Below are 72,089 nucleotides of genomic sequence, written 5' to 3'. Positions count from 1 at the left end.
CATTGGCTGTGCTGTGGTTTGTGAAATATATCCCTTCTTTATGTTTATGTTGGGCTTATCAAAACAGGGCTGCCCAATTGTTCATATATATAACCCAATGGTACTCCTTTACACAGATCACTGGGCCATGTGATAACCTTATGACAGATCACTGCAGAAGTTTCCTCCTCACGGCCATGTGATAACACCTTATGCCAGATCACTACAGAAGTTGTCTCTTTGTAGTCATATGAGAACACCTCATGGCAGACCGTTGAAGCGGTTTTCTCCTCTGGGTCATGTGATAACACCTTATGGCAGATCACTGAAGGCGTGTCCCTGGGCCATGTGATACAACCTTATGACAGACCATTGCAGAAGCTGTCTCTTCTGGCCCATGTGATAACACATTATGGAAGATCACTGCAGACAATGTCTCCTCTGGGTCATAAAATAGACCTTATTTATTTGTATTGCTTGTATAGTGCGCCAAGCCCTAGGGCATCTGTGCGCTTGCTTGCATAGAAAGATTACAATTGTTACAGAGGTTCACAATCATACACTTAGATTTACATAATTACATTTTACAGTTATAGCGGATTTGCATTTCAGGCATAACACTTTGGCAGAATTCTGAGTGGTTGAGAGATTTTGAACAGTGAATTAAGCTAAGGAGTTAATAGTGACTAGTGTTAATTGTGCAATAGGTGTGTGAAAAGGTGTGTTTTGAGAATATCCAAAAGGAATCCTGGGCTCTAAGGTGCATTGGAAGATCGTTCCAGAGTTTAATCGCCCTCGCTGGGAAGCTGCTGCTGTCCGCTTTTTGGAGCTTAATTTTGGGGGTGACCAGGAGGTGCCTGCAGGCTGCTCTGGCCGATTGGGTTTTAGTTATTTTGTTGGCCAGGTATGTGGGAGCTACCTGCTGGAGGCACTTGTGTGTCAATGTGAGCGTTTTAATCCAGATTCGGTCTTGGATGGGTAGCCAGTGGAGTTTTATTCTGGTTTCTGAGATGTGTACTGATCTCGGAATGTTAGGCGCTGCTCTGATGGCATTGTTTTGAAGGACCTGGAGTTTTTTGATTTTGTACATTGAGGTGCCTGTGTATAGTGCATTACAGTAGTCAAGTCTGGTTAGCACTAGTGCTCTAGCAAGTGTGATGCAGTTGTCGGGAGAGAGGAAGTGCCTGCAGGCATTGATCAACTTGCAACATGAGAGAGGAATCTAGGTAGAAACCTAATGTTTTGACATGGCTGGAGACTGAGATAGAGTTGCCATCAATGTTGATGGATTAAAATGCCGAGTTGAGTTAGGCCAGTCTGAGTTGAGAGCCTATGAGGAGTAACTCGGTCTTCTCATTGTTAAGGCACAAACCGTCGTGTGCCATCCAAGCCTGTATGGCTTGGTCGATGGCGTTGAGAGTGGTGGTATCAGTGGTGTGGTCTCCCGTGATGGGTATGAGTGTCGTCTGCGTAATTGGTATACAAGACGCCCAGGCCATCAAGACGGTCAAACAGCTGCTTTGTAAATATGTTATACAAACTGGGAACCTCACGTGATCCCTGTGGTACTCTGCAGAGGACTGGGGTGGGAGTTGCTTCTGCCTTAGGTGAAAAGACCTTGATAGTTCTCTCTGAGAGGAAAGATTTAATCCATTGAGTGGCGTTGGGTGAGAATTGTGTGGCTGTAGAGAGGTGGTTGCATAGGATTTTGTGGTCCACCAGATCGAAGGTGGCCGAGAGGTCCAGTAGGAGGAGCATGGCCAGTTTCCCTTTATCCTTCAAGTTGTCCATTTGAACTTTCAAGTCTAGGAGAGCCATTTCAGTCCCATGTCTGGGGCAGAAGATGGATTGTCTGAGTCCCAGAATGTTGTTTTCTTCTAGGTATTTCTGAATTTGGAGGTATGCCACTCGGTCTAAGATTTTTAATAAAAATGGTACGGTAGTAATAGGCCTGTAGTTGGTGCTCTGGTATAACTCCATATCTGCCTCCCTTTTTCATATCCTGTGTTTTCTTGCCTCCCATTTCCTTGTTTGCATCATTTTTCCACCCTCGGGGCCGAGAGGGATGCTGTGGAATCTGCTGGTTGCACTCTTTCAGGTCGTGGACAGGAAATCAATACATCGCTGGACTGACTGTTAGTATAGAAGTCATAATACGAAGGGGAGCTTTAATGGGATGTGTTTTGTTTTTTAGAATTGGAAACATTATTGGAGTTAATTCATTTTTATCCGAATTTGTTGTTTCTCATATTTTTTTTCTCTTCTTTTGTTTTCTTCCTTTCTTTCTTCAAACTGTTTCATTATTTTGTATTACAAATATGGTCGATTAAGAATTGCTTCATTGTAAAAGGTTTGTATAAACAAATACAATTAAAAAAAAAAGAAAAAGAATATAGACTGAGGCTGTGGGCTGTGCTAGCATTTTCTTTTTTGCTGATATTTTGGACTGGAGTTGAGTGATTTTGCCTAGCAGGGCGTTCGGAATGTCCAGACACCAACTCGCGTCTTTTTGTTGTTGCAGTTATCCACTGGGGGATGGAGGTCTCCAACTCTCTTGAGTATAGATAATAGTTCCTTCGATTTCAAATTAGCAGAATTATGACAGATCACGGCAGATGTTGTTTCCTCTGGGTCATGTGATATCACCTTGTAACAGATCACTGCAGAAGCTATCTCCTCTGGGTCATATGATAACACCTTATCGCAGATGGCTGCAAAAGGTGGCCCCAGCGGCCATGTCATACCACGTTTGTCAGAGGCCTGTAGGCTGTCTCCTTGTGCTCATATGATAACACCTTGTGGCAGAGCACTACAGAGGTTTTCTACTCTGGTCCATGTGATAACACCTTATGGCAGATCACAGCAGATGTTGTCTCCTCTGATCCATGGGTTACCATCTTATGACAGACCACTTCAGACGTTGTCTCCTCTCGTCCATATGATAACAACTTATGGTAAGGTACTGCAATGGTGTTCTCCTCTTGGCATGTGATAACACCTTTTGGCAGATCACTGCAGAGGTGTTCTTCTCTGGGCCATGCGATAACACTGTATGACAGACCACTGCAGAAGTTGTGTCCCCTGGTCCATGTTATAACACCTTATTGTCATGGCTGTGTGTTAGGGAGAATTTTCATTTTAGTGATTAATTCCTCTCACCTCAGAGACCCCCAGCTCTTTTGCTGGACTTCAGGATTTTTTAATTTCTATCCTGGAGTGAGACCTTTTTCTCACCCTCTCGTGTATTTTGATCTGTTTTGTACTGTGTTTCTTTTGTTTTTGGAGTCTGACAAACTCCATAGGCATCTACTTTTTGTATGGTGACACACAGCACCTTCAGTGGGGTGCCACAGAGAAGTCCTTTGGATTTCTCATAAGGTTTAAATACCTTCTCTTAGGTAAACTACTGTTCCCAAGAACAGTAAAGTGAAATTGACTTTACTTACCTTTTCTCTTTGTAGACCCAGCACATACCATCTTATGTGGAGTGCTGGGGGGTTACTTAGTAGCCCACTTGTGTACTTACTCATGTAACAATTTTTATGTTACCCTCACAAACTTGAATGGCTGGTGGCAGTGGTTTAATTTTCCTACCATTGTGTGATTCTACCGCAGGCTGAATCCTCAGCTATAGTAATGCACCCATGGGTGCCCATTTTATCAAAATGGTCCCGGTCTTCTTTTTATCACCATTTCTTGCCCGTGAGGTCTTTCTTGGGTTTTAATCTGCGTGCCAAACCAGGTTTAACGCTTTTGTTAATTTTGCTTTGGCGGGCTTCAGTGCTCAAACTCGCCTCTGGCACCAGTGTGTCTGGCAGGGCAGGATACGACGGAGGTGCATAAAACCTTCTGTCCTTAGTCTCCTTGGTTACCTGAATGCACCCAGTGGTGATTGGCTGGCTGGCTGTGCTTGCAGGACAGCCACCCTGCTGTGTGAATGACAGCTAGGCTGTGCATGAATGGCGGAAATCTGCATAAAAGGTGAGGCTTCTGTAACCAAAGAAAGAGTCGACCACTGGATGAAACATCCGACGAAGGAAACTGGAAGAGAAGCTTGATGCACCCTCCTGGACTGTTGAAACGCCCACTGAAGCCCTGCTGCAATGCTGAAGGTCCAGACTCTGAATCGACTAGAGAAGCTCCATGACGACATGTTCCCTTGGGTTGGTGGGACCAATTAACCCCAAGACGAACTTTGCTGGAGGACCTTCCCCGACTGGCTGTACTTCCATGCTGCTGCTGCAACCGAGTGCCAGTGGTCGAGAAATCTGTTGTCGAGGGCATCGTCTTTAAGCTGGACCAGAGCTCCAGGAAGATCCTGAGGACCCTCCTGAAGCAGAACAACCCAAGCCCGAGCCACCTCACCAGAGTGCTGGACTCCAGAAGCAAGGGAAGCCCATCAAGTGTCCAAGATCCACGGTGGTGCTATTTGCCGGTAGCTGAAACCACAAAGTGCTGATGTACTGAAAAGAGCCCGTAGCTGCTGCCGACCTTCAAACCGTAGTGCAGAAGTCCCCAGATGTTCTCCCTCTTGTCTCCACGACTGAGGCCCAGGAACCCAGGATCGCCAAGACCGCAACTGGAACAGAAGCCAGCTGGATCCTCCTCTTCAAACCTAAGGTACGGTGCTGACTAAGGGGTACCTGCCTCTTTTGTCTGTAGTTTGCATTATCTCACTGGAGACTTGCAGTAGCTGCTTCTTGCAGAGTTGATCTCAGCTCCACCTTTCACAAGCCTAACAGCTTGTGGCCCAACAGTGATTTTAGTACAAACTTTCTAAAGTTTGTGCAAGACTTTGTGCTTTCTAAAGAAGTGCCTCGGCTCCATAGACATTGTTCTAATTGCCTTTGGCTGTCCTGGCTCCCTGCAGACTCTTCTGACTCATTAACTTTGATTCATTAGGTGGTACATTAGTTTAGCTAGTATTGCTGGGAAAGATCTAATCTAGACTTCATTGGGAGATTGAAAAGTACGTACATGCTTTGAGAACCTGTTAACCTTTTTCCTTCCCTATCCTTTTCCTTTTTCACAACTCTCAGAATGTATTAAGTACACAAAGAGATCTATAAATGCCAATACTGCCTAGTAATTGAAGTCACCTCAGGGTGTAGGAAGTGTATTGTCTACATCTCTAAAGAGTCTCTACTTGCTTATCTTAAATCTGAGTAAGTGTTGGGAAGTATATTTTTGTTGTTGCATATTGCCCTTTCTAAAGAAGGATTATGTAAAACTGACTGTTAAATAAATAAATATTTATTTTACTGGAAAACCTTGAGTGTAAGTGTTATTTGGATACTTGTAATTGCGAATCTCGGTGTTGTATCTCTACAGCTCACATGTACCCCTCTTGAGATAAGTCTGGCTGCTCAGTCACTCTACCAACTTGTGTAGTACAGACCTATACCAATAGGTGGGTTACCTATTACCAAGAGGACAATGCTGATGTAGTCTCCCCCAGGGTTACTGCATCCAATCTTGCCTAACACTGTGCCACTGGAGCATCAATTGGCACCCATTGTGGACTATATGGTACTCAATCATGACCATAAACCTTCCCGGACAATACCTATTCATATTTTGTATTTACTTTCCGTGTGCAAGACTTTGAAACTTCATTATTTAATGTCACAAACTACATGTTCCATAATGCACCTTGTGGCAGTTCCCATTCCCTGTCTATTCCTATGCAGCAGTCTTAGAACTACAATCCCCAGAAGCCTTAGAGATCAGTGCTGCTTTTACTTTTCCAGGTCCAGAGAGGGAGGAGGCCAATTACCTTCAGATGTGCTGCTCCAGGTACCGCTAATGAGCCTGCTTCATCACAGGGCGGGTCAGTATTTAAGCAGATGCCCGCAGGAGCACAAGTCTCTTGCATTCAGCTCGCTGCCAGCCCTTTGTTGCCTTGATTCTTGGATTTCCGCCATGTCCTGTTGTTTCCAGAACCTGCTCCTGTTCCAGAGCCCTGTGCTCCCTGCCTTGCAGCCTGCTACTCTGCCTTCACTTCCCTGCCTTTTGCTCCATATCTCTGTGCTTCCTACACTGTAGCCCTGCTCCCCTGCTTGCCGTCCTCTGTTCCCTGTCTACAACCCCTTGCTCTCTAACACTAATTATCTTGTTTCTTGCTTGCAGTTCTTTCTTCTGTGCCCATAGAGTGTGTTACCTGGCTTTAGCTACCTTGGTTCTTCAGTTCTGCCCTTGCTTTCCCACTTCAGAGTTACAGTTCCTTGTTTTCTGTATGCTGTTATTACAGTCCAGAGTTACTGTTCCTTGTTACAAGTCTGCAGTTTCCAGTCTCCTTACCCCTGCACATAGATTCTAGTTTCTTGCTTTTCTACTTTTTTCTGGTTCTCTGTCCTGAACCTTGCTCACCTTGACTTCCTTTTTCCCCTGGATTTTCTGTTACACTTCTTGTCTTCGCTTATGCCTTGAGTTTGGCTGCTAGGTTCCTAGCAGGCAATATCTGCCCCTTTCCTTTGTCACTTTTCAGTATTGTAACTTGTCATTGTAACCGGTGTACTGGTTTCTCTTTCAGGAGGCAGTCATTGTTCAGTTCCAGCTGGACCCGTACAGGCTTCAGTCTTGTGAGTACTGTTTCCTTGTTCGTGCCTTGGGGTCCAGACACAGACACTCACTGCTGCTGCTCCTTTCCATGAACATTTAGAGTGCAGCCCTGTAATAGTAACCTGCTCAGAAGGCTGGGGTTTCCCTGGTTATGTTGGAAACTCTTCCCCCATTCTACGTACACCCCAAGATGGAACCTAACTTGTTTGTTTTACTTGTACTCCCTGCCCTTTTTCGTTCACCGCCTTTGTTGCCTATCCTTTCTTGTCTGCAGGACTCCTTGCACTCCTGCTTCCTGTGTACTTTTCTCCCTTTGGCTTTGTGGACACGTTTCTACCCCCAAGCTCCTTTGACACTTATGGCAGATCACTGCAGAAACTGTCTCCTCTCATCCATATGATAACAACTTATGGCAGAGAACTGCAGTGGTGTTCTCCTCTTGGCCATGTGATAACACCTTATGGCAGATCACTGCAGATGTTTTCTCTGCTGGGCCATGTGATAACACTTAATGGCAGAGAACTGCAGAAGTTGTCTCCTCTGGGCCATATGACAACACCTTATGGTAGATCACTGCAGAGGTGATCTTCTCTGGGCCATGCGATAACACCTTATGGCAGATCACTGCAGAGGTTGTCTTCTCTGGGCCATGTGATAACACCTTATGGCAGATCACCGCAGAGGTTGTCTTCTCTGGGCCATGTGATAACACTTTATGGCAGATCACTGCAGTGGTGTTCTTCTCTGGGCCATGTGATACCTTATGGCAGATCACTGCAGTGGTGTTCTTCTCTGGGCCATGTGATACCTTATGGCAGATCACTGCAGTGGTGTTCTTCTCTGGGCCATGCAATACCTTATGGCAGATCACTGCAGTGGTGTTCTTCTCTGGGCCATGCGATAATACCATATGGCAGATCACTGCAGTGGTGTTCTTCTCTGGGCCATGTGATAACACCTTATGGCAGATCACTGCAGACGTTGACTTCTCTGGGCCATGCGATAACACCTTATGGCAGAGTACTGCAGTGGTGCTCTTTTCTGGGCCATGCGATGACACCTTATAGCAGATCACTGCAGAGGTTGTCTTCTCTGGGCCATGTGATAACACCTTATGGCAGATCACCGCAGAGGTTGTCTTCTCTGACCCATGTGATAACACCTTATTGTAGTTCACTGCAGTGGTGTTCTTCTCTGGGCCATGCGATAACACCTTATGGAAGATCACTGCAGAGCTTGTCTTCTCTGGGCCATGTGATAACACCTTATGGCAGATCACTCCAGTGGTGTTCTTCTGTGGCCATGCGATAACACTTTATGGCAGATCACTGCAGTGGTGCTCTCCTCTGGGCCATGTGATAACACCTTATGGCAGATCACTGTAGTGGTGTTCTCCTCTGGGCCATGTGATACCTTATGGCAGATCACTGCAGTGGTGTTCTTCTCTGGGCCACATGATAACACCTTATGGCAGATCACTGCTGTGGTGTTCTTCTCTGGGCCCTGTGATAGCAACTAATGGCAGATCACTGCAGAGGTTGTATTCTCTGGGCCATGCGATAACACATTATGGCAGATCACTGCAGTGGCGTTCTTCTCTGGGCCATGTGATAACACCTTATGGCAGATCACTGCAGAGGTTGTCTTCTCTGGGCCATGCGATAGCACCTAATGGCAGATCACTGCAGAGGTTGTCTTCTCTGGGCCATGCGATAACACATTATGGCAGATCACTTCGGTGGTGTTCTTCTCTGGGCCATGTGATAACACCTTATGGCAGATCACTGCAGAGTTTTTCTTCGCTGGGCCATGTGATAACACCTTATGGCAGATCACTGCAGAGGTTGTTTCCTCTCGGCCATGTGATAACACCTTATGGCAGATCACTGCAGAGGTTGTCTTCTCTGGGCCATGTGATAACACCTTATGGCAGATCACTGCAGAGGTTGTCTCCGCTGGGCCATGTGATAACACCTTATGGCAGATTACTGCAGAGGCTGTCTCCTCTGGGCCATATGATAACAGCTTATGGCAGATAACTGCAGTGGTTGTCTTCTCTGGGCCATGTGATAACACCTTATGGCAGATCACTGCAGTGGTGTCCTTCACTGGGCCATTTGATAACACCTTATGGCAGAGCACTGCAGTGGTGTTCTTCTCGGGCCATGTGATAATAACACCGTATGGCAGATCACTGCAGTGGTGTTCTTCTCTGGGCCGTACCTTATTGCAGATCACTGCAGTGGTGTTCTTCTCTGGGCCGCACCTTATGGAAGATCACTGCAGTGGTGTTCTTCTCTGGGCCGCACCTTATGGAAGATCACTGCAGTGGTGTTCTCCTCTGGCCCATGTGATACCTTATGGCAGATCACTGCAGTAGTGTTCTCCTCTGGGCCATGTGATAACACCCTAAGGCAGATCACTGCAGTGGTGTTCTTCTCTGGCCATGTGATAACACCTTATGTCAGATCACTGCAGTGGTGTTCTTCTCTGGGCCATATGATAACACCTTATGGCAGATCACTGCAGTAGTGTTCTTTTCTGGGCCATGTGATAATAACACCTTATGCCAGATCACTGCAGAGGATGTCTCCTCTGGGCCATGTAACACCTCACGGCAGATCACTACAGAGGTTGTCTCCTCTGGGCCATGCGATAACACCTTATGGGAGATCACTGCAGTGGTGCTCTTCTCTGGGCCATGTGATAACACCTTATGGCAGATCACTGCAGAGGTTGTCTTCTCTGGGCCATGTGATAACACCTTATGGCAGATCACTGCAGTGGTGTTCTTCTCTGGACCATGTGATAACACCTTATGGCAGATCACTGCAGCGATGTTCTCCTCTGGGCCATGTGATAACATCTCATGGCAGATCACTGCAGAGGGTGTCTCCTCTGGGCCATGTGATAACACCTTATGGCAGATCACTGCAGTGGTGTTCTTCTCTGGGCCATGCGATAACACCTTATGGCAGATCACTGCAGTGGTGTTCTTCTCTGGCCCATGTGATAATAACACCTTATGGCAGATCACTGCAGAGGTTGTCTTCTCTGGGCCATGCGATAACACATTATGGCAGATTACTGCAGTGGCGTTCTTCTCTGGGCCATGTGATAACACCTTATGGCAGATCACTGCAGAGGTTGTCTTCTCTGGGCCAATGCGATAGCACCTAATGGCAGATCACTGCAGAGGTTGTCTTCTCTGGGCCATGCGATAACACATTATGGCAGAACACTGCGGTGGTGTTCTTCTCTGGGCCATGTGATAACACCTCATGGCAGATCACTGCAGTGGTGTTCTCCCCTGGGCCATGTGATAATAACACCTTATGGCAGATCACTGCAGAGTTTTCTTAGCTGGGCCATGTGATAACACCTTATGGCAGATCACTGCAGAGGTTGTTTCCTCTCGGCCATGTGATAACACCTTATGGCAGATCACTGCAGAGGTTGTCTTCTCTGGGCCATGTGATAACACCTTATGGCAGATCACTGCAGAGGTTGTCTCCTCTGGGCCATGTGATAACACCTTATGGCAGATAACTGCAGTGGTTGTCTTCTCTGGGCCATGTGATAACACCTTATGGCAGATCACTGCAGTAGTGTTCTTCACTGGGCCATTTGATAACATCTTATGGCAGAGCACTGCAGTGGTGTTCTTCTTGGGCCATGTGATAATAACACCTTATGGCAGATCACTGCAGTGGTGTTCTTCTCTGGGCCGTACCTTATTGCAGATCACTGCAGTGGTGTTCTTCTCTGGGCCACACCTTATGGAAGATCACTGCAGTGGTGTTCTCCTCTGGGCAATGTGATAACACCTTAAGGCAGGTTACTGCAGTGGTGTTCTTCTCTGGCCATGTGATAACACCTTATGTCAGATCACTGCAGTGGTGTTCTTCTCGGGCCATGTGATAATAACACCTTATGGCAGATCACTGCAGTGGTGTTCTTCTCTGGGCCGTACCTTATTGCAGATCACTGCAGTGGTGTTCTTCTCTGGGCCGCACCTTATGGAAGATCACTGCAGTGGTGTTCTCCTCTGACCCATGTGATACCTTATGGCAGATCACTGCAGTAGTGTTCTCCTCTGGGCCATGTGATAACACCTTAAGGCAAATCACTGCAGTGGTGTTCTTCTCTTGCCATGTGATAACACCTTATGTCAGATCACTGCAGTGGTGTTCTTCTCTGGGCCATATGATAACACCTTATGGCAGATCACTGCAGTAGTGTTCTTTTCTGGGCCATGTGATAATAACACCTTATGCCAGATCACTGCAGAGGATGTCTCCTCTGGGCCATGTGATAACGCCTCATGGCAGATCACTACAGAGGTTGTCTCCTCTGGGCCATACGATAACACCTTATGGAGATCACTGCAGTGGTGTTCTTCTCTGGGCCATGTGATAACACCTTATGGCAGATCACTGCAGAGGTTGTCTTCTCTGGGCCATGCGATAACACATTATGGCAGATCACTGCAGTGGCGTTCTTCTCTGGGCCATGTGATAACACCTTATGGCAGATCACTGCAGAGGTTGTCTTATCTGGGCCATGCGATAGCACCTAATGGCAGATCACTGCAGAGGTTGTCTTCTCTGGGCCATGCGATAACACATTATGGCAGATCACTGCGGTGGTGTTCTTCTCTGGGCCATGTGATAACACCTCATGGCAGATCACTGCAGTGGTGTTCTTCTCTGGGCCATGTGATAATAACACCTTATGGCAGATCACTGCAGAGTTTTTCTTCGCTGGGCCATGTGATAACACCTTATGGCAGATCACTGCAGAGGTTGTTTCCTCTCGGCCATGTGATAACACCTTATGGCAGATCACTGCAGAGGTTGTCTTCTCTGGGCCATGTGATAACACCTTATGGCAGATCACTGCAGAGGTTGTCTCCTCTGGGCCATGTGATAACACCTTATGGCAGATTACTGAAGAGGCTGTCTCCTCTGGGCCATATGATAACAGCTTATGGCAGATAACTGCAGTAATTGTCTTCTCTGGGCCATTTGATAACACCTTATGGCAGAGCACTGCAGTGGTGTTCTTCTCGGGCCATGTGATAATATCACCTTATGGCAGATCACTGGAGTGGTGTTCTTCTCTGGGCCGTACCTTATTGCAGATCACTGCAGTGGTGTTCTTCTCTGGGCTGTACCTTATGGAAGATCACTGCAGTGGTGTTCTCCTCTGGGCCATGTGATAACACCTTAAGGCAGGTCACTGCAGTGGTGTTCTTCTCTGGCCATGTGATAACACCTTATGTCAGATCACTGCAGTGATGTTCTTCTCTGGTCATGTGATAACACCTTATGTCAGATCACTGCAGTGGTGTTCTTCTCGGGCCATGTGATAATAACACCTTATGGCAGATCACTGCAGTGGTGTTCTTCTCTGGGCCGTACCTTATTGCAGATCACTGCAGTGGTGTTCTTCTCTGGGCCGCACCTTATGGAAGATCACTCCAGTGGTGTTCTCCTCTGGGCCATGTGATAACACCTTATGGCGGGTCACTGCAGTGGTGTTCTTCTCTGGTCATGTGATAACACCTTATGTCAGATCACTGCAGTGGTGTTCATCTCTGGTCATGTGATAACACCTTATGTCAGATCACTGCAGTGGTGTTCTTCTCGGGCCATGTGATAATAACACCTTATGGCAGATCACTGCAGTGGTGTTCTTCTCTGGGCCGTACCTTATTGCAGATCACTGCAATGGTGTTCTTCTCTGGGCCGCACCTTATGGAAGATCACTGCAGTGGTGTTCTCCTCTGGCCCATGTGATACCTTATGGCAGATCACTGCAGTAGTGTTCTCCTCTGGGCCATGTGATAACACCTTAAGGCAGATCACTGCAGTGGTGTTCTTCTCTGGCCATATGATAACACCTTATGTCAGATCACTGCAGTGGTGTTCTTCTCTGGGCCATATGATAACACCTTATAGCAGATCACTGCAGTAGTGTTCTTTTCTGGGCCATGTGATAAAACCTTATGCCAGATCACTGCAGAGGATGTCTACTCTGGGCCATGTGATAACACCTCATGGCAGATCACTACAGAGGTTGTCTTCTCTGGGCCATGTGATAACACCTTATGCCAGATCACTGCAGCGGTGTTCTCCTCTGGGCCATGTGATAACACCTTATGGCAGATCACTGCAGAGGATGTCTACTCTGGGCCATGTGATAACACCTTATGGCAGATCACTGCAGCGGTGTTCTTCTCTGGGCCATGTGATAACACCTTATGGCAGATCACTGCAGCGGTGTTCTCCTCTGGGCCATGTGATAATAACACCTTATGGCAGATCACTGCAGAGGTTGTCTTCTCTGGGCCATGTGATAACACCTTATGGCAGATCACTGCAGAGGTTGTCTTCTCTGGGCCATGTGATAATAACACCTTATGGCAGATCACTGCAGCGGTGTTCTCCTCTGGGCCATGTGATGACACCTTATGGCAGATCACTGCAGAGGTTGTCTTCTCTGGGCCATGTGATAACACCTTATGGCAGATCACTGCAGTGGTGTTCTTCTCTTGCCCATGTGATAATAACACCTTATGGCAGATCACTGCAGTGGCGTTCTTCTCTGGGCCATGTGATAACACCTTATGGCAGATCACTGCAAAGGTTGTCTTCACTGGGCCATGTGATAACACCTTATGGCAGATCACTGCAGTGGTGTTCTTCTCTGGGCCATGTGATGATAACACCTTATGGCAGATCACTGCAGAGGTTGTCTTCTCTGGGCCATGTGATAACACCTTATGGCAGATCACTGCAGTGGTGTTCTTCTCTGGGCCATGTGATAACACCTTATGGCAGATCACTGCAGAGGTGTTCTCCTCTGGGCCATGTGATAACACCTTATGGCAGATCACTGCAGAGGTTCTCTTCTCTGGGCCATGTGATAACACCTCATGGCAGATCACTGCAGCGATGTTCTCCTCTGGGCCATGTGATAACATCTCATGGCAGATCACTGCAGAGGTTGTCTCCTCTGGGCCATGTGATAACACCTTATGGCAGATAACTGCAGTGGTGTTCTTCTCTGGGCCATGTGATAACACCTTATGGCAGATCACTGCAGTGGTGTTCTTCTCTGGCCCATGTGATAATAACACCTTATGGCAGATCACTGCAGAGGTTGTCTTCTCTGGGCCATGTGATAAGACCTTATGGCAGATCACTGCAGAGGTTGTCTTCTCTGGGCCATATGATAACACCTTATGGCAGATCACTGCAGCGGCGTTCTCCTCTGGGCCATGTGATAACACCTTATGGCAGATCACTGCAGAGGTTCTCTTCTCTGGGCCATGTGATAACACCTTATGGCAGATCACTGCAGAGGTTCTCTCCTCTGGGCCATGTGATAACACCTCATGGCAGATCACTGCAGAGGTTCTCTCCTCTGGGCCATGTGATAACACCTCATGGCAGATCACTGCAGAGGTTGTCTCCTCTGGGCCATATGATATCACCTTATGGCTGCAGTGGTTTCCTCTCTCTTTGCAGTGATGTGACGCAAGCCATGGCCGAGGGCTCTGGTAGCTGTGACCTCAGGGCCCTGTGATATATATTATTACCTTGTGAGGAGGGATGCATGTGTTACCCCCTGCCCGCCCCCCGCCCGGGCCTGGCAATAGCACCCTATGGTCGGGGACTGCCTTTGTCGTGTACTCGGGCCTTATACATGCTCCATACGGCCCAGGACGCAGTTAGTGCTCCCTCTGAGCCGGGAGACTCCAGCCGCCACCCTCGTGAAATCCCTCTCTGGCCGGTGGCTCCCGGGGGCCGAGACCGCGCTCATGCCCTCCCCTGACGCCTCTCGGATCACACTGGGGCAGGGGTGGCACTGTGGCAGTTATTATCTCCCCTCAGACGCGTATGGCGGATGCTCCGGCCGCCGCCTTCTCTGGTGACGGGGGAAGCTGCCCTACTTCTCCTGTCCACAGCCGCTACGTCCCGATTTGACATCACACTGACCTGTTGCCATGACAGCCGATGGTTGCTATGAGGAGTTAGCGGGTTACCAGTTGCTATGGACAACGGCTGACGATGAAATCAGTGGCATTACTCGGGTGCAAAAAAGGTGGTGGTGGCGTGACCCTTTCATGAGGACACGGGACGGTTGAGCGACCCTCCTGTAAGGTGCTGGGTGGGGGCAGGAGGAGGGGGGTGGTGAGACCTGTGGCGAAACACAGAAGGCTCTTGCCCTGTAAAGAGGTTAGGGGAGTGGTGAGGCACTCCCCTTGTGATGGATACAGACATAAAGGTGGGACAGAACAGGAGGTGAGTCACACTACACGACTAAGTGTGCGAGGGACTCTCCTTAATGCAGAGATGTGCGGTGCACCGCTCTAATAGGTGTGTGAGTGACACTCCTTGTAATGGGGGTAGGAGAGAGGTGAGTCACACTACTCTAATAGGTGTGTGAGCGACTCTCCTTGTAATGGGGATAGGAGAGATGTGAGTTGCACTACTCTAATCAGTGTGCGAGTGACTCTACTGTGATGTGGATAGGAGAGAGATGAGTTACACTACTCTAATAGTTGTGTGAGTGACTCTACTGTAATGTGGATAGGAGAGATGTGAGTTACACTACTCTAATAGGTGTGTGAGTGACTCTACTGTAATGTGGATAAGAGAGAGATGAGTTACACTACTCTAATAGGTGTGTGAGTGACTACTGTAATGTGGATAGGAGAGATGTGAGTTACACTACTCTAATAGGTGTGTGAGTGACTCTACTGTAATGTGCATAAGAGAGAGATGAGTTACACTACTCTAATAGGTGTGTGGGTGACTCTACTGTAATGTGGATAGGAGAGATGTTAGTTACACTACTCTAATAGGTGTGTGAGTGACTCTACTTGTAATGTGCATAAGAGAGAGATTAGTTACACTACTCTAATAGGTGTGTGAGTGACTACTGTAATGTGGATAGGAGAGATGTGAGTTACACTACTCTAATAGGTGTGTGAGTGACTACTCTAATGTGGATAGGAGAGCGGTGAGTCACACTACTCTAATAGGTGTGTGAGTGACTACTGTAATGTGGTTAGGAGAGAGGTGAATTACACTACTCTAATAGGCGCGTGAGTGACTACAGTAATGTGGATAGGAGAGAGGTGAGTTACACTACTCTAATAGGTGTGTGAGTGACTCTCCTTGTAATGGGAATACAGCAGAGGTGAGCTACACTACTCTAATAGGTGTATGAGTGACTCTACTGAATTGTGGTTAAAGGAGAGGCGAGTTACACTACTCTAATCAGAGTGTGAGTGACTCTACTTGTAATGTGGATAGGAGAGGGTCGAGTTACACTACTCTAATCAGTGTGCGAGTGACTACTTGTAATGTGGATAGGTGAGAGGTGAGTTACACTATAATCAGTGTGAGAGTGATTAATTGTAATCTGGATAGGTGAGAGATGAGTTACACTACTCTAATCAGTGTGCCAATGACTCTACTTGTAATCAGGATAGGAGAGAGGCGAGTTGCACTACTCTAATAGGTGGGTGAGTGACTCTACTGTAATGTGGATACAGGAGAGGTGCGTTACACTACTCTAATAGGTGTGTGAGTGGCTCTACTGTATTGTGGTTAAGGAAGAGGTGAGTTACACTACTCTGATCAGTGTGCGAGTGGCTCTATTTGTAATGTGGATAGGTGAGAGGTGAGTTGCACTACTCTAACCAGTGTGCGAGTGACTCTACTTGTAATGTGGATAGGTCGGAGGTGAGTTAAACTAATCTAATCAGTGTGCAAGTGACTCTACTTGTAATGTGGATAGGAGAGAGGTGAGTTGCACTACTCTAATCAGTGTGCAAGTGACGCTACTTGTAATGTGCATAGGTGAGAGGTGTGTTGCACTACTCTAATCAGTGTGCGAGTGACTCTACTTGTAATGTGGAGAGGAGAGAGGCGAGTTGCACTACTCTAATCAGTGTGCGAGTGACTCTACTTGTAATGTGGATAGGAGGGAGGTGAGTTGCACTACTCTAATCAGTGTGCAAGTGACTCTACTTGTAATGTGCATAGATGAGAGGTGAGTTGCACTACTCTAATCAGTGTGCGAGTGACTATACTTGTAATGTGGAGAGGAGAGAGGCGAGTTACACTACTCTAATCAGAGTGCGAGTGACTCTACTTGTAATGTGGATAGGTGGGAGGTGAGTTACACTAATCTAATCAGTGTGCGAGTGACTCTGCTTGTAATGTGGATAGGTGAGAGGTGAGCTACACTACTCTAATAGGCGTGTGAGTGACTACAGTAATATGGATAGGAGAGAGGTGAGTTACACTACTCTAATAGGTGTGTGAGTGACTCTCCTTGTAAGGGGGATACGGCAGAGGTGAGCTACACTACTCTAATAGGTGTGTGAGTGACTCTTCTGTTTTGTGGTTAAGGGAGAGGTGAGTTACACTACTCTAATCACTGTGAAAGTGACTCTACTTGTAATGTGGATAGGCGAGAGGTGAGTTACACTACTCTAATCAGTGTGCGAGTGACTATACTTGTAATGTGGAGAGGAGAGAGGCGAGTTACACTACTCTAATCAGAGTGTGAGTGACTCTACTTGTAATGTGGATAGGTGAGAGGTGAGTTACACTACTCTAATCAGTGTGCGACTGATTCTACTTGTAATGTGGATAGGAGAGAGGTGAGTTGCACTACTCTAATATGCGTGTGAGTGGCTCTACTGTATTGTGGTTAAGGGAGAGGTGAGTTACACTACTCTTATCAGTGTGCGAGTGACTCTACTTGTAATGGGGATAGGAGAGAGGTGAATTGCACTACTCTAATCAGTGTGCGAGTGGCTCGACTTGTAATGTGGATAGGTGAGAGGTGAGTTGCACTACTCTAATCAGTGTGCGAGTGACTCTACTTGTAATGTGGATAAGAGAGAGGCGAGTTACACTACTCTAATCAGAGTGTGAGTGACTCTACTGGTAATGTGGATAGGAGAGATGTGAGTTACACTACTCTAATAGGTGTGTGAGTGACTACTTTAATGTGGATAAGAGAGAGGTGAGCCACACTACTCTAATAGGTGTGTGAGTGACTACTGTAATGTGGATAGGAGAGATGTGAGTTACACTACTCTAATAGGTGTGTGAGTGACTACTCTAATGTGGATAGGAGAGCGGTGAGTCACACTACTCTAATAGGTGTGTGAGTGACTACTGTAATGTGGTTAGGAGAGAGGTGAATTACACTACTCTAATAGGCGCGTGAGTGACTACAGTAATGTGGATAGGAGAAAGGTGATTTACAGTACTCTAATAGGTGTGTGAGTGACTCTCCTTGTAATGGGGATACAGCAGAGGTGAGCTACACTACTCTAATAGGTGTATGAGTGACTCTACTGTATTGTGGTTAAAGGAGGTGAGTTACACTACTCTAATCAGAGTGCGAGTGACTCTACTTGTAATGTGGATAGGAGAGAGTCGAGTTACACTACTCTAATCAGTGTGCGAGTGACTACTTGTAATGTGGATAGGTGAGAGGTGAGTTACACTATAATCAGTGTGAGAGTGATTACTTGTAATCTGGGTAGGTGAGAGATGAGTTACACTACTCTAATCAGTTTGCAAATGACTCTACTTGTAATGTGGATAGGTGAGAGGTGAGTTACACTACTATAATCAGTGTGCCAATGACTTTACTTGTAATGTGGATAGGAGAGAGGCGAGTTGCACTACTCTAATAGGTGGGTGAGTAACTCTACTGTATTGTGGATACAAGAGAGGTGAGTTACACTACTCTAATAGGTGTGTGAGTGGCTCTACTGTATTGTGGTTAAGGAAGAGGTGAGTTACACTACTCTGATCAGTGTGCGAGTGGCTCTACTTGTAATGTGGATAGGTGAGAGGTGAGTTGCACTACTCTAATAAGTGTGTGAGTGACTCTACTTGTAATGTGGATAGGAGAGAGAAGTGAGTTACACTACTCTAATCAGAGTGCGAATGACTCTACTTGTAATGTGGATAGGTGGGAGGCGAGTTACACTAATCTAATCAGTGTGCAAGTGACTCTACTTGTAATGTGGATAGGAGAGAGGTGAGTTGCACTACTCTAATCAGTGTGCAAGTGACGCTACTTGTAATGTGCATAGGTGAGAGGTGAGTTGCACTACTCTAATCAGTGTGCGAGTGACTCTACTTGTAATGTGGATAGGAGGGAGGTGAGTTGCACTACTATAATCAGTGTGCAAGTGACTCTACTTGTAATGTGCATAGGTGAGAGGTGAGTTGCACTACTCTAATCAGTGTGCGAGTGACCCTACTTGTAATGTGGAGAGGAGAGAGGCGAGTTACACTAGTCTAATCAGTGTGCAAGTGACTCTACTTGTAATGTGGATAGGTGGGAGGTGAGTTACACTAATCTAATCAGTGTGCGATTGACTGCTTGTAATGTGGATAGGTGAGAGGTGAGTTACACTACTCTAATAGGCGTGTGAGTGACTACAGTAATATGGATAGGAGAGAGGTGAGTTACACTACTCTAATAGGTGTGTGAGTGACTCTCCTTGTAAGGGGGATACGGCAGAGGTGAGCTACACTACTCTAATAGGTGTGTGAGTGACTCTTCTGTATTGTGGTTAAGGGAGAGGTGAGTTACACTACTCTAATCAGTGTGCGAGTGACTCTTCTTGTAATGTGGATAGGTGAGAGGTGAGTTACACTACTCTAATCAGTGTGAGAGTGACTACTTGTAATGTGGATAGGTGAGAGATGAGTTACTCTAATCAGTGTGTGAGTGACTCTACTTGTAATGTGGATAGGTGAGAGGTGAGTTACACTACTCTAATCAGTGTGTGACTGATTCTACTTGTAATGTGGATAGGAGAGAGATGAGTTGCACTACTCTAATAGGTGGGTGAGTGACTACTGTAATTTGGATACGAGAGAGGTGAGTTACACTACTCTAATACGCGTGTGAGTGGCTCTACTGTATTGTGGTTAAGGGAGAGGTGAGTTACACTACTCTTATCAGTGTGCGAGTGACTCTACTTGTAATGGGGATAGGAGAGAGGTGAGTTGTACTACTCTAATCAGTGTATGAGTGGCTCGACTTGTAATGTGGATAGGTGAGAGGTGAGTTGCACTACTCTAATCAGTGTGCGAGTGACTATACTTGTAATGTGGAGAGGAGAGAGGCGAGTTACACTACTCTAATCAGAGTGTGAGTGACTCTACTTGTAATGTGGATAGGTGAGAGGTGAGTTACACTACTCTAATCAGTGTGCGACTGATTCTACTTGTAATGTGGATAGGAGAGAGGTGAGTTGCACTACTCTAATATGCGTGTGAGTGGCTCTACTGTATTGTGGTTAAGGGAGAGGTGAGTTACACTACTCTTATCAGTGTGCGAGTGACTCTACTTGTAATGGGGATAGGAGAGAGGTGAATTGCACTACTCTAATCAGTGTGCGAGTGGCTCGACTTGTAATGTGGATAGGTGAGAGGTGAGTTGCACTACTCTAATCAGTGTGCGAGTGACTCTACTTGTAATGTGGATAAGAGAGAGGCGAGTTACACTACTCTAATCAGAGTGTGAGTGACTCTACTGGTAATGTGGATAGGAGAGATGTGAGTTACACTACTCTAATAGGTGTGTGAGTGACTACTTTAATGTGGATAAGAGAGAGGTGAGCCACACTACTCTAATAGGTGTGTGAGTGACTACTGTAATGTGGATAGGAGAGATGTGAGTTACACTACTCTAATAGGTGTGTGAGTGACTACTCTAATGTGGATAGGAGAGCGGTGAGTCACACTACTCTAATAGGTGTGTGAGTGACTACTGTAATGTGGTTAGGAGAGAGGTGAATTACACTACTCTAATAGGCGCGTGAGTGACTACAGTAATGTGGATAGGAGAGAGGTGATTTACAGTACTCTAATAGGTGTGTGAGTGACTCTCCTTGTAATGGGGATACAGCAGAGGTGAGCTACACTACTCTAATAGGTGTATGAGTGACTCTACTGTATTGTGGTTAAAGGAGGTGAGTTACACTACTCTAATCAGAGTGCGAGTGACTCTACTTGTAATGTGGATAGGAGAGAGTCGAGTTACACTACTCTAATCAGTGTGCGAGTGACTACTTGTAATGTGGATAGGTGAGAGGTGAGTTACACTATAATCAGTGTGAGAGTGATTACTTGTAATCTGGGTAGGTGAGAGATGAGTTACACTACTCTAATCAGTTTGCAAATGACTCTACTTGTAATGTGGATAGGTGAGAGGTGAGTTACACTACTCTAATCAGTGTGCCAATGACTTTACTTGTAATGTGGATAGGAGAGAGGCGAGTTGCACTACTCTAATAGGTGGGTGAGTAACTCTACTGTATTGTGGATACAAGAGAGGTGAGTTACACTACTCTAATAGGTGTGTGAGTGGCTCTACTGTATTGTGGTTAAGGAAGAGGTGAGTTACACTACTCTGATCAGTGTGCGAGTGGCTCTACTTGTAATGTGGATAGGTGAGAGGTGAGTTGCACTACTCTAATAAGTGTGTGAGTGACTCTACTTGTAATGTGGATAGGAGAGAGAAGTGAGTTACACTACTCTAATCAGAGTGCGAATGACTCTACTTGTAATGTGGATAGGTGGGAGGCGAGTTACACTAATCTAATCAGTGTGCAAGTGACTCTACTTGTAATGTGGATAGGAGAGAGGTGAGTTGCACTACTCTAATCAGTGTGCAAGTGACGCTACTTGTAATGTGCATAGGTGAGAGGTGAGTTGCACTACTCTAATCAGTGTGCGAGTGACTCTACTTGTAATGTGGATAGGAGGGAGGTGAGTTGCACTACTATAATCAGTGTGCAAGTGACTCTACTTGTAATGTGCATAGGTGAGAGGTGAGTTGCACTACTCTAATCAGTGTGCGAGTGACCCTACTTGTAATGTGGAGAGGAGAGAGGCGAGTTACACTAGTCTAATCAGTGTGCAAGTGACTCTACTTGTAATGTGGATAGGTGGGAGGTGAGTTACACTAATCTAATCAGTGTGCGATTGACTGCTTGTAATGTGGATAGGTGAGAGGTGAGTTACACTACTCTAATAGGCGTGTGAGTGACTACAGTAATATGGATAGGAGAGAGGTGAGTTACACTACTCTAATAGGTGTGTGAGTGACTCTCCTTGTAAGGGGGATACGGCAGAGGTGAGCTACACTACTCTAATAGGTGTGTGAGTGACTCTTCTGTATTGTGGTTAAGGGAGAGGTGAGTTACACTACTCTAATCAGTGTGCGAGTGACTCTTCTTGTAATGTGGATAGGTGAGAGGTGAGTTACACTACTCTAATCAGTGTGAGAGTGACTACTTGTAATGTGGATAGGTGAGAGATGAGTTACTCTAATCAGTGTGTGAGTGACTCTACTTGTAATGTGGATAGGTGAGAGGTGAGTTACACTACTCTAATCAGTGTGTGACTGATTCTACTTGTAATGTGGATAGGAGAGAGATGAGTTGCACTACTCTAATAGGTGGGTGAGTGACTACTGTAATTTGGATACGAGAGAGGTGAGTTACACTACTCTAATACGCGTGTGAGTGGCTCTACTGTATTGTGGTTAAGGGAGAGGTGAGTTACACTACTCTTATCAGTGTGCGAGTGACTCTACTTGTAATGGGGATAGGAGAGAGGTGAGTTGTACTACTCTAATCAGTGTGTGAGTGGCTCGACTTGTAATGTGGATAGGTGAGAGGTGAGTTGCACTACTCTAATCAGTGTGCGAGTGACTCTACTTGTAATGTGGATAAGAGAGAGGCGAGTTACATTACTCTAATCAGAGTGCGAGTGACTCTACTGGTAATGTGGATAGGAGAGAGTCGAGTTAGACTGCTCTAATCAGTGTGCTAGTGACTCTACTTGTAATGTGGATAGGTGGGAGGCGAGTTACACTAATCTAATCAGTGTGCGAGTGACTCTACTTGTAATGTGGATAGGAGCGAGGTGAGTTGTACTACTCTAATCAGTGTGCGAGTGACTCTACTTGTAATGTGGATAGGTGAGAGGTGAGTTGCACTACTCTAACCAGTGTGCAAGTGACTCTACTTGTAATGTGGATAGGAGAGAGGCGAGTTACACTACTCTAATCAGAGTGCGAGTGACTCTACTTGTAATGTGGATAGGAGAGAGTCGGGTTACACTATTCTAATCAGTGTGCGAGTGACTCTACTTGTAATGTGGATAGGTGGGAGGCGAGTTACACTAATCTAATCAGTGTGCGAGTGACTCTACTTGTAATGGGTGTGAGAGACTCTTGGTGCAATGTGGACTGTATATATGGGGGGGGGCATCCCTGGAAGGTGTCAGGCGAGTTGAGGTACACCCTGTAATGCCTGCAGTCATAATGGTGTGAGGGACACCCCTGTACAGGACAGGAGAGCGGTGAGTTACACTACTCCAATAGATATGTACGGGGCTCTCCTTGCAATGGGAACAGAAGACAACTGTGAGGGACTCTTCCTGCTTTGAGGACTTCCGACAGGTGAGGTGACCCTTGTTAGAATTGCAGGAGAGCAGGGGCATCATTTCACCAAAATGCCAGGCGTAGCGGAAGTGACATCACATGACACTTGACTCCCTTATGACATCACATGAAGTGATGTTGTTTGGCCCCTCCCCAAGTAACACCACAGGAAGTGGTATAATGCCATTTGACACTGCCCCAAAATGACATCACAGGAAGTGGCGGCACACCACCTTTCACCTCTTGACATCACAGGAAGTGGCATCACATAGCATTGTCCTTCAATACACTTGCTGTTTGGGTAATTACTGAATAACATGCACACCCCTTTTGAGAGTATGGCCTTTCTTCGGGCCACGTTACCACAAAATGTGAAGGAGGTATATCTCTTAAATGTGCTTGCTTCACTTTTATGATTATCATTCTTTTTGTGTAACAGTTTGAGGGTGGAGTAGGCGCTGTAGCCATTACTCACCCGTTCGCTCCTGCAGGGCAGAAGTCATTTCGTCACACCCGCTGATGCTCAAAAAGGACCAATCACTGGCCCTCCGGTCAGAATGTTACCGTGTTGTAATCTGGCATCGTATTATTTGGGATCTGGGTGCATTTACAAGGAGAAAAACAACTTAGTTGAGAATTTTGTTCTGGAAGCATTTCACTTGCCTCACTGTTTGACATACTATGAGTGAACATTGTGAAAATCTATATTTTCTTCCACTTATCCCCCAATCCCTGAGAAATATGCCTTACTCCTGGCGATTTCCCCTTTCTTTGTAAATCTACAAGCGCATTGAGGCCACACAAGTGGGGAAAGAGCGCTATATAAATAACCAAATACAATACAATACAATTTGCACACTCAATGAGTGTCAGGTTCAAGTTGGACACTGGTTATATGGACCCTTTGTGAATCGCCACACACATTGGCCGCAGGCACAGAGTGTTAAGCACAGCTTGCAGTAGCGTCATTGTTTCTTTAGCAACACATCCCCTCTGTTTCTGTGCGTCTGCGCTGCTAACCACTCTGAATGACACCAGTGGCCATGATCTGCTATTCTCATGTTCAAATGGCTGAAGACGACCCCTAAAAGAATTAGAAAAGAAAGCCTGACGTTAGAGAGAAGAAAAGGCATCGTTTAATGAGTGTTGGTTTTGAAAAATATCTGACTTACTCCACATCTTTACATTCAGAAAAGCAATCCTCTAGGCTCCTCCTCTTATCAGAATCCATGTCCATGAATGTCACGTTTATCAACAGGTGTCACTCTTCACCTAGCATGGTCGAATGCCCGAGGCATGAACATTGAATGTTCCTTGGTTACCAGTCCATACATTTTGTGGCCAGAAATATGTACAATTAATGCCCTTGCACTTCCTAACACATATGCACACAAGAAAGCAGCCATGGGCATGAGAATTCAACCAGCTGCCCACTAGCCCACTCATCACCCCCAAGTTGCCATCTTGTGCTACATAGAACAACCGGTCAATACAGGGATTGAAGTTAAGAATAGATAAACATGAGCTTAAAGCAGCTCCTGGGTATCCAGCATTAACCAGTGACCAGTAGCTACCACTGGTGACCCAGGAGCTAGTACATAGCATTCCACAAATCTAACTTCCACATAAAATGCAAATGTTACATTTTGCTTATTTTTATGACCCCTTATGCTTTAAATGGCATATAGATGTGTTCTAATGCTTACTTATCAAGTGCCCCAAATGCACGGAGTTACATTCCCATGGGTGTGCTTGTTCAGCACCAGTTGGCCCAGGAGCCAAAGGTAGCTCTTGGCGGCTGTTGGTGCCAAGCTAACCAGGCTCTTCTAGGAAACAAGCAAGAGCTAAATAGCTCCCAGCTCCCCTCAATTTCAAACCCTGAAATGCACACAGCAGCAGCCTTGCCACGTCACGCAATTCGGATTCTCCACCTGGCCAACCTTTCCAACACACTCTAACCCCAACCCACCAGGAGCAGCCACGCACACAAGGCGGAATGCAGAGACAGAGAACCCCGTGGCAGCAAAAGCCCCACACCACTCTCCTGGACTCCCTCACTGAGGGGGTTGTTAAGGATTTCAATCGTGCGGCACACCTTGGTCTTAGCCTACTATGTAGCGCACAAATGGAATGCTTTCTTTTTATATTCTACAAATTCAATTTGAGATGGCACACAACCTGTCTCACACCCCCTTTTTCAAATACCCCGGGTCACAATGGACCAGGAACCAGGCTGGTGGTGTGAATGCAATATTTATTTATTTTTAAAATTCAAAGAAAATTATACAAGTTTTAATATTGGGCAGCAATCACCAATGGGGTGATAATTACAATGGAAACTGCAGCAATACACTTGGTTAACCTTCTACAAGAACATCTACAAAGCACAAATTAATAGGAGCACTTTTTCTCTTTGGGTAGATAGCACCCGAGTTAAGATTTCCCCCTGCAATGCTCTCCCAAACCCCTATGAATCGAATTTGGAGTGGACAGAAAGAAGCAGCAGGGAGTCAAGGATATTGTGCAGCAAACAGAATCAAGATCCAACCTTACCTTAGAGGTCATAAAGGGTCTGAAGACTGGTAAATCACCTGGCCCAGAAGGGTTACCGACTGAATTTTATCAATCTTTTGGTGAGCAGGTGGCGCCGGAATTATGTGATCTCTACAATTGGTTTTTAATGGAGGGTACTTTATGTCCTTCTATGAGGGAAGCGGTTGTAACTGTGATTCCCAAAGTGGGAAAAGATGCTTCAAAATGCGGTAACTATCATCCTATATCGCTTCTCAATGTGGATGTAAAGATATTTACGAAAATTCTAACTACTAGGTTAGATAAACATGTGGGTGATAAAGTCCATGGGAGGAAGATACAGGCGAGTAAAAATAACATCAAGTAACCTCAGTAGGGATGCACAGTTTTTGAGGCAAAGTTCGAAGTTAACCATACACATCAAGAAAATATCTCCAAATGTCCCAAAATTTGTCTAGTTCATTTTTTTTGATGAATTCCTATGTCTGCTGTATGGTTTGTTATGAATGTTGATTTCAGTGCTGGCTTTTGGTATTTCTTCTTTGCCTCTCTTTTTCTCCTTCTCTCTTTTTCCTCAGCTTTCTCTTTTCTGTATGATGTATCCTGCTAATTACTGATGAGTTGTTTAATATGATTTGCCTTTAATTGTCTTTTTATATGATTAATTGTTCACCATTAGCCTTGTTTCGGCTTCTATACTTGTGGGTGATCTAATTGATAAGACTCAAGTGGGATTTATACAACTGTGATATGGATATGATAATATTAGAACTCTCTTAGATATTTTAAATATCTCCTCCTCCGGATCAGGTGATTTATGATTTATATTCCTCGACGCTGAGAAGGCATTCGATAGTGTGAATTGGACTTTCTTAATTTTACATTGATGAAGGTAGGTTTTGGTCCTCTATTTATAAACGCTGTTGGAGCATTACAGTCAGACATAAGATCTAGGATGTGGGTGAATGGGGTTCTCTCGGCTTCTTTTAGATTATTTAAAGCTGCACGCCAGGGGTGTCCCTTATCACCTTATCTCTTCAATTTGGCCCTTGAACCTTTTTTTATATACATTCGACAGTCTTGTAGTCTGTCAGGCTTCAGATTAGGGGAGATTGAGGTTAGAATCCTGGTTTATGCGGATGATGTTGTATTTATTGTAAATAATCCTGAAGTAGAGGGTGTCATTTCTCGAAATGTGATTGATGAGGTGGGCACACTCCTGGGTTACAAAATTAATTGGGAAAAGTCAGTTTTGTTCCCGGCTCAAGATACTCCGGTGCGTAGGCAATTATTAGGTTGGAGTTGTAAGTGGGAAAATAAGCAGGTGAAATACTTGGGGGTATATTTGATGAGAGATATGAAAGTAATGGTTGACCTCAATATTGTTAGGGTTTTAGAAGCTCTGAAGAAGAACATTTATTAATGGAGCAGACTTTCGTTAACTATTTGGGCAAAGATTAACGCCATTAAAATGGTGCTCTTACCCAAAGTTTTCAAGATTTCTTATGGGATCCGGGGAAAAGACCTAGAATACCTCAGTATTTGATGATCCAGAGTGTAAGCAATGGGGGCTTTGGTTACCCTATTCTTGAAAACTATTATAAGAGCTTTTTGATTAAAAAATCAGTTGTTTATTCTTTCATGAATGACCCAATATGGGCTCCGATAGAAGAATATAAAATGAGACCTTTCAGAATTGAATACTTATACTCATTGGGTAAACTACCTAGATTAGTGACTAATTTTAAAAAAGTACTTGCTACCAAAGATGCAATCTCTTCACTGGTTGTGGGGTGTGGACAGGGAATGTGCATGTATAAGGAGGCCTCCATCTGGCAGAATCCAGGTCTACAGATGATAATAATGTGTTATGTTGGAGAAGTTGCATCAATAAAGGGATATTGCTAATGAGAGATGTCTGGTGTGAGGAGGGAATGTTATCTTTTGAGTTTTTAAAAAGGAAATATGCACTGAATAACCGTGAGCTGAGGAGATATAATTTGTTTAAAAATGTGATAGAAAAGAGATTATTAATGTTTGATGAACCTTTGTCAGAAAGACCAGAGTGGTTTAAGCCCTTTCTATTGCTCCTCGGGTGGTGTCAAGTTATTTAAAACTCTTCCCGATAGAAGAAAATATAACATTTTCATGGGATAGTTTGCGGACTGCGTGGTCTGAAAAAATAGGTGTGGAAATTATGATGAAAGATTGGGAAAGTTTATGGAAGGTCCCGGTTAGGATGAAAATTGATTTGAATCTGCGTTATATTCAACAAAAGATCTTGGGGCATCTTTTTTGGAGCCCAGATAAATTGTACAGATTAGGATTAAAAATTGATGATGTATGTTGAAGTTGCTTCAAGGAAAAAGGAACTATGTTTCATATGTTATGGGGTTGTGTAAGGGTTAAGAGTTTTTGGAGTGATATTCTGGATAGGGTTGACTTAGTTTGGAGAATTAATTTCTTGAGAACGCAATTAGCTGTACTTTTGAAATTTCCAATTGGAAGATGCCATCTGAGTTTTGCGACATTATGTTGGGTTAATAAGGATTTTGGTGGCGAGACAGCAAATTCTGCCCCTTTGGAAAACAAGGAAAAAACCATGTGTTGAGGAATGGATAGTACAGGTACAGCTGCTTTCACGTTTTGAAAAGATCAAATTTGATACATTAAATAGAAATGAACTTTATGAAGAGCAATGCATTCATTTTGTAAAAACAGGTTTAATTTTGATTTAAAACTGTTTTGGAGTGATTATTTGATGGGGGTGCATTATGTGTCTTGTTTTGTGCATTTGTATATAATATTTAGCTTATTTTGATTTTGTGTCATTTCACAGTAGGATGGTCAGATTATTATTAATTGCATATTGGTAATCTTCAAATTGTTTCTGTTTTACCTGTGCTCATTTATTTTTCGTTGTAACATTTTACTGGTATTATGCCAATTATTTTAGCCTATGTTCTCTGTGTTGACAAGTTGTTACTGTTTGAAAAATATAAATAAAGTATTTTTTTTTAACAATCGACCTTCCTTCATAAAATAAGAGTCAAAAATGGATTTTAAAGCCCTTTGCAATGGCACAAAAGACACTCAGAAATTGACAAATAAATAATTAATGTGCGGTTAAATCTATAAGGCAAATATGATTTCTCACGATAGCAGGAATGCATAAACATTAGCAATCACAAGGCAAGTTCTCAACAAAAGGCATACAGTTCAGCAACAAGTTGAATGTAAGAACACGTTGCAGCCGAATCACACCTTGGAAAGTTGCATTTTACACAGATGCAGTATTAAATGTCACAAACGTTTTTTTTGAAAAACGGGTAAAATACTCAGATTTGGAATGCCGTTATTGGGCTGGGGAATAGATGTATATCACAGGGACAATATGAGAGTGAAAGGATGGTTGTAGCTGAAGATTTGGATGAGATTTGCAAGATCAAAGGAGGTTTGATTTTGGCAAAATGAAGCCGTGAAAGAGAGAAAGAAAGACAGATTTTACTTAAACTAGATTATTAAGACTATATTGTTAAAGAAAGACACGGTAGGATCCTGAGTTAATTTCCAACTTAACCCTTTGACCCCACGTTCAGATCTCTATGGGAATTAATTTCAGTTATTCCAACCATCGCTAAGGAGTTACAAGATGGGGTGAATGAAAGAATGGCGCTAACACTAGGAAATCACAGACAAGATGCACAAAGAATTGTGACAGTAGGACAAATTACCAAGGCACGGATAAGATGCCTTAGAGAGTGGAATAAAGATAAAGGGGTCAGAATGGGTAGGCTATGTGTTTCTACGGGATGGGAAATACACACAGTACACGCTTGAGTTTTGGGAATTTGAAACAGTCAACCAGGTCTGGTCACCGCTCTGCAAGCACCCCTTACAGCAAACAGCTGGGCAGTTCTGGTCACTGGATGGCACAGGTACAGCTGGATGCAATTAGAGGGCAGCAAGCCAGTCTGGTCACAGGATGCTAAAGGTACCACAGCTTTTCCCCTGGCTAATGGGATTTTAGTGAGATTTCTAGTTCAAGGCCTTGCTGGGATAGAGTCAGCTATGCTTTGGCCTGTCAGTGGAATCTGGAATCTGACAAGATGGATGTAGAAGATTTGGAACGCAGGAGCTGGAAATTCAGGAGAGAGTCTGTCTAGAGTCCTGTCAGCCTCCCTTTATATAAAGTATGATGACATCACAGAATTATATGGTAGGGCAGGCTTAGTTGAGTACGCCCCTAAACAACTGGATTGGTCAGGGGTGATTGTTACCGCCTTCTTGTTAACTAATTGGACTCTTAGAGACATGACATCAGCTTTAAGATGTGGGTTTACTATGTACAGAACCTCCCATAGTTAATTTTGCCACAACCCAGTTTTGACATAAATGGCAAATGTTTACAGTTGTGACATCTTAACAAATCACATGGGCAGATTACATATTTTATGTAGAGCATAGCAGTCCAATACTCACAGTTATAGGACCTTGTTTTGTCTGTTTAACCATTTTTCGTCATTTTCAGTGAGTAATATTCAGCCTAAAATTCTATAACTCTATACATGTGTATACATTATTATTAGGCATATCAGTATTGAATTTCACAATGGCATCATGTACACTTTCCTCAGAATGTCCACTTCTCTGCCATTTCTGTTCCCAACATGGCAGTGAAAGCTACCATATCTTAAACTCAAAACCACAAAATTACATTTACCCTGTTAGCTTTTTACATTTTTGCAAAGTCCTGTTGCAAAGATAAAAGTCTTAACATTTTATTAATGACATAGCCTTTGGAAACAAATGGGGCGGGCCTTTGTCCTTCACTTGGCCCATTTTTGTCTCAGCTACCACCAAATGTTTTTTCAGCCCAGGGTGGGGATGGGGGTTTCCCAGTTTGATTGAATGTTTATTGCCACTTCTCCACTTCACAGGTTGGTGCCCCAGAATTTCTATTGTAAGAGGCCTCAGCCCAGACAAAAGTCTGCCAGGGTAGCAATTATCACCCATGTGTGCCCTATAATCTACTGTGAGAGGCCTTCTGTTGCTAGCAACCCCCAAGCAGAAACCTGTTTCCCCCATGTAGCCATAATAAATCCTTATTTTATTTATTTCTGTTCTGAATCAGAAGAAAGCCTGATGATTAAACCCTCCCATATATGTTTCACAGCACAAACCCCTTTACATTGCTAGATAAGGGCATGGCCTTATCAAACATACACTTTTAAACAGGTATTTATCTTATTTGCAAAAGTACATTTAAACATGTGGTGACATTTGGCATTTTCCATTCAAATTCAGTTTTTCTCTTCCATCTGAATTCCCACATTGTTCTGTAGCCATAGTTAGTTTCTTGTATGCAGCAATTTGTTTGAAACACAGATGCAATGAAATTGACATAGGCCCAGAAAGCTGGGGTTTCTTTGAAGCATTGATCTTTTTGACATTTTGTGACTCAAATGTCAAGCGTTTTCGGCAGCTGAAAGTGAAGTTCCTTTCGATGTTTTTTTCAGATTTGGCTGGCACAGCCTGTCATGCATGGATCATGCTTTTTTCTGGTTAAGCACAATGTGGATATGGATGGGCCTGGCAGGGCCTTATGGATAAAAGCGCTGCGAGGTGGAATAGATGAAAATAGCGTCAGGGCAGTATCCTTTTCAGTGTAAAATATTCTCTTTTCAATGGGAACGTTTTGCAAGAAGCAGAGCAGCGCTGCTTTGATTCGCTTCTTTTGGGTGCACCCAAGAACACACTGACACCTTTCTCGGTGTGCCCCCTGTTCCAGCTCACCCAATAGGGGTTTGGCAAGATGGTGCAGCCATCCCTTTGTTGCTGCAAAATGCAGTTTTGATGCAATGGTGCTCCAAGGATCCAGCATAGCCATTTTGCTGTTGACGGCAAAAGCGCAACTTGGTTATGAATGGGAATTCTGCTGAGTGGGTCAATGTAGCCCAGAGGGTGCTGCAGATCTGCATGCCGTAACTCTTGCCTCTTCCTCCATACTCACTAACTCCAACCCTCCCATCCCTTCTGGGTGATCTTGCATCTAGAGGTGACCAACATGACACAATATGCATCGTACAAAACTCAGTTCCATTACATTACGTCACATCACACTTATTTAACTTCCATCTGGGAAAAAGTTGCTTCCGGCTCCCTGGGTTTATTGAGTGTAGCCTGGGCTGTCCGCGATCCCTCGAAATGGAAAGCAATGCATTTTAAGGTTGGCAAGACCGCCCACACTTATGTTTTCTGTTTTTATGTGAGTGGGCATGGCTACAGTGGTGTCGCTAGGGAGGGCATGGGGGTCCGCCTGGGCTCCTCCCTTCTGTCCCCTCTAAATAAGGTGAGCAGTGACCGTGTTCTCTTTACGTGATGTTATTTATGACACTCACTAAGGCAAATGTCTGCATATCACACGGCAAATACTCACCTTTTGTCTCAAAGCTAGCAGTGATCTTGGTGTGCATTCTGGCATCGGTATGAACATGAGCACGAGCCACTTCTCAGGTGTTCCTGCCCGGCTTCTGCACAGAGACCTCCATAGTGTGCACAGCAGCTTGCAGACCCGTCCAATCAGAGTATAGCCACGAAAGTGCTAATAATGTGGCATTAATAACTGAAGGGTTTCGTGCCTGCATTCTGATGGGAGGGGAGGTGCAGTGGGGTGTGGGTAGTTGGTGTGCACAAAAGCCAGGAGTGCTTGTGACAACACACATTACCTTTCATAGGCGCCCCCCAATTTTGTATGTGCCCCCCCTACTTTTGTCTTTGGCCACCTCTGTGCCCCTCCTAAATTTGGTACCTGGCGACACCAGTGCATGCTCATGGAATACAAGTCTCACGGGGTGGGCTGTTTGTGTTAAATTTGACCCACCTGCGCTATACATAGAAAATAGCAATGAACCAGCGATGTAGAAACATACTTTTAAAAAAAAGTCTTGCGTGTTCACTCTGGAGACAGAGAGGACCTGATTTACGAACACGTTTTACAATGCTTTGTAAATCAGGCCCAAAAGTCTTTTCTCGTTTAGTTCCATAAAGTCAAGTTTAACATACCCTAAAGGAGTGGTTTCAACAAAACAAGGGTATGTCTTATTATAATAGTGCAAATGTTGACGGAAAACGCAAGGGACCTTAGTCTAAAGGGAGAGTGTCGTCCTGAGTTCATGTTGGCAAGATTGCAAAATGTTATCACCCCAAAACTGCTGGTGGTACCAAGGATCCAGGGCCCTTCCTTCATTATCCGTGGCAAATGCTGGTTCCCCCGAACCCCAGGGCTGTGTTGTTCAATATCTAAAGGACACTGGATTACTTCCCCATCTGCCCTGAGTAGACTTTTCAGTCCTCTTCGTTAGCCCTCCTCAGCGCTGGCTTCCTACTCTGCCTAGATTCTGGGTAAGAGCTCACGGAAAATAATGGGCAAGGGTCCTCCACTTCCAGAGTAGCCTAGATGAGTGCTCTCAATCCCTTCACCTCCTTACTTCTGCTTCCTGATCTCTCGACCCTCCCTCTTTTCTTTCCTTTTCTCTCTTCCCTTGCCAACCCTCCCTGTCACCCGTTTCCCTCCTTGATCATTCCCTGCTCCAACTCAAACCTCTCCCTCTCGCCTCTGCTTCGCCCTCCCTGATCGTGCCTTCCTCTGGGACCAACCTAGCCCTTACACTGCTTCTTTTCTCCTCAATCCCTCCCTCCTCCGGCCCGCTCCCTTATGCTTCTTCTCTCCTCTGTCTGCAAAACCCTGCTTCTCTAATCTTCCCCTTTAGACTCCTCAGACTTTGCAGCCAAATGGAAAAATCCTTATTCAATCCAGAAGATACTGGTGTCTGCCAATATGGTGAATGCTGATTGGGTCGCTCTCCATCTATTGAGACAGAATACGTAGAAAATGTCGAATAGAATGTATGGCATCACGAAAATTACGTACAGCCGTAATAGCCGAACAATTATGCCATACGTTCACATTACAGCGAACAAGGGTAGCAGGGGTTGCGGATGTGTGTCCCGCACCCTTGTTCGGAGTAATGGTATTGTGGTTGCGAGGGTGTCCCCCCACTCTATGATAAACGACATTGAAAAAAAAGGACCCTGCAGCGCTGGTTTTCGTCCACAGAGGAGTCAGCTGCACACAGCGAAGTGTGCCGCCCTAAGGTGAGTAGGGGGGACGAATTAGTGAGAATTAGCGAGGGAGATGGAACGTGTGAAAATGTCGAAAGGGAAATGCAGGTAAATACACTCGGGTTTTTCCTCCCGTAAACATTTCCCTTCCGACATTTCACATACATCCCTTGAGACACTGCTTAGGTGAAGCAACTTGAGACTTGTACAGTTTCTGCGCTGGACCTTGACAGGCCCCAGTTGAGGAAATACAGGTGGCTTTCTTCAGTCTTCCCCCTGAATTTAGTTATGTATGGCAGGGCGCATGGATATTCCAGAATGGACAGAAGGTCGACTGGTGATAGAAGATGACTCCCGGGGGGCGTGGCTGAGCGCCGAATGAGAGGGTAGCTTAGCTTCAGAGCTCCTGCTCCGATTTAATCTTTCTTCCCCTTTCGTCTACTATGGCAAATATTATCACCTCATAAATGACCTTACTACGTTCGAAGAACCTCCCTGGTGGTCCGTGGGGCTGCTTTTCGACAAGGGAGCCGTGCCGGAGGCGGAGCCGGGGCCGGGGCCGCGAGCTGGGAAGTCCTGTGACACGCTAGCCGTCGCTCCTGTAGCTGGCCTGGATAGGATCCGCATGTGTAGGAGTACTTGCTGGCAGTGGGGCATGGTGGCTTTCATAACACGGGACCAGCACGGTTAGCTTTCTTCATAAAGACATTCCCTCATGGAAGTGTAAAGGTACAGACAAGATGTAATGTACTACTTGGATAATTTATGATACCCTCATATGAACCATCACAAGAATATTTAATTCATGAATATGAAGATCATTTAAATTCTGTATATGTTTATCCTGCATAGGAATTGTGGTAACCCCAATAATTGTCCTTACTCTACAATTTGTTGTGTAACAAAAGAATGATGGACTTTTTTGTTTATGAAGGCTTTGTTAAGCCATAGTTGCCACCACAAATAGAGCTGCTGGATTCTCCTAAAGGTCTCAAAAGCCAAAAATTAGATATTCTGCTGTGATTTTTTTTCACATGATACATCATTTTGACCTTTTAATTGTACTTTATGACCTTTTATTTTGCTCAGATACAGAAGCAATTTCAACAAGTATTTTACATCTATCATTCTACGTGCAACAAAGGAATGTTTTTTCTTCACACAAAAGTACTGTAAAACCATGGTTTCTATCCACATATATAACAGCTGCTTGCTTTTAAGGCTCAGAAGCTTATTACCTGGTACTTGGCTAGTATTCTCTAACTTGATAGCTTACATTTTCTGTCGCTAAACCCAAGCCGCCTTCCTATTATACTTCCTAGCACATTCAACTTGCTCGTACTGTAACTCTGTGAATAAAAGTACACCTGGGTATAGGTTTGCTATCCAGAGATGTTGGAGGAAAGCTCTCACACAAGGTGTAGTGAAGCACATTACTATAATTTCCCTCAATATGGCATCTAAGAAGATTCAAGTCAAGGAAATACCCATTTCTACTTCGAACAAAAGACCGAAAAGTGAGTCGCCAACACCTAAAGATGATACACCGGATGCTACTATGCAGGCTATACTCATGGAAGTGAAGGCTTTGAAGCCTTTCAAGGAGGCAACAAACGTTAAACTCCAGCAAATGGATAATACATGGTCTACCTTTGAAGCAAGAATTTCTGAAGTAGAGCAAAGGGTGTACAACGCTGAAGATATTACAGGGAGAGTTCAAGTACTTGAGAACACTGGTAAATCTTTACAGAAGCACACTGAGAATTTACAAAATCTCAACAGGAGAAATAACTTGTGAATTGTTGGACTGTTGGAAGGAGTTGAAGGAGATGATCCAATTTCGTTCACCAATACTCTTTTAATGAAAATTCTGGAACCTCCGTCATGCATCCAAAGAGCACATCGTACTGGACCTTATATTTCTGTGCAACCCTCTAACAGCGCCAGCAACAACTCTTTAAGGACAATGATATTTTCCCTATTAGACTACACCCACATGCTTATGATCCTGGAGAAAGTCAAATTGATTAAGCACCTAACTTGCAATAGTAGAAAACCTTTCATCACTCAAGATGTATCTAATACCACAGCGGCCAGAAGGAAGGATCTCCTTGCTCTTAGACCTGCTCTTCAGCAGCTCAATGCGAGATACAGCATTATATACCCGGCTATCCTCAAAGTGACCCTCAACGGTCATACATCTTCCTTTCAAGATCTTATTGCGCTAAGGATTTTATTCAGAATCAGAGGAAAGATAATATGGATACATCAAATTCACCTACCTGAAAGACATGTCTCAAGCTTCCTTATTCACTAATTACCTTCACCATGTTTTTTTTCTTTTTTCGGAGCGGGGTGTGAGGTTGGCCATCTCCTTTAAAGGCTCTTCTCCCCCTATTTCTGTACTTTTTCTTACTCAGCATGGATTGGAGTGGCCGCTTCCTGTTAGCCACTACTATCACTGAAGTTCCTTTTCTTTCTAGTTTGTTGTTTTCAATGCTGGTTTTGTTAGTCTCCTCATCTCCCCTGTGTCTCTTCCCTTATGTGTCTTTGTTTTTTTTTTTAATACAACAATTTTTATTGTTTTTTCACTCAAAGAAAACACACATCTCGCGCAGCGAGAAAAAGGTTACGTTCCTCCCCCACCCACCAACAAGCGCATTCCACATACCCATTACTATAGTGCCCCTAAGCGTTGTCAATTGTCTTTATCATGCCAGTAGTGTGTGACTCTGCAATATCCGTACATGTCTTTGGGTGCTGCCCCACTGCTGGGCAGGGGGCATCCTTCAGTGTAAGTCTTCCCACTTTTGCCAAATTTTCGGGCCTTTTTCAGGACATCCCCTAGCCGTGTAGATTCTTTTCTCCATTGCGACACAAATGTTCACATCCGTGGTCCATTGTTCATAGTTTGGTGCTGATTCAGAGCCCCAGAGTTGCGCTATGTTTCTTTTGATTAATGCACTGGCCGTGAACAATAGCACTTTTTCGTATCGTGACAGTTCAATCTCATCATCTATCCCCAGTAGTAGCAGTTTTGCATTTCTGTGAACTGTTTTGCCCAATACCCTTGAGAGATCGTCACAGCACTGCTGCCAATAGTGTCGAATTATAGTGCAGTCCCATAGAATGTGATAAAAGGTGCCCTCATCTCGTTTGCATCTCAAACAGGTGGAAGAGGGAGCCCTACCCCACTTGAAAAGTGCTACCCTCGGATAATATATTCTATGCAGTATTTTTAGTTGTATCAATCTCAATCTGGAGGAGATCGCTATTTCTCTAGGGAACATCAGGGCAGTTACCCAATCCTCTGGAAGTATGTTACCTATGTCCCCCTCCCATTTTGTTTTCAGGTTCGTTAGTTCTGCGGTGGCAAATGATGTTATGACACCATACATGGTAGATGTCACTTTGCTTTTAATCATGTCTGGGAATAGGTTTCGTTCCAAAGGGGTGTACTCAGGCATGTCCAACATCTCAGGAAGATGAGTTTGTATTGCGTGTTTAAGCTGTGTGTAACGATACTGCTCTTTAATCGTCAGACCGGAGTTGGCGATTAGGTCCGCAAGTGGTATCATTTCGTTACCTCGTATTATATCGCCAATTTTAGTGATACCCGCTTGGGTCCAGGAGTGCCATTTTGGAAGTTTGTTCACTTCCGGAAGTAGTTTATTGTTCCACAAAGGTTGAGCTGGGGTCAGCCTCCTATCCCAACCTAGGTATCTGTGGACGTTCGTCCATGTTAGAGATAAGTGTGATAGCATGGATGGGGTAGTGGCTCGATCTTTTTGTCGGTAGAGGTACCGAAGTATGGGCCGTTCATTTTGGTTAGGGTCTGGTTCTCTGTTGTGTGGTAGTGTCATGTCCGCGTGGAGTTTGTCGTTTACTATTGCCATTTGACTGGCCCAGTAATAGGTTTGCATTCGGGGCAACCCAATCCCACCTTCCCATACAGATCTTTGTAACGTGGTTAGTGCTAAGCGCGGATGACCTTCCTTCCATAACAGTTTGCGAAGCGTCTGGTCTATTTTCTGGAATTCGTTAGGTGCTATAGATAGCGGTGCATTTTGAAGTATATAAAGGAAGCGGGGGAGTGCCAGCATCTTAAACAGTGCGGCTCTGCCTAGTAGTGTCAGTGGTAGGGACATCCAATGCTGGACGTCTTCTTTGAATTTCGTCATTATTGGATATAGGTTATTGGGCACATAGTCTGTCAGGTTATTCGTGATTTGTATGCCTAGGTATCTGAATTTCTCCTTCTCCACATAATATGGACAGTCATCTGGCACCACGTTGTCTATGTGTTGCAGTGGGAACAATATGGATTTATTCCAGTTGACGCGAAGACCACTGAATGCGCTGTATTTAATTAATAATCGCGTCACTATGGGGCAGGATATACGTGGGTCTTTCAGGTATATTAACAGATCATCTGCGTAAAGGGATACCTTGTCTTCCCAGTTTTCTGCCCATCTAAAGCCACTCCATGTTTGCGTAGATCTTAATAGAATTGCTAGAGGCTCAATTGCTATTGCAAAGATTAGGGAGGACAGGGGACAACCTTGTCTCGTGCCCCTACCTAAATAGAAGGGGTTGGAGACGTGTCCATTCACTTTCGTGGCTGCTTCGGGGCGGTTGTAAAGTAATTTGACCCAGCTCATGAAGTATGGTCCAAAGCCCATACGTTGCATAATCGCCCATATTGCCTCCCAATAGACTGAATCGAATGCCTTCTCGAAGTCTACGGCGAGTAAAGCCAAAGGGTCCTGAATCTCAGACGTCTTCTCCAGTGCAGTATGCAGCCTGTATATGTTTTGTCTAGTAGATCGCTGTGGCATGAATCCACACTGGTCGGGATGTATGAGTGTGTGTATGACCAGTTGGAGGCGGTTGGCTAGTGCCTTGGCCAGCACTTTGGCCTCACAGTTTATGAGGGAAATGGGCCTGTAGGAGCTGCACTTGTCGGGTGGCTTGTCTGCTTTGGGCAAGACCACAATTGTGGCTTTTCTTAGGTCAGGGGGGAGACAGCCCTGTGAGTGAGAGTATTGTAGTGCGCGAAGTAAGTGTGGGGAAATTACGTGTGCACCTATTTTTTTCCATGTTTCAATGGGGAAGCCATTCGGGCCCGGGGTTTTGCCCGATTGGATTTCTGACATGGCTTGGGTTAATTCGTCTTCAGTGATTGTCTGTTCTAGTAGGGTAGACTGTTCTGCACTTAAGGAGGGGAGGGCAATTTCCTCTAGGATATTCATCACGGGTGGTGAGGTTGGTGCCTTATATAGCTCAGTGTAGTATTTTGCAAAACCCTCCGCTATGTCTACGTCTCTCACCAATGGTTCTGATTCTCCTGTTACTAGTTGCCTGACCTGGCTGGATCCCAGGTCTTTGCGTTCCAGCCATGCCAGCATCTTCCCGGCTTTATCCCCTGTTTCGTATATCTTTGCACGCATTGCGGTATGCGCCTGCTTTGCGTTGTCTAACGCTATGTGTTGGAGTTGCGCCTGCGCCAGTTGTAGTGCGCGGTGCGTTTCCAAGTTGTCATGGGCTAGGTGTTCGGTCTCCGCTTTCTGCACATTCGCTTCGGCATGGTGTATTGCCTCTGCTTGTTTCTTTTTATGGGCTGTGGTCCAGGCTATTATTTCCCCTCTGAGTACTGTCTTGAACGCCTCCCACACGATTACCGGGCTATCTACTGAATTGGTGTTCCTTTCAAAATATTCTTCAGTGGTCTTTTGGATGTGTTCAACTAGCTCTGGGAAGCCTAAATAGTAACTGTTCAGTCGCCAGCTGGGTGGTGGAATCGATTTGTTGGTATTAAGTGTTATCACAAGCGGGGAATGGTCTGATATGCCTCTGGGGAGAAAGTGTGCCTCACGGACCTCGTGCATGTTGTTCAGTGGTAATAGGAGATAGTCTAGCCTAGACAGCGAGGCATGTGCACCGGAGTGGTATGAGTATTCCCTTGTGGCGGGGTGTAGCGTTCTCCATACATCTTGTAGTCCCAGTGCGCCCGCAAATGTGGCAAGTTTTGTGCGTGTGTTCGGGTTTCTAGATCTTCTGTGTGTTCTATCAAGGTCCACGTCCATTACCTCATTGAAGTCTCCCCCGATCAACGTGAGGTCTGCAAGGTTTTTCATGATTAGAGGCGTAATGTCGTTAGTCAGGGGGGTCAATAGGTTAGGAGGTGCATACACCGCCATCATGGTCACCGAGCGTTCTCCAATCGTGCCTGTCGTGAGTACAAACCTCCCTCCCGTGTCTTGCGTAGTGGATTCGGGGACAAAGGGAAGTCTTTTATGTATTAGGATCAGTACCCCTCGTGACCCCATGGTAAAACCGGCGTGGAATGCTAGCCTGTAGTTGGTGCGTTTAAAGAATGAGCAGTTGGTACCGGCTAGATGTGTTTCGGTCAGGAATACTACATCCGGGGAGTGTCTATTCAGTATTTGTAGTACTAGGCGTCTTTTAATGCAATTGCCGAGCCCATTGACGTTCCAAGTCAACACTCGGATTGTTCTGTTTCTGGTCACGTTAGTGATTCCAGCCATTTATCACATGTTTCAACGATAACAGGGTGCGCCAGTCCCCCGATAGCCCTGTGATGTTTCATGTTGTAGTGAGAACTGCCAAGGTTGGAAGCAGGCTGGTGTCTGATCGGGTGTGATTCCATTCGTGATGTGTAGAGTGCTAGCAAGGGCGGATGGACAATTGGTGCGCCAGGGGCGGTGTGATTTTTGGCATTGCAGGTGGTGTGGTATCTCGGAACATAACTAACTTGAAACAAATCCCCATCCCCCCTCCCTATACTCCTCCCCAACATGAAGTATCTGTCGCCCTAACTCTACTGGCTTCAAACAACTATATCGCCAGATTAACTTAATGTGAGCTTTTTACACCTTTCTCTCGACTTACTGTTCTTATGCAAGTCTGGTGATCCAGGTCACAAGTCCCGATCTGAGGGCGTGGCTTTGGCCGATGCAGTGAGTGCCCCCGTGCCTCCCGGGCCGCGTGCCTTACATAGCACAGTGTGATGTTATAGTCCGTTGGATGGGTCGCGGCGGAATAAAATGCCTCATCAGTGCCAATGTTTCAATCCATTTCTTCTTGTTGTGGTGGTTCCAGCACCGGGGGTTGTGGAGCTGGGCGTCCTCTGTCCGGTGGCGGGCGGCGGTTTCTGTTTCTGCTTCTGTTGTTTGTCCAATCGCCTTCAATGTGCTGTTCTGCCCAGGTCCACGCTTCTTTCGGGTCTGAGAAATGTATTGTTGTCCCACCGTGATAAATTTTGAGCTGGGCCGGATAGAGCAGGCCGTATTTTACGTGTAAGGACTGGAGTTGCTTTTTGAGCTGATCAAAAGATTGCCTGGCTCTCTGAACCTCCCTCGTGTAGTCAGGGAAGAATGTCACTCTGGATCCATTGAAGGTCAGGGTGCCTTTGGCTCGCGCCGTCTGGAGTAGCGCATCTCTATCCCTATAGTTCAGCAGTCTTGCGACTATGGTGCGTGGAGGGGCGCCGGGTATTGGTTTTCCCGTGGGCACACGATGCGCTCGTTCGATTGAAAAGAACCTCGAGAATGTCTGGGGTTCAAACATGTCTGTGATCCATTGTTCAAGGAACAGTTCCATGGAAGGGCCTTCCGTTTTCTCCGGTACGCCCAGGATGCGAACGTTGTTTCGTCTCGATCGGCCTTCACTGTCCTCGGCCTTCTCCTCCAGTGTTTTCAGGCGCGCCACCACCCCAGCCATCCTCTGTTCCATGGTGCGCAGCCCATCTTCAGTCCCAGAAATCCGCTGCTCCGCTTCACCCGTACGGGAGGACAGTTTCTGAAGATCATGACGGAGAAGCGAGACATCTGTACTGATGCTATCCATCTTTTGTTCCATGGAGGTTCTGGAGTTGGTTATCGCAGCCATGATATCCTTTAGGGATATGGCTTGTTCTGTTTCTAGCATGGAGTTTGGTTGTTCATGGTCCGTTTGTACGTTTGCTGCGGCCGTGGTAAATTGGTCTATTCTACTTTGGCTGGTCCCCCTTTTTGTTTTGTCTTTCCCCGTAGTGGCCGGCATGGTCTATGGCGTTGAACGGTGGCGTCCGAGGCAAATGTTCCGTTGGACAGCGTCGTCCGGGTGTGGTCCGCTGGATCCTGTGGTAGGGTCCAGTGCGCAGTTGGGTTCTGCTTCAAGATTGTACAACGCCGCGACCACCAATCGTCGGTGTTCCGTCGTGGGTAGATGTGTCGTGAGATAGTTTTACCTCGTATCCCCGTGTCGGCTGTTTTCCCGGGCAGCGGGGGATGGGCGAAGATGTAGATCGCTCCCACGGGGTCCCTGTGCCCCAAAATGGCGGGTTCCCGCTTTCCCCTTTCTCCGTACCGCAGGATAGAGGTGGTAGTTATTCGGTGACGGGCGGGAGTGGGCGCTCCGATGGTGTCAGTAGGCCGCAGCCGCGTGTAGGCGAATATTGGTGCGAGGCTGTGTGCCTGTGATCACTGACCGTTGACGCCGCTTCTAGGGGCGTAGCCCCTCTGTCTCACGATTTGCCCTCGAAGTTAGGATCCTTCGTTTGCCGTACGGTCCGGTCCAGCCGGTGTTCAGGGAGAGTTCAGTAGTGTTTATCGGTGACCCACGGCGCCCTTCGTCCATCCGCGGTCCGCGGCGGCCATCTTGCGAGCTCTGTGGCGCGTCCGCTCGCATTCATAAATATCTTACTAAGTGGGTTCCGCGGCATCGATTCTCTCCAGGAATCGGTCGGAACATTCAGCAGAGGTTCCCACGTCGAATAGGTACTTTTGGGTTGTGCGGGAAGCAGGATTGTTTCAGGATACGGCTGGCGGCCCGGGAGCGAAGCGAGCTCACGTCCTCATCGCTCGGCTGTTGGCCACGCCCCCCCTTATGTGTCTTTGTTGAGTGCATACATAAAAATTATCACCTTTCTGAAGATAATATATAACTTCTGGCTTAATTTATCTCTTGAAATATCTTGTATACATTTCACATTATGCTTACTCCTAAACTTTGTTTCCAGTTTTAGCTTACTGCTATAATCCTTAGAATTCAATGTAACAACATGGAATGTTAAAGGGTTACATAACCATATTAAAAGGCAGAAAATTCCCTCTCACCTTAACAGAACCACACCCTCCATTGCATGTATTCAAGAGTCTCATCTTTCCAATGTAGAAGCGGCCAAACTCAAGCACCACTGTGTCGACCAAGTCTTCTCAAGCACAGCCAATGGGAAGAAAAAGGGTGTCATTACATTACTAAGCAAGAAATGTAATTGTCAAGTATTAGCAAATGAATCTGACGACGTAGGTAGATGGGTGATGGTTAAACTTCTAATTGACTACACCAAATTCACTATCCTTAATGTTTATGGACCTATGTCGTCAGATCCCTCTTTCTGGGTACAATTTAAGAACCATATCTTTCTCTCTAATCCCAATAATTTGATTGTGTGTGGTGATTGCAATGAGATTATGGACCCTCACATGGACAGAAAATCAGATGTACGCTATAAACCTGTAAAATCCCATATGCAATTTACCAAATTTATTTCTGAATTAGGCCCCATAGATACTTGGCGCATTACTCACCCCTCTGACTCAGATTTCGCCTTCTTCTCCAGTCCTCACAAAACCCTATCTAGATTGGAGTACATATTTATCTCCAAACCCCTTGTAAATTCTATTGTTGTTTCCTATTTTAAGTTTTTATTCCATTTCAACATTACAAAGTTCAAACATCACAAGTGAGCCATACATTACCATAGCAAATAATTAACAGCATATATACAAAATAAATCTACAGATGAAGGAACTAAAGAAAAAAGAAAAGAAACCAAGAGGATAGAAGAAAGAAAGTCAGAAACCAGTTAAGGGCAGAAAACCAGAAAACAATTTGTTAGCTATAGGTCAACAATGCAGAATCAACGACATAGTGAACCAAAAAATTACAGGCATAAATAAACACAGCAAGAACAATTCCCAGCTATAAAAACAGTCCATTGAGTGCAGAAAATAAAATTCAACCATAGACATCCAGGAACCTGTTCCAAATGTCCCTGAATTTCTCAATATCGTTCGCATTCTTGTAAATTGCCTTCTCATAAGTTGAAACAGTCAAAAGTTCATCGACCCATTCATCAATGTTGAAGGAGCTGCTCAATTTCCACAATCTCAAAATCATCTATTGTTGATTCGAAAATTGTCTGTATAGCATTATCGGTTCATGCCCCTGTCCATTTACAACTATCTTCCTTGTAAAAGTCTCAGACCACCAAAAGATGGAGATCCAACCGAGCCTTGCTCAAAGATGAGACATTTACTTCCTTTATAGCACAACAACATAATCACTACTGTTCAGAAAATCTAAGTCAAGATACCTCAGTCTCTAATAATTGGGACTGTTATAAAGCGGTCCTGCGAGGGCACATTGTTTCCTTTGTGGCCAATAAAAGGAAAGCGCTCAAATTAGAGTGAGAAAATATTCGGAAAGAGCTTAAAGTTTTCAAATCTCGTTTTGCTCGTACTAACTCAAAAATGCTCCTAAACTCTATCATCAAACTTAGAGTTCAGTATAATAAAATAGTTACCTGATACTCCTGTGGCAATCTCCCGAAATATAAGGCAAACATTTACCAACTATCTAATAGATCAAGTAAGTCATTAGCATTTTATCTGAAACTTAAAAAGGGGAAAGCCAGGATTGCAGATAACAAAGATAGTATTGGTAATAGAATGTTTTCAGATAAGGAAATTGTTAAAGTCTTCTCTGATTTTTATAAAAGATTATATACTTCAGAAATATCTCCTAATAATCAGCTTACACAGAACTTTCTTGAAACCACCCCTCCTTCTACATATCCATTAGTCAATCATCAATCGCTCAATGCCCCTTTTTCCTCCAGTGAAATTCAGAAAGCCATCGAAGACCTTGGACCAGATGGATATTCTAGTGATTTTTACACACATTTTAAAGATATTCTAGTACCCAAACTCAAAGAACTCAAAGAACTGTTTTCTCAAATCGCTCAAGATGGTAAAGCTCGAAGATCCCTTTTAGAATCTATGCTCATTGTATGTACCACAACTCCAGGGTTTTTTGTTTGGACCAACTTACAAAGTTACCATGCGCCTGATTATTGTTTCAATTCGAGAGAGTGTCGCAGGTTGTGTGGAGCAAGAAAAGGGGACACTGGTGACCCCGACCCCTTAGAGCAATAGTTGAAAAGACTTCTCCACACCTCGAGAAAGCACCACACTGAGTATTTGTGAAGGGTAGGTTGGTTTATTATATTAAATTGAAAATGCCTTTTACGGATGACACGTGTTTCGACACACCAGTGTCTTTTTCAAATCAGCGCTGAAGTCTGCTGCCGTCTGGATTGTCAATGTCTCACATTGTCAATGTCAATCCAGACGGCAGCAGACTTCAGCGGACCAGGAGGGGGTTGTAACCCATGACTGTGTGTTATACCCAATTGAACCCTTTTGACTTGAGATTTAGCATTGCCACCAGCCCTGATTTGAAAAGGACACTGGTGTGTTGAAACACGTGTCATGCGTAAAGGGCATTTTTAATTTAATATAATAAACCAACCTACCCTTCACAAATACTCGGTGTGGCGCTTTTATGAGGTGTGGAGAAGTCTTTTCAACTATGCTCATTGTATTTGCAAGCCTGGTAAAGATCCCGAACTTCCTCAAAGCTATAAACCCATCTCCCTCATCAACACAGATTGTAAAATCTTTGCAAAGATTCTAGCCAATAGACTTTTACCAGTATTGCCCAGACTAGTTAAACAGGATCAAGTAGGTTACATTAAAGGTAGACTTTCCTCCTCCAATATAAGACTGATTTTTAATTCCATAGATCATATTAGTAGCTCTTCAAAGCATTCGACAGAGTTGAATGGAATTTTATGTTTGAACCCCTCAAATGGCATGGCCTTGAAACCCCATTTTTGGCAATGGTTAAAGCGCTTTATTCCAATCCAGTGACCTCCATTTTTACTAAAGGACACATATCCCCATATTTTCCCCTATTCAGAGGCACTCGCCAAGGATGTCCTCTTTCTCCACTCTTGTTTATTTTAGCCCTAGAGCCCTTTTTGGAAAAAATAAGACAAAGCACAAATATTAAAGGCATAACTTGCGGCAATATACAAATTAAATTAGCGGCATATGCTGATGACATTTTATGACTACTTAAAGATCCTAATTCTTCCCTGCCACATATCTTAGATTTGATCTCACAGTTCTCAGCTGTCTCCGGGTATAAACTAAACACTCATAAGTCTGAAATCCTAACCCTCAATGTTCATTGCACCAAACATCACATATTAGCTACAGGTATGAAATTGTGTCCGGATGGTTTTAAATACCTTGGCATTCATATCTCATTTTCTATCAAATACATTGTCATACTCAATACTGCTTCTCTCCTGTCAAGGATTGAGGAAATTACCAGCTCCTGGTCCCCTCTATACCTTTCATGGTGGGGTAGATTAGAATCCATCAAGATGATGATTGCACCTATTCCTCTTCCCTCCTCTATCTTTAAGTCCATTGACTCTACGCTAGCCAAATTTCTTTGGAGCAAAAAGAAACATAGACTGTCTCACAACTTAAGTTATCATGTGAAGCTGGAGGGGTTGGGTTCCCCGATTTCAGGAATTATCATATTTGCTTTGTTTTAAAGCAGGTTCAATTGTGGTTTGCCTATGAATATTCCGCGGAGGTACCCCAATTGTCTAGAGAGAGCGATGGTATCCCCTAAGTCTAGCAGATTGCTTCCTTATTAAAGCCAGAACAAGATTTATTAAGTGTACGACCACCATTTTATCTTCACGTCCCTTAAGAAGGTATTTATTCCCCTCAAATACTGAGTCCTACCAATACATTTCTTCATACATATGGTTTAACCCTCTAATCAGAATCAAAAAGAAGTCACTTTTCTGGAGGCCGTGGCTCTCTCTTGGCATTAAGAATCTTGATCAATTGATAGTTGTTGGTGCCCCAATTGATTTTGATGTGCCTATTGCCAAATGTAATGTTCCCTTCTAATTTCTACAGCAATGTATGTCCATTATTAATGCCATTGTCAAAAACTATGACTCTCTTATTAACAAAATCACCCCTCCAAATGCCAACAGGTTACAATCTCTCTTTAAATCAATGATGTCAGCTGCTCTGTATTACAAAACTCCCTGACAAGACTCTTCATCTAGTATAGCGGGACAGCCTCTCAGCATGGCAACAAGACTGTATACTATTGGATAATTAACTGGTATGGCCTAAAGTCTGGAATCATATGTCTAGAGTAACACCTGCAGCAAATATACTACAAACAATGTTTTTCTTCCACCATAGACTTTTTATTACACCTCTACATCTTTTCAAATGTGGTCTTTTATCAGACGACAATTGCTGGAGCTGACTTCAACCCACAGGATCCTTCAAGGAAATGATTCTTGACTGTACATTTGCTTCAGCCTTCTGGATTGATAATTGGAAAACCATTAAGATTATTTTAAATATTTCAATTGATTTATGTCCTCAATTACTTTTTACTGGAAGCGCTACCATTCAAAATATAACCTGTAAACATGAACTTTTTTTGTTTGATTTACTTATTATGTTAGCCATTAGGACAATTTCATCCAATTGGAAAAATTTAGATAAGCTTGACCACAAGCTTTGTTGGAATGTTATATGTAATACTCATAGGCTAGAACGCTGTAATGCCTCTACTGAATCCCTATTACGTAAGCATGAACTTAAATGGAAGCCTTTTGTAGAATTTCTTGCACAATCTTCAGTGGTGTAATGACTCCTTTATCCAGGTTTCGTCATGCACTCTCCCCCTTCCTCAAACGTATGTCCTGTATACGTTATGTCATGTCTTTGTCCTTAAATGTATGTACGTACCCCCCTCTTATCAAAAACCATAATACCAGTTTATCAATGAATTTGCATTCTTACAAGGCTTCATTGTCTATCAATAGGTTAAATATTATACTGCCTCAAGCCCAAGGATCGTATCTCTCCAGGACAGAAATCTCTGCACTGGATCCCAGTGGCAGCGAAGATTAAGTTCAAAACTTGCTGCATTGTCCACAAGGCCTTCTGGGGCACAGGGCCTCAATACCTTCAACTCTCTCTTCCTAAATATCTTCCCTCTCAAGCTCTTTCCTCAATGCCTCCAACTCTCTCAGGGCCAGTCGCTTCTCCAAGCAACGAGTTGGTGGGAGATCTCTTTCTTCTGCTGGGGCCTCCCTCTGGAACAGTCTGCCTGCCTCCCTGAAACTTGAGGAGAACCATCTCTGGTTCCGGAAGCACCGCAAAACCTTCCTCTTTGCATCTGCTTTTTCTCCTCCCCTCCCCTGCGGACCTCTGGCTGTAACTTGAACTGCACTGGTTACCAGGACACCCTCTGATCTCGGGCCCACGTCCTCCCCCGCCAGTCTCACACACCTGCTCTGCCTGTCTGGCAACCCCCACACTTGGGGACTGTTTCTGTATCCCAGCAGTCCCCCTTACCAGCACTTATGTCTGCACTTACCCTTGCACTTGCCATTTGCTGGCCGTTACCTTACTTATTGCTTTTATCTATTCCCATGTACTGCACTGTCCCCTCTCCCCCATTTCTTGCACTTGCGTGATCTGAATGACACCTGGCCTAGTTGGATCCCTGTCTGTCCTCCCTTTGTCCCTACCCCTTGCCTCGTCGCGCCTTGAAACACCTGTGTTTAGGTGCATTATAAATGCCATATCATATCACATCATACTGTTATCTCTTTATATTTTTTGCAGATACGCTACTTTACATGCTTTTGCAATGCCTTGTAAGATGTGACCTGCGCTACTTTACATGCTTTTGCAATGCCTTGTAAGATGTGACCTGCGCTACTTTACATGCTTTTGCAATGCCTTGTAAGATGTGACCTGAATAAAAACCTTCAAACACAAAAATAAAGATGAATGCCGCTGTTCGAGAGTTTAATCCGGAAGCAGGCGTCTCTGTCCTGGAGCCCTTTCGGGCATGCATTTCAATGTTGCATTGCTAGGGCACACAGCGTAGACTGTGCGCTGGCGCTCGGAGCACTATGGAGGGGCCAGTTCACAGAAACTTTGCACCGGTGCAAGTGCAAAGTTTGCACGGTATTAGCACTAGGGCAATGTTTGCCTTATTTTTAAAAAAAAACACTTAGACATATTAGAAAACTATATCACCATGACAAGTGCAGGGTAGCATGGTATAAGCACTAGGGCAAAACTTGCCATAGTGCAAAAAAGATACATTTCCGATGTGTTTTGTCACCAGGGCAAAGTTTGCCCTACTGCTAATACCATTCCGTATTAGCACTAGGGCAAACTTTGCCCTGGTGCAATAATGCTCTGAAAATGTATCTTCTTTTGCCCAAAGTCAATTTTTCCCCTGGTGCTTATACCATGACAAACTGCACTTGTTATTGTGCAATAGTTTTCTAATATGTCCAAGTGTTTTTTAAAATAGGGCAAACTTTGCCCTAGTGCTAATACTGTGCAAACGGTGCAAAGTTTCTGTAATCTGGCCCCAGGCCTCTTGCTCGCTCCTCTGCACTCGCCCTGTGTGTTCCAGCTTGGAACAGGGCGGGGACAGCAAAGCCATTTCTCGCTATAGATTGTGCCACCTGGAAGGGCAGGTGGGCTCTGGCAGATTCTTTGCTCGATGCCCACCCCGGAGTGCATTCTCACACAGTGCGGACCCGAAGCCGAGCAGTCAGTGACCCAGCCATCAGCAGAGCACCTTAGAACACTGCCTTTCCTCATTGTGGCCGGAATTGTTGGGCAAGCGAAATGCCTGCTCCGACTACAGTGTTTAGCCCACACGTCACACATTCTAAAGTCATGTGTGCATGCAGGGTGAGTGGGCCTCGTTACGAGGTTGGAGGCAGCCATGCCGTTTTTACCGGCATGGCTACCCCCAAACTCGGGTCCGGGTCCCGCGAAAGGGGAATTACTGGGCCATTCCGACCTCGGTGTGCCCGGACCACCCGCGCCATTATCACTGTACCGCCACTGTTATAATGAGGCCTAATTCCCAGGCTTTGTTACATGTCGTAGAGGGGAAGGGGGAGCAATCCCCTGACCCACTCACAGGCGGGATGAATGAAGTGGTTTTTTCCCAGTGCCTGCTCTTGCTGGGTGGGTTTGGTTTTCTGAGGGGGATCTCTCTGCACCTCCCTGGGACTTCTGACGTGTGGACAGAAAAGTTCAGAGAGAGAAAGAGGGAGCAGAACTGGGTGGGAAGGAGGTGAAAGGGGGGAGGCAGTGCCCTGCACATACCTGCTCCAGCCTCCAGCACATCCCCTGCTGCTCCTCGGTCCCGGTCCCACTGCCACAGGCAGATACATCATCGCTTACCTTAGCAACAGGCACTTCTCGATCCAGTCAAAGCTCTACATCCTCTCAGCGGCCCGCGGACTCCCTGGAGGTGTAGTGCACAGAGACGGGAGCTTCCATAAATAAAAAGAAAGAAACTAAATTTGAAAAAAGTTTCCATGCAGGGGTCGCAAGGGAGACCGCAGGGGTCGTGGCCGCAACCCCTGGTGATCCCCAAATGACGTCCCTGCAGGAGAGAGGTGGGAGGGAATACCCCAGGAAGGAGAACAGCAGTGAAATGCACACAGCACTGTAGATAGGAGAGAGGTGTGAGCTGCGGTCTTGTATACACTATAGTTAAGGTGTGTAGCGTGAGCTATAGGAAATGCATACATTGGCCCTCATTCCGAGGTTGGTGCTAGTCATGACGCTGTTAGCGTCATGACTAGCACCAATACCGGTACCGCCACCGACTTGGTGGTATGGGGACTTACCGGTCTATTCCAACCAGTGCAGGACCGGTAAGTCCCCATTTGAAAAGCCATTCCCCATTCCCATTCGAGCCCCCATAGGGCTCAATGGGAAGGGGGAAGGTGGCAATAACGGTACCGTAAATTACGGTACCGTTATTGACCCCGGTATCCCTTTGCGGGTCACGTCCTTAACGCCTGCTAAAACCAGGCATTAACGAAGGACCCGCAAAGGGACCTTGGAATAGGGCGCAAAGGGATTACCAGCACCAGTGTCATTTCCGGTGCCCGGGATCCCTTTGCGCCCAGCTTGTAATGAGGCCCATTCTATTGCTAATAACCTTTGACTTGCATGAAGGATTTGGCTACCATTTTCCAAACTAGCAGTGTGTCGTCCACCCAAAATTGCGGGAAAGATTCATTAAAAAATGAAAGCAAAAGAACACTGTTTTCGGCCTACTGCCATTCATTTTTCCATAACTCAAAATGTTATCAAGCCAAAGCACAAAACTGCTGGAGGGAATTGGACTAAATGAGAAACAACTTGGGCATGGAGTGCTGATTTAATTCCCCGGATACGTTTGGTGGTTTTCCGTCCAGAAGTTTTACAAATATTTGACGGAAAGAGGGCGCCCCCCCCCCCCACTCCCAAAGATATAGCTAAGTCTCCTATGGTGCATTGCAGCAGAGAGGCTTTTCAGAAATGAAAACATGCCTTTTATTTATTTTTTTGCTTGATGCAAGCGATATCGTGGTAATATTTGGGAAATGTGAAAATGAAAAGTGCAAAAAAAGCTATTTGGAGGAGGCAAAAGGTTGAAATCACATCAGGCTAGAAGTGGGGCAGGAGAAAGAGCATATCATGTGAAGTTGGAGAGTTGTGGGTGGTCTGGGCAGCCAGTTGCAGTTCAGACGTTTTCACATTATTGAAGAACAACTATGGGGAATCTCGTAAGATTACTGCAGTAATAACGCAACACAGTATCTGGTGTTTCCATCGAATTACTATCCATTGAATGTTTATCCATCGAAATGTATTCATTGAATTGCTTTTCCATCGAAAAGCATATTCATTGAATGAATTTCGATGGATAATTTCGATGGATGATTAGGGTTAGGGTCAGATTTAGGGTAAGGGCTAGATTTAGGGTTAGATTTAAGGTTAGGGTTAGATTAAGGGTTAGATTAAGGGTTAGATTAAGGATTGAGTTAGGGTTAGAGCTAGGGGTGAGGAAGGGGTTAGGGTCAGGGTCAGGGTCAGGGTCAGGGTTAGAGTTAGTGTTAGCATTAGGGTTGGGTTAAGGTTAGGGTTAGGGGGGTGCCCTTGGGGGTTGGAGGGGTTGGGAGGGAATCCCCCCAATAAACAATAAGTACTAAAACGTTACATGAAGCTGGCCAGTGCCGAAATACTTGAAAGATTTCAGGTCTGGACAGCTCCATGCAACGTAATAACGTGAAAAATAAATGCATCGAAATGCTATCTTTTGCATTTAAAAGTACATATCCATTGAAACTTGTCCATTCATATAAGCATTTCGATGCATTTATTTTCAATGGATTTTTTTCGATGGATTTTAATTTTGATGCATAATTTTTGATGCAAAGACCATAAACCATGCAACACGGGCACAGGAATGAAAATGCGTTACACGAAGCAGAGAGAGAAAGGAGGTATTGGGAGGTGGCCAGAGATGTAAAACTCAACTGAGGTGGGTGGAGGGATCTAAGGGGAAAGGAATGAGGCACATAGGGAGCACCTGTGAGGATGTTTTACTTATTTCGCGTTATCGTGATAATTAGTGCAGGATTACTGCAATTATTATTGGGGTATTCTTGTGGCAATGAAAACTGAGGAACAAAAATGAATGGGGGGACATCTGTTGTGGTGATAACATCTACCAGGCAGGGAGAAATGGGTCTTTGTGCCAGTGGCCCTGGTCAGTGGGCCCAATAGAAACCTATTGGTGCAACATGTGCAGAATCCACAGCCAAAGGCTGTGACGAGTGGACTTGAAAGAAACCTAGTGTATTCAAATATACAGTGGGCACGACCAACGGCTGTGCTCCCTGGCCAGGGCCGCAAGCCATGTCTAGTGGGCCCCAAGGAAACCTAAAGGTAAAACCTATACAGTCGGCCATGGACATTTTAACTCATCACAACCTTCAGTCTCTGACCGTGACCCACCCTATCGACAGGGCTGCTACCTTGATCTGATACTATTGCATGGCTCCCGAGTGACTCTGCGGGTCACATTACCCGTCGCCTAGTCAGACCATTTTATCAGATTATTCTCCTTTGATTTACTGCAGGCACACCGTGCTCCTAATCAGAATAAGGACCAGACATGGAGACGCAATAACATAAATCAACAAAGGTATCTGGGTTCAATTTACCGTCTGCCTTAGTATCTTGTGATAAGGATTATGCATGCGATGAGTGTTTTTCTGCAGGTATGAAAGGACTGAAATTGATCTCTGATAACATAGCTCCATTCCAATTTAGATGGCCCAAACAACACCCTAATCCCTCGTACACCCCAACTCTGGTGGACTTGAAGCAAAACTATTGGCAGAAAGAACACACAGAGCAAATCAAAGGACCCACGTGCCATAGATTGCGCAAAATCAACTCTGAATTCTTATAAGAATTATATCTCAGTCGCGATGAACAAACCCAAGGAACTTTTAGTCACCGTCACAAAATTCTTAAATTCACTGAATGATGTATCTATCGTAACTCCCTCAGTTGTTTTAGTTAATGATTTTAACAAGTTTTTATAGAGAAAATTAAAACCATTCAAGACAAGATATGCCAAACGGCCTATCAGACCGAACCTTGTCGCTTGCATCAGTTGATGCATCATTTCCCGCAGTCACATCTGATATCATACTCATGCGTATCCTGAATTTGAAATCCACAAAATATACTTTCGATGCCTTGCCTGCTTGTATTGCCTGGACATTAGCTGTACTGTGTACAGTTTTTGACTATATTTGTAAATCTCTCTCTACCACAATGATCAGTACCTCGAGCCATGAAAGGACTTGATATCTCTACAGAATTGTCCTGTGGCTGGCCTGTCTTGGCCAGCCTTAATTCTGGAAAAGGTAGTTATCTCACAGCTACATGTGAAAAAGCATCTTCCACTTTGCACTTTTCAGTTTGACTTCCGTCCTCGTCACAGTACGGAGAGCACCTTGGTTGCGGTATAAGATGACATCTTAAAAAATACTGATGATGGTGACATGACCCTGTAGATTATGCTTCACTTGTCTGCAGTATTGATACGGTGGGCCCTGACATTCTACTTTCCAGATGTGGCCGGCCTTTGTAAACATGCACTGATGTGGTCTCTATCTTTTCTGACCAACCACTTTCCGTGTGTTAAGACAGGGAGCTATATCTTAAGATTCTATCCCAGTATGTTGTGGAGTCCCTCAGGGTTCTTTGCTGTCTCTGTTGTTATTCAGCATTTATCTTCAATCACTTATGGCCACCTTAAAAAAATATAATCTCTGATATCATTTGTGTGCAGATGACACCCAGATATACATGGGAGTCAGCAAATCGGTAGACTCACTGCATAGTTTGGTACAGTGTATGGTTGAAGTTTGCCAGTGGATGACAGTGAATATGCTTTAGTTGAACCCAAACAAGACAGTGCTCTTTTTGTTTGGGTGTAAACATCTTAGAGGGTATTCTACATGGATTCCCCTAACCCTTGCTTATTTGGCATGCCTATTACATTCTCGGCAAAGGTCTTGTGTGCTCTGAGGCCCATGGGCATGAAGCGTGTCACAAACATTTCAAATAAAATTGATAAATAAAATAATGAACTTAGGCTGCTTTTGGCAGATGAATTTAGCATGTGATCAACAAGTCAGAGCCATGGTACAATCCATCTTTTATACCCTACACCTGCTCCGGCATGCTATTCCTTTTCAATCGCCAACCGATCATGCTGGTGTGATGTTAGCAATAGCAGATTTGAAAGCTACATTTGGAACGCAGATTGCGGCAGTGCAATAGGACGTTGGTCTGTTGTGGCAAGATGTACAGAACCTGGCGTAGCGCACCACTACGCTGGAAACACAGATGGAAGAGAACATAAACAGGCTCAAAGAGACACAAGCAGATGTCCATGTACTGCAGCAAAAGGTTAGTCTGCTGGAGAATAGGGTGAAGGAGGCGGAAGGACGGGCTCGAAGGAATAACATACGTATAGTGGGCCTGCCTGAAGGAGAAGAAGGTGCAGACCCGACAACCTACGTGGAAAATATGTTGCTTCAGGCGATTGGGTCCGGGACTCTCATACAGGGCTTCACCATTGACAACGTGCATAGAGCATTGACTAGGCCCCCCCCCACCCCTCAGGAGTGGCCCCGAGGCCGATTATTACCAAGGTCCTCAATTATAAGGCCAGGAAAAAAATATTGGCTTACTCCAGACAGGGGGGAGAGCTGAAGAGAGCATCTGCAGACCTGGAGGTCCACCGCGAGTACACGTTTTAGGTGCAGAAGAGCAGGGCACAATGCGCGTCAGTTAAGGCAAGACTCAGAACGGTGGGGATGAAATACATGTTGATATGCCCAGCGTGTCTCAAGATTATACATAAGAACAAGTCATGGTTTTTCGATCTCCCAAAGGACGCAAAAACATGGATGGACAGAGAGAGGATAAGTTCGGGTGGAGAGGACGGAGATAGTGTCAGAGGAAAATGCAAAGAGAGCGCCACTCACCCTGAGGCGAGAGAGGACTAAGGTACTTTGGACTGTATGAGTGAGATAGCGGGTAGTGCCGGCGGAACTGTATAAGACAGGCATTTTAGGCCAGGAGCTCTTGCCACGAATGGGTACACGGAGCAAGGGCCTTGAATGCTGGTGAATGGTTTTGTATAGGGCTGGGCCGATTAGCGGACCAGTTTGTCAGGATCCCACAGTGCATGGCCACGTTCCCTCACTACAGTACATACCTAAGAGACTCATTTAGGCTTCCACACTGTGGCATTTTACTCAAACATTTTAACTGGAAGTGTAAGAGTTATGATCAGTAGTTATCCTGAATCTGAGTTGGGTAATGGGTTGTAGTTTTGAATGATTTTAGATTTGGCTTGCGAGATAATCTTCCTTAATGAGACTTTAAGGAAACCTTTGTTTTCCCAGGGCAAGAAGCAGGTCAGGCTCAGCAACAGTGATTGGCTGAGCTTGATTGTGAGGTAGTTTGGAATTCTACAGGGAGTTCTAAACTGCCTTTCATTCTAGTTTCCTTTGGAGCAGGTTGCTGTATTTTTAGCTCTGTATTTTAAGTATATAAAGATTTCCTTTGAAAACTCAATAATTTGGAAAAAGAGTCAGAGAGGACCACAGAGAACCACAGTGAAACATAAACAGCAAAAAAAGTAAAGCTGAGACCACAGAAGAAGAAAGCTAAGTTTGTTTAAAACTAAAATAATTAAAAGAAAATTGCATTGAAGTTCTGAGTTAAATTTTCTTGAACTGTTTAATAGTAAAGTAATACGTTTTAATGCGCGCCTACTTGAAAGAACCTTATAGTTAAATGTTCAAGCAAGGATTATCAGCTGAAGTAACTGGAGTTACGTACGTGTGCTGTGCGCGAGCACCTGAGAAGGGAGATTCAGTTCTTGTTCACACTTGGCACAGCACGTAATACAATTAATCTTTTGCGACGCAGTGGGACAAGTTCTAGTTACTAATCCCTAACAATAATAATACCGTATTTGTTAAGATTCTTGTACGATTCATTTGTACGCGTATCTTGTCAGGCTACGTTAAAGCAAAGGACCTTACAATGTGACGAACATGCCGTATGAGCTGCGCAAGTCGTGTCGTTTCAGTTTCTGAGTGAAATTCAAATCTGAATGCAGCTGGGTTCCTAGTGTTGCAGTGGATCAGATGTTTGTAAAAAAGAAGGTATTCAAATCAAAAAGGACTACGGTTTTCCAGAAGAGGCAAGTTAAGAGACACAGAAAAAGTGATAGAGAGACGAGTGAATTTCAGAGGAGCAGTCAGAAGTAATTCATTAGAAGAAAATTCATAGAGCAAGTAAAATTCAAATTGAAAGCCTAAGACATTATAGTTTCCACAGCAGCCATTCCGAAGAAGCAGTGGGATCTTGAACCTTCAGTTAAGCAACCTAAGGAGTGTGAAAGAAGCAATCAAAATTCTTAGAAAGAAATTCTAAAAAAGATTTAAGAGGAAGAAAAGTTCTTAGAATAAAAGTCATTCAGGTCGGCTACAGCAGATTAACAAAAGCTTATCAGCTCTAAGACATAGGCAGCAGGTAGAGTGGGGAGGGGTGGTATATTTATGGGAATAAGAGGGATTGTGCCAGGGCAGTTTAGTAACCAGTTATCATGAACTTTCAGATTCCCAAACACCGTCTTCCAGTTCTGTGCTTGAGGGCGCCAAGGGTGCCACGAAGGTCTGCCTTTTTTTTATTTTCTCCACTTTCCCCTTTCCCCTTGGGTTTGCCAGCTTGGTAGTTTTATCAGTTCTGAGACTGTTTGGCAGGCAGTCTTTGGGGGTCTGGTGGGCCAGCTTCACTCCTGCAGGAAGACTCGACTGGACCTGACACCGTTTTACAATAGCAATGAGGAGCCGGCACCGATGGTTGTGCTTTGCGCACACTTCGAGTTTTTTATGTTTATTTTGAGGGCAATTGTTTTTGTGCCCATCTGTTGTGCACCAGCCCCGGGCCGGAAGGCTTGGGGGGGATGCGAGAAGAGGACAAGCCTGAGCAAGGGCAACAAAGTTTGGCAGTTATTTCTAGTTGTGGGTGTAGGGGGAGTTAAGGGGTGCAATGGGTTGCCTGCACGCAGACAGGAAGGGACGAGTTACATAGTATTTTGTAGAACAGCGCTGAGAAAGCGGGAGAGGAAGTCGATGGGACTGTTAAAGAAGATGGGTCGGTCGGGAAGGAATAGAAGCAGATGGCAGGGACATTGAATGTAATTACGTGGAATGTAAGAGGTCTGAATGCGTATGCAAAAAGGAATAGAGTATTTACATATCTCGTGAGAAGGAAAGTGGACCTAGCCTTTCTGCGAGAAACGCATCTCACCACTGCAAAACAATCTTTGTTAACGAAGAAATGGAAAGGGCAAACATTTGGCTCCACATACTCTGCCTATGCTCGAGGGGTACTAATATGGATAGTGCCCTCAGTACCCTTTAAAGCTACACATACCAAAATGAATGATGAGGGTAGGATGGTGCTTGTGCAAGGCCTCCTGGAACAAGTTGATACGTGTTTAGTCAATACGTATGCCCCTAACCGTAGTGCTGCCAAGTTCTTCCAGACCTTGTACCTTCATTTAGGCCCCTATCGAGATAGCAATATGATATGGGGAGGAGATTTCAATTGCATGCTAAACCCAACCCTAGATAGGTCAGATAGGAAATGCACTAAGCCTGCTCCTCCTGCCAGGACTCTACAGTTGCTTCTGGATGTTTATGCCTTGGAGGACGCCTGGAGAGACCTCCATCCAGATGCTAGACATTATTCTCATTGTTCTGCACTACACGCAGTGCACACAAGAATCGAAAATGTTTTTGTAGGGAGAGAATTGGTACATCAAATTACGCAAGCCCAGTATGAGAGTAGAGTATTATTGGACCATGCTCCCCTTGCACTGCAATGGCAATACACGGCACCCAGAGCCCCTATACCCACGTGAAGGCTTAGGAGTAAATCGCTAAGTGACCCCCCTTTCAGAAATGGCCTTAGAGATAGCATCACAGACTACGTAGTACATAACTTGGGCAGTGTACCGAGTGCAGGTAGCTTCTGGGAGTCATTGACGAAGGTGGTCAGAGGAGCCACTATAGCAGGGTCTAGGGGGGTCCAGGCAACCATGAATAAGGAACTAACTTCGGTGGAGGACCAACTGAAGGTGGCCGAGCAGTCTCAAGAGCATTATCCGGACTGTAATGCAAAGATTAGGGAACTACGGCTGAAATGCATGGAATGCTGGGAGAGATTGGGCAAGCACAGCTTTGCCAACTATACTGAAAGGCAGCATAGAGAAGGAGACAAACCAGGCCGACTATTAGCATGGTTATATAAGAATGAAGAACGTAGGGCCCCTATACACTCGATAACCTTGGGTCAAAGGATCCTATGCTATACCCAGAATGGGGTTAATGATGTGTTTTGAGAATTGTATCAGCAATTGCATCAAAAGGGGCCTCCGGTCCCGAGCACACATCTGATGGATGTGGTGAACGAGATCGAGCTTCCAGTACTGACCCAAAAAGACGGAGATAGTCTAGAGGAGCCTATAACTCTGGAGGATATTGAAACTACAATTAGGGGCTTGCTGAAAGGGAAGACGTCAGGGTCAGATGGACCACCTGGGGAATTCTATAAAGAATATGCACAAGAATTGGCTCCTCATTTGCTTAACACTTTAAGTGATTCTTATGAGGCAGGAGTAGTCCCACTTAGCTTGAGGGAATCTAATATCATACCCCTATTAAAACCTCATGAAATACCAACGGAATGTAGTTCGTACAGGCCTCTCTCGATGCTTAACCAAGATAACGAGATACTGACGTCTATACTGGGGACCAAAATGAAAAGAGTGCTGCACAAGTTAGTGCAGCCGGATCAGACGGGCTACGTCCCAGGCCGGACCATGGCCTGGAACCTGTGAACGTTACACAATGTGATGGACAGGATGGCGACCTGGGATACCCTGTGCACCATAGCTACAGTGATCACAGTAAAAGTGCTCGTTTCAGTGAGCTGGGATTGGCTTTATGCAGTGTTGCGTAGATTTGGGTTTGGACCGGTTTATATTGAATGGGTTCAACTGGTCTACACTAGGCCGTTGACTAGAGTTAAGACAGGTAGATGCATCTCGGGGGCGTGGGAACTGGAGAAAGGTACAAGACAGGGCTGCCCTTTATCACTGTTGCTCTATGTCCTGGTGATGGAGCCGATTGCACAATATCTTAGGATAGAATATAGGGACGCTGGTATTGAGATAGATGGAGCCAGACACTTGATATCTTTGTATGCAGACGATATCACATTATTATATATTCAGAATCCAGAAGATAATCTGGAGCTATTGCTGGAGGCTATGGCTCTCTTTGCAAAACTGTCTGGGATCACCATAAGCGTAGATAAATCAGCATTATTTCCGATAGCAGGACTGAGTAAAAAAAAAAAAAAGGTGAACTGCCATTGCTGGCCTTGCAATGGAAAGAGCGCTCGTTTAAGTATTTGGGGGTGAAGGTGTATCACGATCCAGAGGAAGAGCACTTACATAATACGCGACAGGCACTGGAGGGCATAAAGAACTTTATGAGGTTTAGGACCAAGTTGCCACTGGCAATGATGGAGAGGGCGGCCATGTTGAAGATGGCGGTATTGCCTAGACTATTGCACTTTTTTGTGAATTTCCCATTCTATATACCAAGGTCCTTTTTTAAAGAAATGGAAGGTATCATTAGAAGCTCCTAATGGCAGAATGGATGAAGCATGATAGTATTTACATCGCTATATAGGCCGCATGCAGAAGGGGGCATCAGAGTCCCGCATTTTGAGTTGTACTATATAGCAGGGCAAATGCAATTTGTGGTGGATTGGTTCGCTGAAAACCCCAGTCCAGACACACGAATGTTGCAAACAACTGAGGCGAGTCATTACTTGAAGGAGATACTGTGGATGGGGAAACCCCGAGGGTCCAGGTGGTCACACCTGGTATCTCTAGGGTTAAGAGTATGGGACAGGGCCTGAGCAGCAATGGTATTAACAGACCTGATATCGGTACAGACCCCCTTGATTTCAGTAATGTCCTCTGTACCGCAGGCAAGTAAAGGTACACGCAGACATCGGGAAACTCGCGGGGTAGCCACCATCGGCGATTGTTGCAGGACACTGTATTTATACCATTCTTGGAGTTGGCAGACCAGACCGGCGTGCATGCTACTTAATGCTATCAAACGAGAGATAACGTGCCGATGGCCAGCATACAGTGGGTTAATGGAGAAACATTCTATAGCGTATATCCTTTATGACGTAGCAGAGGGCGGTATTCCAAATCGACAATATATGACCTATTACTCTCGAATGGACCGGCCTCCCGTCTGTCCATAAAGGGTAAATGGTAGTCGAATCTGGGGATCACCTTTGCTGAAGCACAATGGGGGAGGGTACTGAGATACCACAAGAAGGTGTCACGAAATGCGACACTCCAGCTCATACAACTGGTAGTCACATACAGAGCATACATGACACCTCAGCGGATATCCAGATTCCCGGGGGCAACTGAACAGAGATGCCCATGGTGTAATGCCACAGAAGCGGGAATGTTCTGCATATGTTATGGGCGTGCCCAGTGGTGGGACTTTACTGGGGGGAGGTGGCAAGTAGACTAAAGAAAGGGGGAGCAGAGTTAGATGTTCTTTCTGCTGGGCATGTTTGCTGGGATGTTTCCCACGCCCCAAAAGCCGGAAACTTGTTGTCAAGCTGAAGGACTTAGCATGTATTCTGGCTACCAAAGCATTTACTGAAGAGGTAGTGATAGACAGGGCCAAGTGTAAGTGATGGTTGCTCCTACCTGACAACGTAGAAGGGTTGTAAAATGTATGCAATGCAAGCAGGCTGCGGGGTGGGATTTGTAGGGGGAGGGGGAGCTAAAGGGAGCGGGGAAGCGGGGTGGGGGATAGGACATGTCATTGGAAAATGAAAAGGCTGTTGATATTGTATGTGATACCTGTGTGATACGTTTTGGTTTGTGTATTTGTTTTGGAAACTAATAAACATAATTAAAAAAAACATAGTTCGATCTGGAACGGGAGCAGAGTGCTCAGCGAACCACAAATTGGGGAAGATGGTAGCCAGGCCGGGCTGAAGATGTGTGGGGGCCCATTTCAGCATGATTGTTGGGCCATCCCCTCTTGCGTAGAGCAGGAAACCGTCTGAGGCACCTGGCGGGGGGCATATATTTTAATGGAGATAAAGATAAGGTTAATAGCCATCAATTATCACGAAACAGCGAGCCAGCAGGGGCCTGAAACACTGAATGCCTGTCGAATAGCTTACGAATCAGGCTATGAATACTTCTTTGTAAGCAAGTGGCAAACTTGGAGGAACCAGAGTTGAAAGTCAACAAGGTGATAACACTTCTGTTTTACCCAATGGAAATGACGGCCGAACGGGCTCCAGCAAACGCAGCTTGTAATGTGAGCGCTGCAAAGCGCAGACTGTAAGCCCCAGAATGTAAGTAATATGCAAAGAAATATAGTGTGGATAAGTGGTGCAAAGTGGTGTGCCATGGTGGGCCATATTTATTCTGTTTCTATTGATGGAGGAGGTGCCTGTGTGAGTCGCACTTCTGCTGCTTACTACAAAGTCCCACACACCGCGCAGAGTGCAGCGTGTATAAGTGGTACGGAATGGTCTGCCATAGTCCGCCGGTAGAGTTGGGAGTTGTGATCTTTCTAATCTTGGGATGGCATTTTCCAGCATTTAAAGGCGGGGAGGGCGGTTACGGTGAGAGTTTGAGTGAAGTCCTGCATTTGTTCCTGCAGGTGCAGATGAATTCAAAGCGTGTAAGGCCTCAAGTCTGTGTGTTTCCTCAACTCCCCAACTATTAACCATTAATGGACTAATCCAATAAATCCAACAAAGTACTCAAGTCTTCGTGCACTAAGGCATCCCTGCACGTATAGCTCTTCAAGTATTTAAGACATGCAAGCCTCTACTGCCCAGCTCAGACCAGCGGTGCCTCTTGGTGGAATTCTATCCGAGGTCTATCGGAGGAACCGCCTCAATTCCTGGCTTTTGCAATCCGGCTTGGGTTGGGCAGTCCCCCAGCTGCCACTCCCCTACAGTGTGCACCCTCCAGTGTTTATCAATCAAACATCTTCATTTAAAGCTCAACATCTATCGGAAGCGTGTCAAGTGGAGAGCCCGGTTGGGACGAGAGGAGTGCTTTAACGTGGCTCTAATCTCTGTACCATCAGAAGTTCACTGTCTCCCGATCCCCGGTTGTCTCCAGATTAGGCTACTTTAACAGCCTCTTTCTAAATCTACCTGCCTCCACTCTCCTCCCTTTACAACTAATCCAGAAGAGGACTGAAAGCTGATCTGCTTTCTCTCTCAGCACCGTGCACCTGGCCACCCACTGTCCTTCGGGCCCAGGTACCTGCTCACCCTGCCACCCTCCTACACTGCCTCCAGGCAACCACTGGCACTGGGGCCTCTATCTGTACCCACACAGTCCCCACCCACTTTTCTTCTACACTTATCAGAAATACACTAACTGACTAACCTAGCACTTGCCACTTGCTGGCTGCGCTACCACTTTATCGCCTTTATCTATTTATTTATTTTACTTATTAATATTTATTCTGTTCTCTCCTCTGTCCGCACATTCCACTTCTCCCCCCTTCCATGCACTTTCACCCTTTTCCCTTTCCTATGCACTTGCGCGTTCTTAATGTCACTGGGCTTGGTAAGATCACTATTTTTTGTTCTCCCCTGTTCCCCTCCATTTGCCTGGTTGTGCTCTGAAACACTTGTGTATGAGCGCGATATAAATAAAATATAATTTCATTTCATTTCATACATGTAAAATCTGAGAAGTAAAACAACGTCAGATACTATGGATATCACGGAAACCGGCGAGAAAGTGCCGCAAGGAGGAGAAAAGGGGGAAGGACACTCGGGCGTACTGGCATGGATCCCATGAGCTACACGATCTGCCAAGATGGGGCTAGTCAGGAGGATGTTTCAAACGAGCTCGCGCCCTGGGTCGGGCCAGGCCAGGTTTTGGTGCGGTCCTCGACCCTGGCCCTAGCATTGGGTGTGATAAGCCTCAGGCCCTCGCTAGGGGTCCGCCAGCAGGGTCAGCAGAGTCTACCTCCCTGGAAGCCCTACAAGTGCCTTTGCCCCCATAAGGGATTTTGAAACCTGCCACTGCTCCTGGAGGTGGGCAAGAGGGCAGTGATGAGAAGTGTGCTGCTGGAGGAGGAAGAATTGAGGGGCAAGGGGGCGACCAATGCCCCGAGCCAGCCAATAAGTAGTGGCTGGTCGGAAAATCTACTAGTAAGCTCCAGAGGGTGTTTATCACCAAATACTGGTCCCTCTGCTAATGCGGGGCTGGGGTCTGAAATGGGTCTAAATTTGGTACTAATCCCAATTTCAACGTTCCTATTTATATTGCAAGGTAAGTAGCATCCAAGGGGGAAAAGGTCAGACCTGACCCATCAGTGAACATTCGTAGATCGATTGCAACACAAAAAAGATGGAGGACTTTTTCAGAGGCAGGGACGACGTGCCGATCCCATGCACAAACCCGGATATTAGACCAGTGGGGGGAATGGGAGGTTTACCAGTGGCGGACAGTCATTGCATCAGTCACCCAAGCCTGAGAGCAATGAACCAGCTAGATAGTGAAGCGGGCGGCGGGGAAAGGAAGTCCCTCCATGGGTAAGAAGGGAGCCGCGGTATTCAACACTCAGCTAACTCAGGATAACATTGTAATTATTAAGGTAACTGGAAAGGTGGGTGGACAGACGGAAGCCCCGACCCAAAATACTACCAAAGCTGTACAGTGGGCTACCCTCTTTAACCCAAAGAGAGGCAGTGAATTACTGACGGTCTTGGGTGACAGCGTTGAGGCGGGAAAATTGAATTCTGAGTTGCTGGTGGAGTCAGATTCTAATGCTACGGGTAGGGAAGTGGGCCTCTAAACTGAGTGGATTGTTGCTGCTGTGGGGCTGTGGAGCCATGTTGGGAAGATGGGTCCAATGTGAATGGAAGCAGTCCCAGGGACTGGGCCGGAAAATGCTGAGTAGTCACTTACTTGTCAGGGGGAAGATCAGAGGTACCCGGCAGGTCCCAACCGTCGGGCTGCCAATAACTGCCTCAGTAGGAAGCCCATAGGGCATGATGGAGGGGGAGGGCTCCAAAAGAGGTCCAATGAGAATCGCGACGATGAATGCAATGATAGGACGATGCAAAGTGGAATGGCATTGACTGTCGGGCCATAGTCTCCTAGAGGTCATATGTAAGTGTTTAGAGAAGTATTCATGTGGTCTTAAGGTAAGTAAGGATGATGCAGGAAGCCCTCCAGACCAGGATGGTAGAAAAGGAATGCTTCTTTATGCAGTCTCTGTTACAGGTATAGCTCAGAGGTATCCTTCCACTTCCTCTCTCTGTCTCTCTCTCTCAGAGTACCAAGAGTCACTTCAGGAACCCTCCGCACACTGCGTTCCGCGTTCCGCTTGCATCATGCCATTCCAGTACATTCCATGCAGCCTCTCAGCTCACTGAGCATAAACACACATATGCGGATCACTACATTCAGGCGGTCCGAACCCCAGGCCAATCCCTAATCACATAGTGGGAGAAGCTAAGGGAAACATCTATGGGGGTTTAACGGCCCCTTCAGAACGAGCCTGCATTGATGGGGGAAAATGCCTGGTCTTGGAATGCATATTTGCACTTGCGGAGGATAGATAGCTCACTGAACCATGGGAACACTTGATTGCTCAACTCCGTTTGATCCGTTCGAAGGACATCGAAAGTGTTTATTTTGCTTATGACAAGCGGGCGGATGTGGTGCAGATAGAGCAGAACTCAACGTTGGTTGTAAATCTAGTCATGTCGGCTACTTGGGTACGATTTATACCCCTTAGGGTATCGGAAGGGTAAAGAGCTTGAAGGTGACTCCTCTCCCTATTACAGGGAGTCCTAAAGGGGTCAGCAGAGGTCATTAAGGATTACATGTGATTTGGCATCTGTAGAAAGCCTGAGGGTCTTTCCTCCCCGGCTACTCCCGGGGGATCTTCTGTACAGGTGGCCAGGGGAAGGCCATCACTGTTGGGTCCCAACCCAAGGGGTGGACGACCAAGGCAAGATCACCTGGGTGGAGGGTCCTTTGGGATTGGGGAGGGATTGCCGAAGCCGAGACATGGTACCCCCTTTTCCCAATGATCCCCTACCAGAGATTCCATCCTTTTACATGACTGCAGACTGTCCCCTTTTCCCCTTTGACAAAACTTCCCTGCTCTGCCAAAACATGGCATAATCCAGGAGAGGCACTTTTTCATTTCTATCAATGGCCCATTAACAGGCACAGGCAAAGACAGGCACTGAATACAGAATGAGCACACCTGAGTACTGTCAACACACCACAAGTATATAAAAGGAGTGATGTAGAGAAAACAAATGAGTGAGCTGGAGCCCGAGGAGGTCCACGAGTCAGAGTACGACAGCACAGGCATACTGGGACGCCCAGAGAACCCCAGACCTGCTGGGGGAGAACGGAGAGCTGAGACGCTGAGAGCCTATGGCTAATCCAGACAGGATAAGGGCTAACAAAAGCATGGCGAGGGAGCTGTATTTCCAAGGAGCCAGAAGGGGGTTAAGTCCAAATCTGCTCTCCCGAGTGAAGTCAGTGGAAGGGTGTTCATTATCCTGGGCCAGAGAAGCCACCCAAGAGAGCTGGAGGGGCTGCGAGGAGCCCTTGGTCTTCAGTCGATGAGACCACAACAGTGACGTTAAAGAAATCACAACCAGTGAGTTCAAAACCAGAGGGGAACCCGGTTAATGATAGCGGCAAAGCACGAGAGATGAAATGTTGCAAGCAGTAAGATAATTACAAGGACAAGCGCAGGATAAGAAGCGCACTGAAGTGGAAAACTTCGATTGTCCACTGTGAAAGTTGAAAGGCGAGAGAAACAAAGTGGTGAATGTTCGTGTGTATGTTAACACGTGGTGAAAGGTGCTCTAGTGATCAGCGACATTTATTTATTTAATTATTAACATTTATAAAGCGTACAGCAGCCCTTAAGCATCATGGTGATGGTTACAGACAGACGTTATTGGTTACAGAAGACATATTAGTTGCAGAAGAGACATACTTGGTTACAATAGACTGCAGGTTGAGTAGGCATACTTAGTTTCATGATAGCACATAGAGAGGCGTGTGGGTGGGTGGAAGGGAAAGGAGAGAGGAAGAGGGAGGCTGTGTTAGTTGGAGAGTGAGGTTTTGAGTCCCTTGCGGAATGCCGTGAGTGAGGTCTCATCTCTGAGTGTACGGGAATGAAGTTCACTGAGAGAGCGAATATGGGAGCAAGTGAAGGGGCGCTATGCTTGAGGGAAAAGGTACGCTGAGACCCTGTGAAAACTTGGTGATGAATTATAAAAGGGGCCGGGGACACGATATTGATAAAAGCAGAAGTTGAACTGTAAAAAGGTGCCAGGGACACGTTGATGAAAGTAAGCCAAGATTAAATTGTAAAGCGTTGCCGGGCACGATGAGAAGAGAAAACTGAAAGCGAAGCCTAAGTAGCAGAGTGGTCCCACACAGGGCTGAAAGTACTGTGTGTTCATCGAAAGTCTCTGATACGTTGAACTGCTGAATAACTGTGTGGGGAGAGCCAATGTATCAGAGTGGTCTCGCCTGGAGCTGAGGAATACTGGGCGTTGTCGAAAGCTCCGATACATCAACCTGTTGTGAACTGTGAAAGTCTTGTGAACTAATGATAAGTAGCAGACTCCCTGGGGAGAAGTGACACAGAGGAATTCTTACCTAAAGGAACTTTGAACTTGTGCGACCAGAACTGTTGAACTTTGTAAAAGGAACTTCATGCAGTGCCTTTGAAAGCCAAGGAAGGCATGCTGAATCCCAAGTGGCTCAAGACTTGGGGAAGGGAGCTGTGGACCAGCCCCAATACTATCCTGACCTTTACTTTGAAGTGCCCTTTTTATTTAGTCCAATCCCATGAACATCATTGTATTAGAGAGTGTGAGGGCAAGCATAGGTTTAACACAGACACTTTTGTTTTGACTAACTTTGGACTTATATTTTTGTTGATGGTCGGGTCTACTCCCATTATAGACATAGGACAAGTTAGGCAGTTTCCAAACCCCTTTCTTTATAAAAATAAAGGTTTTCATAAACTTGAATCATTGTGTCTGTGTTTCCCTCATGAGACCCTGCCTGTCTCACACTTCCAACAGTAAGGTTTGCTATGGAGATGGGGGAGGGAGTGCACTTGTTAAGAAGCGAAACTCTTGCCGGCGGTGTTCACAAGATTAGTCAAAGAGGGACGGATCTCTAACCAAAGGGGTCTCGGTGCAGGAGTTCAATTTAACTAGTTGGAACACCAGGGTCATTTCTAGTTTCACACTGATTTTGAATGAACTCAAGGTCTGGCTAACAGTAGATGTTTTCTTCTTTCAAGACGCATGGTTACCTAGACCAGCCTGTTTTGATGGCTACAATATTTTCAAGCAAGTAGCCAGAAACGAGATGTGGGGCGGCCATCGGGTGCTCTGATTAGAATAGTTAAAAAGTCTCTCCTTATAGAGTCCGTGGTAATCTCTGACGAGACGTATGGCTTTTAAGTGATTGTGGTAAGGCTAACAAATATCTTAAGAGAAGTCCCGCTATTGTTGATTAACATATATAGTAACCGCCTGTGTTCCAACTTGTTTCCATTTATGTCGAAATTTACAGAAATATATGAGGTTTTCCATAGTGAACAGGCAGGAGCCCATGTTTTGATGGGGGGCAGTTCAATGCTGCTTGTGTAAAGATTGCTGCAGTAAGTGTTCATATAGAGGAGAGAAGGAGTGGTGCTCGAGAACTGCACCAAAATGGCTGCTCTTCTTTAAGCTTCCTTGAGACCGGTCGAAAATCTGGATATAATCCTCTATCGAGGTTAATATGCCCTGAAATACTGCTGCTGTGGGGCCGAGGGCTGTCTGGGCCTGATTGCTGGAGTGGTAAAGCACCGGGAGGATCGGTGGGGCCGCTATCCCTCTGGGCAAGAGCCAAGGCCTGCGGTGTTGAGCGCGGTGCGGCCCTGACATTGTATGATGGTGGGAGGCTCTGCCGTGCCACATATACGTGACCGTGGACGGGGGAACCTGTGCCCTGCTGCTGAGGACATGCAGCGGCGACCGCTGCAGCGGTGACCACAGCAGCCCCGATATCTGCAGCTCATGGGCTTGTGTGGCCGCTCCCGGCCCGCGCTCAATTGACTCTGCTGGTGGCGGGGAACACATCAGGGACACTGGAGGGAGCACCAAAGGAGACCAGCACTAACATTGGCCAGTGGTAGAAGTGTACCAGAAAAGTAGTGGAACTGTGACTGCGGCAGTGGACAGAGTAGGAAGGAAGCGAGCAACGTGCAACTCATTTTTCAAGGGTTGCAGTCATGCTGGTTGGCAGCCAATTGAGTTGAAACAGATTTCATTTCAGCTGTAAATGATATCCGGTGGTAAATTGGAGACGTGTGCTTTAACTTCACAAAGAACAGTTCTGGACTGGTGAAAATGTTTGCAAAAAGTAGTGGAGCTGTTAACAGTAAAAAATAAAAGTAGTGGAACACTGCTCCCGTCCGTTCCCGCTCACGTCGACCACTGACATTGGCCCTGAACGGTGGGCTGCGGCACACAACAGTGATCTGAATCCTAGCTCGGCTGATCTGTGGGACTCCTGCCGGGTCGCTGTGGGATGACAGGCGGTGGAGCCTCCGCCTGTCAATGTGAGACGCTCCCCAAGCTTGTCTGGGGCTGACAGCGGGTGGCTCTGGTACAGTCCGGCGAGTAGGCTGGATGCAGAGTGGTGGCCATCCTAGTCGGTGCCCATTGTGGGATTGGCCCTTGCAGACGGGTCTGCCATCCCCCTTCCGGCGCTGACATGCAGGCCTGTTGGAAGACTTTGGGAGCCTATTTACCCACAAAAAGATCTCCGACTCAGGCACCGGGCTGATTGTGGTGGGGGAGGACTAGCCTACATGCATGGGCAGGCGGTCTCGGAGCAGGAGGCAGTGCTTATAGAAGTGGATGATGCTGCGGGGGAGCGCCCTCTTGGCAGCTATGATGTTGTGAAGATTCAGTCGCTAACGCGAGTAACCTGGTTCTCGCTTGTTGTGTGGGAGCAGGTGGGAACTTCAACAGTGTGCCCAGCAGTGGAATGCACAGGACTAGTAGGCTCTTGGATGGTGGGGTGAGACTGGAGGCCGGACTGTGGGGCACTGCGCAGGGCAGTCTGAAGGCTGTGGCATCCGAGGACAGGCTGGGGGGGCTGGCGGGCAGCAGGGTGGAGATTAGCAAAAGGTGATCCTACTGCTTGGGGCATTGACATTAGGGCTGTGCAGTGTGGGTGACTGCTGTGCCCACAGTGCAGACCAGATCTGGTGAAGGTGGGTTACAGAGTGCGTAACTGTCCTGCATAATCCCTGCTGAGTCTTTGGCACACGACGGCTTGATTCAAAATTGGGAAGCCCGACAAAACATAAACTAAACTCCCCGATGGCACCTCCCCCACAGGCTAAGAGCATGGCACAGGGAGCTCTCGATGCAGAAGAGTTGGGTGATCCAGGAATGGGGCCCCGCTGGTTGCTCTCCGAGATATTAAGTGTATCCTGTGAGGAGTATTACCACAATAGACAGCAAAATGGACACTATCATCTGTAAGGTTGACCAAATGCAGTCCCGGCCCAATAGGCATGGTGAGAGATTGGACGAGGGGGAACAGCGCCTCTCCATGGTGGAGGATGATTCCTCTGAAGCCGGTCAAGGAACTGCAGGAAAAGGAGAACGACTTGGAGTCCAGATCCCGCCGTAATAAAATCAGGATAACTGGGGTCCCAGAGTCTACGTACAGGGAACCCAAGGAGCAGATTTAGGAGGCCTTGATTCGAGAGTTGCTTGAAGAATCTGGTTTCTCCTCTGCCTTTGTGGTTGAGAGGGCTCACCGCATCCCAGGGGGGTGCCCCCCAGTGCCGGGAGCGCTGCCCTGGCCTATCATCGCACAGCTTCTAACTACCGTGACAGAGATCATGAGTTGCAAAGGTCAAGAGAACTGGGCACTCTCAACTATCGTGGTGACCACATTCGCTTATTCTCTGATTTTTCAAATAAGGTGCAGGCATCGCAGAAAAACTTAATTGAAGTTAAGAAGCAACATAGGGAGAAAGGATTTAAATATGCCATGCTGTTCCTAGCACGCTTACGTGTTCAGCACAATGGCAAGGCTTTATTCTTCCAGTCGCCTGAGGATGCTAGCAACTTCTTTGCCACCGTGGATGGCTACACTGGATCGGCAAGGAATAGCATTGGCCAGGGGGGGCCTCCACCCACAGCCCCAGACTGAGGTTCTGGTCTTGCAGCAGCACCATGTTTAGATGGTGTTTTCCCAAAATGAGGAGGGGGCGTTGATTCTCATGGTTTCTTGCTGTGGTTATGGTGGGTGGGATGGGAAAGCCTTGAGAAGCCCCCATGCTCTGGCTTTCCATTGTGCTATGGATTTGGGGGTAATTACTGGCATGTTGGGGTTGTCGGTAGGGGGGTGGGGAGATGGCCTGTTTTGTTGGTGGCCTGGCTGTTGGGGGTTCCAACGCTTGGCTTGGGGGGGATGAGTCAGTTGAGATGATGCATCCACCACGGTCCTCCATTTGCCTCAATGAAGGCATTGTATGTTGTGTAGGGGATGGGGGTCTTTCCTGGCAGTCTGAGGTTGCTGCTGGGGGTGTGGTTGGTGGTTGTTTTGGTGTTCTTTTGTTTGGCCGTTGCAGCGGTGGTGCAGGGGTGACGATTCACCTTTGTAAACTACAATGGGCCTAATAATGATTCTCTGGATACTTTGGAGTTTATAGAGCAACATCTCCCGATGGGCACAGTATGCTGAGTGGGGGATTTCAACGGGGTCATGAGGGATTCCCTAGACAGGTCAGGGGGTGGCATAAGAGTGGTGCCTATGTCTACCTACAACACATTTGTGCATATGACTGGTGGACATATGGAGGGAGCGCCATAACTCAGAAAGAGGGTATACATTTCGATCATCAGTACATGGGACATCTTCCAGGCTGGATTTCATTCTAATGTCTGCTGATAGCTCGGGCTGTGTCCCAGATTGTCAAATCCTGGCACACACCCGGTCAGATCATGCCCCGGTAGTGATGACTCTATTTATTCCTGGGAAGTGGCAGGCGGGAAGGAGCTGGCATTTTAAGAACGAGAGCCTGGGAGACTTGGTATTCCTGGAGGATATACAGCAGGGTACACTCCATTATTTTTAGGACAATGAGGGCTCTGTTGCATCCTACTCCACCCTCTGGGAAGCCTTCAAGTGTGTGATATGGGCTTATGTATCGCTAAGGAGGCAGGCGTCCTTAGGGTCATAAGAGCAGAGCTTATGGCTCATGAGACTAGGTTGCGTGAGCTGGAATCGGGTGAGGGGTTTGCCACGGATGCAGTAGTGCAGGTCAGGTTTTGGGAGGGGCTAAGGAGGCTGAACGTGAGTTTGGTTTCTCCATAGGAGTGCAGCAGTGAGGCATTGGGGTGGAAGGTCAGAGGACCGGGACTCTGCTCACTCGTTTGATTAAAGCTTAAACCTCCAGATCGCATATAGCGGCGGTTGAGAACCCAGCGGGCAAGCTTTTACACATAGATTATGGGGGCGTTCATCGATTTCTATAAATCTCTACACTCCTTTAGACTTGAAGCGGGACATGAAGATATAGATAAGTACTTGGAGCACGTGGG

The sequence above is a fragment of the Ambystoma mexicanum genome, chromosome 3q, assembly GCF_040938575.1.
Source record: "Ambystoma mexicanum isolate Mex_15411 chromosome 3q, UKY_AmexF1_1, whole genome shotgun sequence".
Lineage (NCBI taxonomy): Eukaryota > Metazoa > Chordata > Amphibia > Caudata > Ambystomatidae > Ambystoma > Ambystoma mexicanum.
This window is presented reverse-complemented; position numbering follows the sequence as displayed.